The sequence below is a fragment of the Magnolia sinica genome, chromosome 4 (genome assembly GCF_029962835.1).
Source record: "Magnolia sinica isolate HGM2019 chromosome 4, MsV1, whole genome shotgun sequence".
In the NCBI taxonomy this organism is placed as follows: domain Eukaryota; kingdom Viridiplantae; phylum Streptophyta; class Magnoliopsida; order Magnoliales; family Magnoliaceae; genus Magnolia; species Magnolia sinica.
The window spans coordinates 95,278,817-95,350,905 of record NC_080576.1 but is presented as its reverse complement, the minus strand read 5'-3'; the positions used below and the strand labels follow the sequence as shown (position 1 = coordinate 95,350,905).

The 72,089-nt window shown below is 39.4% G+C and overlaps 1 protein-coding gene across 1 annotated transcript; it reads left to right on the top strand.

The window, feature by feature from the left end:
* The first annotated feature begins 28,738 nt into the window (after positions 1 to 28,738).
* Positions 28,739 to 60,748, top strand: LOC131243416 (probable 1-acylglycerol-3-phosphate O-acyltransferase). Its single transcript, XM_058242777.1, has 9 exons — positions 28,739 to 28,989; positions 32,058 to 32,294; positions 45,956 to 46,002; positions 51,680 to 51,798; positions 51,877 to 52,037; positions 54,438 to 54,547; positions 54,631 to 54,730; positions 59,895 to 60,018; positions 60,442 to 60,748. The coding sequence occupies exons 1-9, from the start codon at positions 28,781 to 28,783 to the stop codon at positions 60,571 to 60,573; spliced, it is 1,239 nt and encodes a 412-aa protein (XP_058098760.1). The 5' UTR covers positions 28,739 to 28,780; the 3' UTR covers positions 60,574 to 60,748.
* Positions 60,749 to 72,089: the final 11,341 nt, after the last annotated feature.

The window sequence follows — 72,089 nt, the reverse complement described above, 5'->3', positions numbered from 1 at the left end:
ATCCCTTCTCCACCAAATTAAACGGTCTAGATGACCCTAAATATGCAAGAAGATAAACATCATGATGGGGTCCATGGAGGATGGCCCCATCATGGAATGATCATGATGATCCAAGTGGGCCATCGGCCACATCTTAGGGTCCAAAGTGAGATCCAAAGCATAGATCGGTTGGCCTCACTTGGCCCATCTTAAAAATATCAAAATCTACCCTATCAAGGCACCCACCACTTGATCTTCTTGCTCCCTTGGCTTCCTTAGCTCCTTGTGCTTCTCTTTGATGGAGGAAGATGAGAAATGGATGGTTGAGATGAGAGATCTAGGGATGGGAAGGTGGGCCACACATGAAACTTGGGAGAAATGGGAGAGGGCTCATACGTATGGAATTGCTTAAGGGAGAGTTGAAATGAGAGAGAAACTTGTAAGGGAGAGAGAGAGAGAGAGAATGATGGGTGATGGAGTGATGGATGGGAGAGAGGGATGGGTGTAAGAAGCTTTTTTGACTTTTTTGGCAAAAGTTGTAAGAAAGGGTATGGGTGGTGTAAGAACTTTTTGACTTTGGGGTTTGCTTGGGAAAGGGTGAAAGGTGATGTGTACTTGACATGATGGGATTGATGGGATTGATTGATTGATGTGACACCTTGTAGAGATTCCCTCGGAATTCGTACGTGCGGCGTTTCCTCGCACCGAACGCTGGCCCACAACTCCCGACCAGAGCATCGCATCAGCGCGCGAGTCGCGGCATCGGAACCGCGGCGACGATGCGGTCGCTAAGGTACAAGCCCTGGGTTGAGTCGGCTCGGGTTTACAGGATGAATCCAGGTCTCGCGCAAATACCGATTAAGGGTCGAAGGTTGTCGGAATGCGGCCAGGAAGACCGCGGAAGCCTATGGAAAGGTACGGTCTAAGATACGGGGCTTACACATACTATATGGAAACTGGAACACCCTACCACCATTGTAGCCCATCGATACCGGATGGAATATTGATCCACAGTCTCGTGAGCTGGGCATGGTGGAATGGGACACTGTGTCCGAGCTGTCGGCCTACGCTGGGGTGACGTGCCTCCCCGTACTAACTGCGAGCAATCCCACATTCAGCACCCCCATGTGCTTGAAGTCGGGGATGGGGGAAACCCGACGGGGTCAAGGATCGTGGGGTCTTACCTCACACATTGGGGGGCGTTGGCCTCGCAACTAGTTAAGGGCATTTGATATGTGGGGTGTATCAGATTCTCAAATCTTCTAGATGAATAGACTTAACTGAGAACCCAGTTAACATCATCGTTGCACGGCATTAGCTACGTTGGCGACTCGGCAGTTGAGGTCGCTCTGAGGGAGTGTTGACATATGCGATCGTTAGACGGAGTCGCTCGAGGGAGAGTTGTGGTGAGGGCATACATCATGTCATCCACCATGCATGTGCATTAATAAGATTAGTTAGGTATTTGTGAATGTTGTTTTTCATTAAATTTCTATTATAACTGATGCTTATTGCAACTTAAGACTAATAGGACCCACTGAGTTGATCACTCACTCCCACTCTGGGATGGTGTTTTAAAACACTAACCAGACCCGCTCGTAGATGCAGGAGATACAGATTACGTGGAGCTGGTGATGCGAGTCTCGAGGAGGAGGACGAGTTCCCTTACTTCCAGTTGATGAGCGGGACCCCATCGGATCAGTAGATGGGTTGTTGGATCGCCGAGCAGCGGCTCAGCTTTATTCTTTTGGTCATGCCATTCTTTTTGTGATTTTGTTGGGCGTCACCTTGTGGCCCATTTGTATTCTTTTGGACATGTATATATAGGTATAGTTGATTTTCTTCCATTTCAGTAGACTTGTGTGGTTGTGCTTCATGTTTCAGGAAATTCCAGAATGCGCATTTAGACTGGATTAATCGCATATTAATGAAAACCGGTTATAAGTGACCCCGGGAACTCGGGAGTCGAGCGTATGCATGACCCCTGATTTCCAGGGCGTTACAGTTCAATACCAAGGCCTCAATGTTGAAAAGAGGTATCTTTCACTCAGTCTACCACTTGCGCTATAGATCAAGGTGTACTCAGTCTACCACTTGAGCTATGGATCAGGGTGTAGGACCCATGTTGTCTTGATCTACAGTTAAGATCAGCTCTACCCCATCCACATACCCAGTAGATTAAGGCTCATGTTGATTTTCTAGGGCACATTCTCCAATAGACAGTGTGCGTCTTCCTTGACCCTACTAGAGGTGTATAAGGCTAGAGCTCTCTTCTACCTGACATAGACAGGGGAGAGATTACCTTTCTTGAAGCATCGACTGACCGCATGAAGGTAAAATCTAGACCATTCTTATATTTAGACTAATTTAGAAACTTGCATTAGAAATCTTTCGAAACATTAAGAGATGGGTTATGTGAAAAATATTATATTCCATTGCATATGCGCCTAAAAAAATATATCACCGCCATAGTATATAACTTTCACCAAACCCATTAATAAGATGAACTACAAAAATTAGTGTGATCCAAAATTTAGACAAGCCAAACTGGGTGACCTTAGAGATTTTAGAAGACTTTTGAGTTTTTTTCATTTGTGTGGCCCATCAAAGATTTTATTTTGTATATACAGTTAAAATAATGGTTCTCACTTGAGGAATCAATGGATTTACATATGATGCACGGTGGGCCCATAGAGCTTGCACATGTGCTATAGATAATTCTAGTCCGTCGTAACAGACTAGTTCCTCTACAACACATGTTTTACACAGTGTATAAAACACCACAATTTGTGGGCCCATCATGTTATATATATATATATATATATATGGCCAACACATGTACTTATTTTTCTTAATTTTCCATTATTTTTATATTATATTATATATGGGAAATTGTTCTACGAGGTCTACTTCATGGCAGGTTGAGTTGTGTAGGCCACATTGTGATATTTGTCGGACATCCACACCGTGCATTTGGTGGGTCCCCTCTAAGTTATGGGATATCCCAAAAATCAACCATATCGGGAACTCAAGTGGGTCACAGTATTTGAAATTGTGTGAAATCATGTCTAAAATATCTAAAGTTAATTGGTGGGGCCCATTTGAGTTTTGGATACAGCTGAAGCTTGGTGTGACCCCTCATCCAAGTGGGACACACATAATGGATGGGCTGCATGTCTAGATCACATCTCAGTAGGTGCTATATATGTTTCATGAAGGCTTCAATGGGTGGGTATCCAGTTTCTGTTGTTTGTGGTGTGGCCCACTTAGGTTATGGATTGGCCTGATTTTAGCCTCATGGTCTCCCATGGAAAGGTGCATCTGATTGATGGTTGGATATCCGACATGGATCATGGCAGGGCCACACAGCCTTCCCACGAGGTCCACCTCATTGTACCTTTTTCCTACACACACTCTTTTTCTATGGCCCACCAAAGTATTGGATTAGGGTAAAAGTTGGGCCACAGGAATTTCATAGGGTGCTGCATCACGTGGACAGTTCGATCTTACATTCACATGATGGGAGATGTGTTCTCAATGACCAGGTGAGCGTGCGTTCATCTCTCTCTCTCTCTTAATATGGTCGAGCATATAGTACCTTTTCCCTATATATATATATATATATATATATATATATATATATATATATATATATATATATATATATATATATATATATATATATATATAGGGAAAAGGTACTATATGCTCGACCATATTATACCTTCTATAAGGTTGAGTGCTGGCAGCACATTATTCGTCGGACGGTAAAAGTTTTAAACAACGGGGAGATTTTGTATTAAACAGAAGAAACACGACGTAAATTAGATACTAAAATAGCTAGAAACGTTATTGAAGTAAAACGTCACCAAGTTCCATGGGCCCCACCATGATGTATGTTTTATATCCACACCATCCATCCATCTGGAGAGATCATTTTAGGGCAATATGCAAAGAATGAGTTAAATCCAAAGCTCCAGTGAACCCAACATAGAAACAGTGGGGATAGTGAGGCCCACCATTGAAAACTTCTAAAGGCCACGAAAATTTTAGATCAAGCTGATATTTGTGTTTTCTCTTATTTCATGTCTTTTTTAACTTTTGAACAGGTTAGATTTCAAATAAACATTATGGTGGGCCTTGGGATAGTTTCAATGGTGGGAATCACTCTCCCCACTGTTTTCTGTGGTGGGTCCACTACAGATTTTTATTTGCCTCATTCTTTGACTCATGCCCTAAAATGATATTTCAAAATGGATGGATGGTGTGAATACAACACATACATCATAGTGGGGCTCATAGAACTTGGTGACGTAGCTTCAGTAGCCGACTCACTGCTCAATTGTGTGTATATCTACTTCCAGATTAAAAGGGGAAGCGGATTGGCTGGTGTACCTCACCTTATATTGACGTTAGCAAGTTTTTTTGGTTTAATCATAAGGTATGTGTTATATATATCCAAACCGTCCATCCATTTGGTGAGCTCGTTTTAAGGCTTTGGACAAAAAATAAGACAAATGTAACTATCAATTGGACCACACTGCAAAAAACAGTGTGAGATTGAACGTCTACCATTGAAACCCTTTTTGGGTCACAGAAGTTTTGGATCAATATGATTTTTTTTCCCTCTTCATTCAGGTCCTTTTGACCTTATGAACAGATTGGATAGAAAATAAACATTATGGTAGGCCCTATAAAATTTTCAACGGTGAAAATCATTATCTCCGCTGTTATTTGTGGTGTGGTCCAGATGATCTTTGGATGTGATTCATTTTTTGAATAATGCTCTAAAATGATCTCTAAAAATAGATGAACCATGTAGATATAATAAATACATCAATGTGGGCCATGCAACTTTGATCTCCTTTATACCGTTTGTACAACTCGGAGCTGGAGGAGCGCCAGTGCTCGTCTCGCACGACAAGTACCTACAGCAACTATATGGCTAGTGTGAGGTACACTAGCCAATCCCAATCCGCTTCCCGCTTCCATAAGAACGCCGATTACGTCCTACCACCTCCTGGACGGTAATCCGTCCAGGTAGGGCTTTGTGGGGCCCAACGTGATGTAAGTGTTTTATATCCACGCTGTTCAACGACTTTCTCATATCGTTTTAATATATGAACCAAAAAATGAGTTAGGTCCAAGGCTTAACTGGACCACAAGGTGGGGATTGAACGTCCACCATTAAAAGCTTCTTACGAGCTGGAGAAGTTTGGGATCAAGCTGATATTTGTGTTTTCACTTCATCCACGTCTACATGACCTTATGAATAGGTTTGATGGTAAAAATTCAATAACAACTTATTTTTCCCTACATAACCATTACAGTGCGCCATAGGAGTTAGTAACGGTAGAAATTCAATAACAACTGTTTTCCCATGGTGTGGTCCATCCGAGATTCAGATATAACTTATTTTTAGTGTAAATCCCTTAAATTATATTTCAAAATGGATGGACAACATGGATAGAAAATATACATCATGGTGGAGTCCACATAGCACCAGTTTTGTTTGTCCAGTTTTCCTATAAAATCTCCTGTTGTTTAAAATTTTTACCATCCAACTAATAATGTGTTGCCAGCACTCGACCTTATAAAAGGTATAATACAATCGAGCGTATAGTACATTTTCCCTATATATATATATATATATATATGAATGCTCAGCTACACACCGGTTCGCTCGTTATTACGTGTGAACCTTCCTATCAGCCGTCGAATAAGGTAGACAGTCTGGATGAAGCCGCTCTTAGCGTGAGCTTAAAAAAGCGAGTTTCCTTCGCTCGCACACCTCTTCACCCACTCTCCGAAGGATGCAGCGGAAGCCTTTTCACATAAAATTCTTCCGCTGAAATGCTAGGTGGGTCCCACCAAGATGTTAGTGATAAATTCATGCCATCCATACATTTTTAAAAATAATTTTATAGTATGAACCTAAAACTAAGATAGATCAAATTCTCAAGTGGGCCACACAATGTTGATTGAACTCTCACCATTAAAAACCTCCTGGGGCTACCAAAATTTTGGATCAAGCTGATATTTGCTTTTTTCCCATCATCCAGGTCTACATGACTTAATCTACAAGTTGGATGTCAAATAAATATCACGATGAGCCCTAAAAAATATTTAATGGTGAGAATCATTATCACCGCTGCTTCCTGTGGTGTGGTCCACTTGAGATTTAGATCTGCCTCAGTTTTGGGATAATGCCCTGAAATGATAAGGAAAAATGGATGGACGGGGTAGATTTCTCAAAAACATCATGGTGGGCCCCTAAGAGATTTCCAACAAACTTTGGAAATGCGTGCGTCATTAGGGACACAAACAGGATACCGAGGGAACGGATTGGCTACTCCCCTTGCCACCAGCCAATGGCTGGTGGTCGGTGCTCTATGGACCCCACCATGATATATCTGTTTCATCCATGCCATTCATCTATTTTTTCAGATCATTTTATGGTATGAGACTAAAATTTAGCTATATCCCAATCTCAAGTGGACCACGTTACAAGAAACAGTGTTGAATGAGCGTCGGCCATTAAAAACCTTTTGGGGACCATAAAAGTTTTTGATCAAGCTGATTTTTGTTTTTCCCTTCATTTGGGCCTGGATGACCTAATCATTAGATTGGATGTCAGATAAAAAGTACGGTGGGCCTTAGGAGGATTTTAATGGTGGATATCCAATTACTATTGTTTTCCTGTGGTGTGGTCCACTTGTGATTTATATCCCTCTCATTTTTAGGAAGAATACATAAAATGACCTGTAAAAATGGATGAACAGAATGGATGAAATACATACATCATAGTGGGGCCCACAGAGCACCGACCATCAGCCACGGGCCGGTGGCAGGGAGAGTAGCCAATCCGTTTCCGGATACCGACAGAGAGATGTGGATTTCCTGCGAAAGCCTTTGCAGGAAGTTCCTACACTAGGAACCCAAGTGGGCCCACTATCATATTTGTGAGAAATCCTCTTTGTCCATCCTTTTTTTGAGATCATTTTAGGGGATAAGACCAAAATTTATCAGGATAAAAGACTCAAGTGGGCCGCACTAAAGGAAAAGGTAGTTAGGGAAATTTCTACCATTGAAACGTCCCTAAGTTCAACAGTGATGTTTACATGCCATCCATACCGTTAATAACGTCATTTGTACTAGGATGAACTGAAAACACAAATAATAGCATGATTCAAAACTTTTTTAGCCCCATGAATATTTCAACCGTGGACATTCAATTATCATGTTTTCGACCCACTTGAGAATTGGATGGACATTCAATTATCATGTTTTCAACTCACTTGAGAATTGGATACAGTTCATTCTTGGCCTCGTATCTTAAAATAAACTTAAAAAACGGATGGATGGATAGGATTTCTCAAAAATATGACAGTGGGCCCCACCTAGGCTTTTGCAGAAAATCTGCGTCCCAACAGTGGTTGAGTAGCTGACGAGGATTGGGTATTGACAGAGGTTGAGTAGCTAGAGTCACTACTGAAGTGGTCACCAAGTTCCTTGTGCCCCACATGATGTATGTGTTATATCCCCACCATCCATACATTTGGAGAGATCATTTTAGGATATGGTCCAAAGAACGAGGTAGATCCAAGGCTGGGGTGGACCCCGCCATAGAAAATAGTGGTGAGAGTAATGCCCACCATTGAAACCTCCCGCGCCGATTAGCTGTTGATAGGTTGAGTAACAGACTCCCTAATGAAGTGAATGTCACCAAATTCTGTGGGCCACACCATGATGAATGTTTTGTATCTACACCGCCCATCCATTTGGAGAGATCACATTAGGGCATGATCCAAAGAACGAGTTAGATCTAAAGATCTAGTGAACCCCCACAGAAAATAGTGGGGAGAGTGATGCCCACCATTAAAAAGTTCTGAGGGCCACAAAAGTTCCCGATCAAGCTTATATTTGTGTTTTCCCTTCTTTCATGTCTGCATTAACACATGAACAGATTGGATCTCAAATAAAAATTATGGTGGACCTTTTAAAGGTTTCAGTGGTGGGCGTCACTCTCACCACTGTTTTCTATGGTGGGGTCCACCCCAGCCTTGGATCTACCTCGTTCTTTGGACCATATCCTAAAATCATCTCTCCAAATGTATGGACGGTGGGGATACAACACATACATCATATGGAGCACACAGAACTTGGTGACGTCACTCCAATAGCGACTCTGGCTACTCAACCTCTGCCAGTATCCAATCCACATCAGCTACTCAACCTTTGTCGTGACGCGAATTTCCTGCGAAAGCCTTTAGCTGGAAGCCCCTAGATAAGGATGCTGGGTGGGGCCCACCACCAGGTTTTTGAAAAATATGCTCTGTTCATCCGTTTTGCAAGCTAATTTTAGGACAAGTGACAAAAAATGAGGTGGATCCAAGACTCAACTGGGCCACATGAAAGGAAATAGTAGGGATTTAGTTAGAACCATTGAAACATTTTTATGAACATAAAAGTTTTGATAAATTTTTTGTATTTTCACTTCATCCTTGTGTTAACGACCTTATAAACGGTTTTGATGGCATATAAATATCAAGGTGGAGCCCAGGAAGGCTTCAACGGTAGGTATGTCTTTCCCCAATTTTCCCTCTCGTGTGGCCCACTTTAGTTTTGGATCCACCTTGTTTTTGGTCGATTTTCTTAAAATGAGCTTGACAAACGGATGAACAGAGTATATTTCCCAAAAACATGGTGGTGGGCCCCACCCAGCATCCTTGCGCAGGAACTTCCTGCGAAAGGCTTTCACATAAAAGTAAATCCGCCCCTAATGATGCACGCCATTTGCAAAGTTCGTTGGAAATCTAGGTGGGACCCACCATGATTTTTTTGAGAAATCTACCCCAACCATTCATCATTTTTCCTTATCATTTAAGGGCATTATCCTAAAACTGAGGCAGATCCAAATCTCAAGTGGATCACACCACAGGAAGCAACGGTGATAATGATTCTCACCGTTAAATATTTTTTAAGGCCCACCATGATATTTATTTGACATCCAACCTGTAGATTAGGTCATATAGACCTGGATGATGGAAAAAAAGCAAATATCAACTTGATCCAAAATTTTGGTAGCCCTAGGAAGTTTTAAATGGTGAGAGTTCAATCAACACTGTGTGGCCCACTTGAGAATTTGATCTACCTCAGTTTTGGGTTCATACCATAAAATTATTTTAAAAAATGTATGGACGGCATGGATTTATCAGTAACATCTTGGTAGGACCCACTCAGCATTTTAACGGAAGAATTTTATGTGAAAAGGCTTCCGCCGCATCCTTCGAAGAGTTGGTGAAGAGGCATGCGAGAGAAGGAAACTCGCTTTTTAAAGCTCACACTAAGAGCGCCTTCATCCCGATCGTCTACCTTATCTGACGGTTGATAGGAAAGTTCGCACATAATGACGTGCGAACCGGTGCGTAGCTGAGTGTTCCTCGTGTGTGTGTGTGTGTGTGTGTGTGTGGGGAAAAGGTACTATGCGCTCGACCTCACGAGTCCATCCCATGAAGTCGAGCTGTGTGGGCCCCACCGTGATGCGTTTCGAACATCTACCCCATCAATCAGATGCATCATTCCATCGTGGCCCTAGGTCTTAAAAATCAAGTCAATCCATGACTTGTGTGGGCCACCACATACAGAAGTGGGGAGGGGACGTGCACCATTAAAACATTCATAATCATTTTTTGGGCCCATCGAAATGTGGTTTGCAAATCCAGCCCATCCATTATGTGTGTCCCACTTGGATGAGGGTTTAGACCAAGTTTCAAAAGCATTCAAAACTCAGGTGGGCCCCACCAAGTGCTTTTATATATTTTAACGGTGTCTTCACATGATTTTAGATGGTATGGCCCACCTGAGTTCCGTATACGGCTGATTTTTGGGATATCTTATAATTTAGAGGGGACCCATCAAATGCACAGTATTGATGGTCGACACACATCACGGTGGGGCCCACACAACTCGACCTCACGGGAGATTATCCTGAGGTCGAGTGCATAGTACCTTTTCCCATATATATATATATATATATATATATATATATATATATATATATATATATGGGAAAAGGTTCTGCACGGTCTAGCTCATGGGAACTTCCCATGAGGTTGAGCTGTGTGGGCCCCACTATGATGTGTGTCGAACATCAACACTGTGCATTTGATGGGTACCCTTTAAATTATGGAAAATCCCAAAAATTAGCCGTATACGGAAATTAGGTGGGCCAGACCATCTAAAATCATGTGAAGACATGCCTAAAACCTATAAAAGAACTTGGTGGGGCCCACCTGAAATTTGGAAGTGTTTGAAACTTGGTCGGACATGGGAAGTTCCCATGAGCTCGACGGTATAGAACCTTTTCCGTGAGGTTGAGTTGTGTGGGCCCACCGTGATGCATGTCGAACATCTACCCCATCAGTTAGATGCACCATTCCATGGTGGGCCTGGCACTTAAAAATCAAGTCAATTCGTGACTTGCCTCGGCCACACCACATATAGAAGTTGAGAGGGGCTACCCTCCATTAAAACAATCATAATCATTTCTTGGGCCCACCTAGATGTGGTTCACAAATCCAGCCCATCCATTATGTGTGTCCCACTTGGATGAGGGGTCAGACCAAGTTTCAGATGCATCCAAATTTTAGGTGGGCCCCACCAAGTGATTTTATATGTTTTAGGCATGTCTTTACATGATTTTTGATGGTATGGCCCACCTGAGTTCCATATACGGCTGATTTTTGGGATATCCCATAATTTAAAGGGGACCCATCAAATGCACGGCGTTGATGGTTGACACGCATCATGGTGGGCCCACACAGCTTGACCTCATGGGAAGTTCCCATGAGCTCGACTGCATAGAACCTTTTCCATATATATATATATATATATATATGGGAAAAGGTACTATACGCTTGACCTCACGAGTCCGTCCCATGAGGTCGAGCTATGTGGGCCCCACCAAGTGCTTTTATATGTTTTAACGATGTCTTCACATGACAACATCCATTATGTGTCTCCCACTTGTATGAGGGTTCAGACCCAGCAGCAAGGTGGGCTGCTTTTATATGTTTTAACGATGTCTTCACATGATTTTAGATGGTATGGCCCACCTGAGTTCTGTATGTGGCTGATTTTTGGGATATCCCATAATTTAGAGGGGACCCATCAAATGCACGGTTTTGATGGTCGACACGCATCACGGTGGGGCCCACACAGCTCGACCTCACGGGAGCTTATCGTGAGGTCGAGCGCATTCTACTCTGTTTCTCACATTCTATCCTTAATGTGAGGCCCAGAGGATAAAAATTAGCTCACTTCGTAATTTAAAATGGCCACATCACGTGGAACAATAGGGATGTGATGCTGACAATATGTTTATGTATATAGCCACCATGGGTGTATCTTTCATCAAACCCGTTAACCATGTTGAACTCATTAGGATGAAGTGAAGAAACAAAAATCAGTACGATTAAAAGGTTAGGAGGACCCACTTTGTGAACTTAGTGGTTGTGGGAGCAATTTTACATCATTCCCATTGTTATATCTCATATTAGTTTCAATTAGGCTTATCTTTTTATGTTCCGTTAAAATGAAGGTTCTCACCTGATGGACGGACATAATAGGTTTTACACATGCAAGATGGTGGACCCACATAGCTTGGGTGTGCCCACTAAGTGTGTTTATGGAATCCAACATGCCCAAAAAATTTCCCACGCTGAAATTTGGATGCCCAAAAGAATTAGGCTCATCCAATCATTTCACGTCCCATCACTTGAATCTGTACATTATTTATGGCTATCTATTGTGTTTATGGTGTGGTCTACCTGATGATTGTATAGGCTTTTATTTTTTAGTCATTCCAACTTCATTGCGACTTGTGCAATGAGATTATAGTGTACAACGACTGGTAGAAGATAATGAATTGTTAAAGGGAACACTAGCAATCGATAAAGCTATTACTGCCCCTTCTCATGCTATTGACACCCGATCACACATGTTACAAAAGCTGGACAGATCTCAAACACAAGGCCCAGTCCTTGCCTTTTGGTAATCAGGCTTGAACATTCAAACCCAAGCCCATCCCTCAGGTCCCTATAATCAAGCCCCAGCCCCATCTCTATAAGACTCCTATCAGGTGGACCACATGTGATCAGTAGTTTTGATATGAACATTGGATTATTCAAATTGAGTAATTCAGTAAGCTCCACTATAATTGTGATCATTTCAAATATGTACAGAGTGAAACGCTAGAACCGTGGTCCCTGTACACGGTTATCAAGCCATAGATGGAAACTTAGTCTCCTCACCCACACAAGAAAGAAAGCCAGTCTTATTAAGAGGTTCTTCTACATGTGCAAGGTGCAAAAACCAAGCAATCTTCTGGGCTAGATCACAGCATTGGAAATGTCTTTCTAATCAGACATGCCTTTAAAATTTTAGTGTAGGATCTCAATTATTGATGTATAGACGATCCATTAATACTACAATATTCATATTACAATCTCTTATTACACCAGGCCCAAAAGATGGGGTGTTTGGCAAATTTACAGCCCTAGACTCTAGAGTCCACCTTCTGTCTAAGTGGGCCCATAACGGGCATACGGTAGTGTGCATCTATGAGCGTTTTTTGAAGCCAATCATGGTTGTGTGTATCACCTAATATTGGACTAGGCATAGGGATGGGCCGTGGGTCAACCGGCCTAGGTTTGGGCGAGGTAAAGGGGTAGAGGGTCAGGTTTAGACTAGAAATTGTGGCCCATTTAAGTAAGTGGGTTGGGCTCCGGTTCAAGATTGCCCAACTTAACTTAACCAGTCCGATATAGGTTATCAATGAGCTGGTTGCTGGGTTATATTACCCGACCCAACCCAATCAAAACACCGCGAAACAAAATGATAAAAGATAAATACAAAAAAGAGAGGACCATTCATCTCGATTGGTCTACCTGATGAACGGATTGGATGGAAGCAATGCTCACAGACAGATTTGTAATTTGTGTGGCCCGGATCTGAGAAGGTAAATTTTTCGAAGTCTATGATGTGGTTGATAGCATAACTGGGGATATGTTCGTTCCTTTGCATACCGTGTACAAATATGCAGTGTACAAAACTGGAGATATGTGGGGATCATAATAATTGTTTGAGATCCACTCCGTCCATCACGTGCTACTACGTATTCACCATATGCATAGCAAAAATCTACTCTATCCCAAAATCAGGTGGACCACACAAGAAACCTACATTTGTTGTTTTTCTTATTATTCCTGCTTTTGTTGAAATTTGTGGGTTTTTTTTTTTAAATATCAAATATTCAAAAAATTTCAAAATTTTCGTTTTACCACCAAAATGCTTTTGGAAATTTCAATTTGAAAAGCGTAGTATGTGCTTTTGTCCCATATCGGAAATGAAAAGAAGAAAATCATGGTTTATATGTGGAGGTATGTATAGTATTGGTACTTGAAGCTTTGAAATTGAGATGCTTGGGTTGCATCTAGTATTAGAATGCATGTGTGTGCACCCTTGAGCATGGGCGTGGGCAATGTGGTTGTAGTGGCACTAGTTGGCGCACTTTCTACGTGCGCATCGTGTCGTAGAGTGGTCACTCTCTCGTGACGATGCGATCGCGGTACAAGTAGTCTAATATAAGCCTAGGTGTGATGGGTTTGAAATGAGCCAGAACTTTATAGGCGACTAAGAACAGTTAGACGTTTTTTTTTTAATGGTTAGCAGCCTTGAAAGCCACAATGGTCCAAAAACGGATGGGCCATGCTGATCCAACGGTCATATCTTCTGATCCGATGACCAGAAACTGCTTAAATTAATCATCAACGGTCAGAAATGTTTTTCAAACATTCTGAACCATTGATGGCCACCTAGCAACGGTCCACTCTCTTATGCCTATATAAACTAAACCATTCCGGACCAAATTCCATCAACTCAAACACATCTCTCCTCATCCATTAGATCCTCTAGATTGCATCTCCATTTTAGAATACAACACATCCACTGTTTGATTCTGTTGGAAGATCTGTTGCACTGAATTATTCCTAAGTGGACCCTTCGTGATTGCTGAATGCAAGATCCAAACAGGCTTGACTTATCTTAGAAGCAATTCGCCTGTAACCCATCAATAATTGATAATGGGGTGAATCACACTTTAAGGACAACATAATTTTTTACGTGACTTAGCCCGGTGAAATAAAATAATTAATTTTATTTTATTTTTATTATTCGGTATTTCCAACAATCTTAAAGAGTGATTATGGATACCGAAAGTGTTGCATCAGTCAAACTAATGAACCAGGATCTGATCAGATTTGACCAGTTCAATGGTACAAATTTCATTAAGTGGCAAGACAAGTTCAAATTCCTACTAACCGCTCTGAAGATTTTCTATATCTTGGACCCAAATCTCCAGCCTCTGCCTGAAATGACGGATGTTGACACTCCAGAGTAGATCGCTGCAAGATTAAAACAACAAAAAGACGAACTACTGTGTTGCGGTCATATTCTCAATACTTTCTTTAATTGGTTGTACAATCTATGCACATGGAGCAAATTAGCGAAAGAAATTTGGAGCGCGCTAGAATACATGTATAAGGCTGAAAAAGAAGGTACACAAAAATTTCTAATTGCCAGGTATTTCGACTTCACAATGATAAACAATAAGCCACTGCTAGCCCAAATCCATGAATTATAATTAATTATAAATAAGATAAAGGCTTTAAAAATACACCTGCCTGAATCCTTTTAAGTCGAAGCTATTATCGCCAAATTTCCTCCGAGCTGAGAAGACTACAAGAAGAAGCTATTACATAAATATGAAGAATTCACCTTTGAACAAATCCAAAAGCATCTTCGTATTGAAGAAGAATCTCATAACTAAGACAAGAAGGATGACGCAAATGGTACATCCTCATCCAAGGTGAATGTAGTAGAAAGACTATCCCAAAATAATAACTATGAGAAAAATAATTCTCTAAAACCTAACAAAGATCAAGGAAATTTTACAAAAATCTAAAAGAAGAAAAAGGGCAAACCCAAGGGTCCTTGCTATGTCTGTGGCAAGACCGGACATTTTGCCTACGTGTGTAGGGACCGTAAAAAGCCTAAGAAAGAGGCTAATATAATAAACGATGATATCGTAACAATGGTGACAGAAGTGAACTTAGTTTAAGAGAAAGTCCCTAGTTGGTAATATGATACGCGTGTGCTACAGTCCATGTATGCAATGATAGATATACCTTCAAAACTTATGAAGATGTGACCAATGGTCAAGAGGTTTAAATGGGAAATGAAAATCGATTGAAAGTCATAAGCAAAAGAACCATGAAATTATTCTTTACCTCTGAAAAGAAGGTAATCCTGACCGAGGTATTGCATGTCCTAAACATAAGGAGGAACTTAGTCTCAAGGAATCTTTTAAGCAAACCCAGGATAAGGGTTGTGTTTGAGTCTAGCAAGCTGATCTTGTCCAAAATTGGGAACTTTGTGGGTAGGGGTTATACATATAATAGGATGATCAAATTTTCTTTGAATGAAAAAAAAATCTTCTGCTTACATGATTGAGTCTGTAATGTTGTGGCATGGTAGACTAGCATATATTGTCTATAGTACCATAAAACTCATGGCTAAGAACGACTTAATATTATACAATGATAGTGACAACGACAAATGTGAAGTATACATACTGTCTAAAATAACTATGAAACCATTCATAAGTGTTAAGAGATCATCTCGAATATTAGACCTAGTGCATACTAACATATGTTAAGTAAATGGCATTCTTACTCGAGGAAGGAACATGTACTTCAACATTCATAAATGATTATTCAAGATATGTGTATGTATATCTGTTAAAATCAAAAGATGAAGCATTTAATGCATTCAACATGTATAAATCCGAAGTAGAAAATTAATTAGTTAAAAAGATTAAAATCTTCCATAATGACAGATGAGGAGAATACTTTTCTAATGAATTTTTTACCTATTGTGAGGAACACGACATAGTACAACAATGCACAACACCCTATATACTACAACAAAATGGTGTAGTGGAGTGAAAAAATAGGACCTTAGTTGAAATGGCCAACTTAATGCTAATACAAGCAAAGTTATCATTAAACCTATAAAGAGAAGCGTTGTTAGATGCGTGTCATGTTCTAAATAGAATCTCATCTAAGAAAACCAAGACCTCTCCATATGAAATGTGGAAAGAAAGAAAACCAAACATAGAGTATCTTAGAGTGTGGGGGTGTCTCGCATATTACAGAGCTCCAGAACCTAAAAGAACTAAGTTAGGACCAAGAACTATTAGATGCGTCTTTGTATGATATGCACAAAATAATAAGGCCTATAGACTTTTAGACTTAGACTCCAATGTAATCATAGAGTTTAGAGATGTAGAGTTCTTTGAGAACTCTTTATTCATAGAGAAAAAGAATATTAAGATTCAATCTCTTAATGAAACTATAAAAGAAACACAACAAGAAGTTGAAACATCAAGTGAACCTCGTAGGAGTCAAAGAGCAAGAGTAGAGAAGAGTCTTGATCCTGATCAAATAGACTCTCAGCGTCTCTCTTTTCATCTAGTAAATGGTGATAGAGAAAATATCATTAGAAAAATACATATGGTTTTAACCATAGAAGATTAACCTAAAACCTTTAGTGAAGCTATGACTTCAAGAGACTCCGTTTTTTGAAAAGAGACCATTAATGATGAAATGGATTCGATTATATCAAACTAAACATGGGAACTGGTGGACCTACCTCCAGGTTCTAAACCAATAAGATGTAAGTGGGTGTTTAAGAAAAAATACCACTCTGATGGTACAATTCAAACCTTTAAGGCAATATTAGTTGTTTAGGGTTTCTGATGGAAAGAAAGAATTGATTATTTTGACACATATTCACCAGTGGTTAAAATAACGTCGATTAGAATTTTATTCGCTCTAGCATCCATACATCATCTTCATATCCATCAAACGGATGTGAAGACAACATTCCTTAATGGTGACCTTGATGAGTAGGTATACATGGAGCAATCGAAAGGGTTTGTTCTACCATGCAATGAAAGGAAAGTGTGTATACTTGTCAAGTCTTTGTATGGATTAAAGCACCAAAGCAATGACATGATAAATTTGATTCTAAAGTTCTATCTTATGGTTTTGCACATAATATTACTGATAAATATATATACTCAAAAGTGTGTAGTGATTATATTGTAATCATATGCTTGTATGTATATGATATGTTAATAATCAGTAACAAAATGGAAAGTATAACTGTAACAAAGAAGTTTCTCTCTGCATTTTAAAAAATGAAGGATCTTGGATAAGTGAATACTATATTAGATATTAAAGTTAAAAAATATAGTGGGGGTTATACATTGTGTCAGGCTCTTTATATTGAGAAAATATTGAACAAGTTTATCCACTTGAAAATCAAAGAGGCAAAAACTTCATTTGATCCAAGTATCAAGTTGAAGGAAAATAGTGAAAGAGCAGTTGCACAACTATAGTATGCTAGTGCTATAAGCAGTCTTATGTATGCTATATAATGTATAATACCGGATATAGCATACGCTATGAGTAAACTAAGTATGTTTACATTCTGGATTATTTAAAAGAAACCAGAGAACTAGGGCTATTTTATTCAAAATTTTCAACAATGCTGGGAGGATATACTGATACAAGTTGGATATCGAATGTATGGGACAACAAGTCCACTACAGGGTGGAAATTCACCTTAGGAGGTGCAATTGTATCTTAGGGATCTAATAAAGAAACTTGCATAACACATTCAACAATTGAATCTGAATTCATAGCATTGGCTGCAACAGGCAAAAAGGTTGAGTGGTTAAGGGATCTTCTATTAGAAATAGCATTCTATGCAAAGCCTATACTAGTTGTTTCACTTTATTGCGACAGTGAAGCCACTTAAGAAAGAGCCTACAACGATACCTATAATGGAAAGTCCATGCACATAAGTTTGAAATATAATTATATAAGGCAATTGATTTTGGATGGAATCATTGCGATCTTAGTTGTGAAATCAAGTAATAACTTGTTGATTCCTTTATTAAACCTCTGACAAGAGGTTGTAAGACCCATATCCTAGTCCGTACCATTCTGTAAACTCCCACGATCCTCCCTATTGAATTTCGGTAACCTGCGACCTGTAATCAGCATTTGCATGCGACCTTGAGTCGCATCCCGTATATCTGAATTGACTTGACTCGAAACTCATACCATCGCGACCGCACCGTTGCCGCGGTTCCAACGCCGCATCTTGTGCACCGATACGATACTCATGCCAGGAGTTGTGGGCCCATGTATATTTCGAAGAAACGCCGCGCATTGGGAATTCCGAGAGAATCTCTACAACCCACCACATCAATTAATCAATCACAAGTTAAGTACACAACTCATGCCTCTCCCATCTCTTTCTTACTAACAAAGACAAGTAACCCATACTCCATGCCACCTCACTCCCCATAAGTCAACTCTCTCTTACACACACCCATCCCTCTCTTACACTACACATTCATCTCATCTCATCCTTCTTACATAGCCTCATTCCTCTCTCATTCACTCCATTCTTTACCATTTCCAAAGCAACCATGAGAGAAGAATCCTAAGGAGAGAGAACTTTGTGTGTGACCCACTTCCTACCCCAAAATCCCTCATCCTAGCCCTTTAATTCTCATCATCTTCCATCAAAGAGAGAGCCAATGAGTTTGGCATTCTATTGGACTAAGAAGATCGAATGGTGGGTGTTCTTATAGGTTTAGATTTTTTTGATGATGGGCCAAGTGGGGCCTACTGATTAATGGTACGGATCTCACTTTGGACCTTAGGTGTGGCCGATGGTCCACCATGATTCACATGATCATTTAATGATAGAGTCATTCTCCATGGACCCCATTATGATGTTTATTTTTCTAGTATGAAAAGGTCATCTAGACCTTGCATTTTGGTGGAGATAGGATCTCCACCGTTGATTTTGATTGGTGGGCGCACATGTAATGGGATCTACTTGATGTATGTTGTAATGCATGGAAGGAAGGGCCCATAGTGCTGGGGTCCTTCCATCACACGCGTCTCTCTTTCTCTCTCTATCTCTCTCTTCCCTATTTTGCGGCCCACCATGATAAATGTATTTTATCCATGTCGTCCACCAAGTGGGCCCACCTTGCAGTCCGTTTGGACGGGCCTGATTGGAGGAAAAACACAAATATCAACTCTATCCAAGGATGGTGGGTCCCACACGTGTGGACCCACCTTGCAGTCCGTTTGGACGGGCCTGATTGGAGGAAAAACACAAATATCAGCTCTATCCAAGGATGGTGGGTCCCACACATGTGGACCCACCTATGAAGTATGTGTTTCATCCATGCCATCCACCGTCCAACATTCCTGGATGGAGGAAATCATCCGACTGTCCACGTGCAATGGCCCCCACAATGATGTATGTGTGGTGTCCACTCCATCCAGACCTTGAAGTCTTTTAGGGATCACAGAAGTTCTGTATCAACATGATATTTGTTTTTCCTCTTGATTAGGGTCTTTGTGACCGTATGAACAAATTGGATGGAAAATAAACGTTATGGTGGGCCCTGGGAATTTTAAACAACAAAAATCATTATCTCCACTGTTATTTGTGGTATGGTCCAGGTGATCTTCCGTTATGATTCATTTGGGTAATGCTCTAAAATAACCTCTTAAAATAGATGAATGGTGTAGATGGTGCGGCCCGTGGATGAGGCCCACTTGATGTATATGAGGCCCATTGGTGCAGTCCGTGGATGCGGCCCACATGATGTATATGAGGCCCATTGGTGCGACCCATATGATGTGGCCCACTTGATGTATATAAGGCCCATTGGTTCGACCCATGTGATGTGGCCCACTTGATGAATATGAGGCCCATTGGTGCGGCCCGTGGATGTGGCTCACTCGATGTATATGAGGCCCATTGGTGCAGCCCATGTGATGTGGCCCACTTGATGTATATAAGGCCCATTGTGACGTATTTGAGGCCCATGGGTTGAGGCACAATGTGATGTATATAAGGACTATGAGTGAGGCCCAATGAGACGTATGTGAGGCCTTTGTATGGGGCTGAATGTGATGTATATGAGGTCCATTGCGATGTGTGATTCCATTATGATGTATACAACGATGTTTATGGCGGGCCATGCTTTAGGAGCAATGATGGTTTGACGTCCACATTGTAAGAGCAATAATGATTAAATGTCCGCATTGTAAGTCTCCCTAGGGCCCATTATTAGGCCCATACTTGTTGTGTATAGGCCGTCTAGGCCCATCTTTATTATGAAGATAGTTCATCACCATATAGCATGCTTAATATAACTCCATGACTCATGCCCATATGCATCATATGTATGCTTGATATGAGGAGTGACTGATCATAGCATATGTCATTGGGCAGATTGTTTATGGGACTCACTGATAGGAGTTGCTCACATGAGAGCGCGGTACGCGCAGGATTGCTGCATGACTAGATAGTGTGATTCATGCATCTCGCATTTGTGTGACATGATCACTGTACGCCCTAGCAACATTAGGGTCGTGACCTCTACAGGCACATCGTGGATGATCGGATTGAATACCGAAAATATTGGCTCTAGCACTGTGGGCATATAGGATGTCCTTAAGTGAAAGTCCAAGAACCTTTTTGGTACCAGGAGATGCTCCAACGTCTACACCAAGTGGATACATGAGCGCACAAGTGCCAAATACCAGTAGGCTATGTCTCCCACCGTGTCGTAGTCGGTTGGAAGGGGGTGTGACCTTATCCGCCTGAGTGAGGGGGCTGTAAGCTAAGCTGAATTTGACCAGCTCACAAATGGATCCGCTATCGACAAGCCGGGTAGGTATTGGCAGACTACTGGTCAAGTGGATAGTGTGGTCTCTTCCACTCGTTGGGCTGTGTGGCTAGGGAGGCAGTAGTCAGTGTGGAATGTACTAGACCCCAGTGATATTCCAAAGATGAGCTGTATTGCTATGTGGATTCAGATAAGGACTGACATGCTTGCATTGCATCTTACATATGATATTTGGCTACGTAGGCCTTGCATCGCATGGCCTCAGTATGGCTGACAGCATTCATGCCTTGCATCACATGACCTTGATATACTCGATAGTATTCATGCCTTACATCGCATAGCCTTGGTACGACTGATAGTATTTATGGACTTAACAGCATATTTTCGCATGACTCTGATATTGCATACTTGGCACTTGCCTTGCGCACACACTTACACCACCCTCTACGCTTTTCGTAAGCTTATGCATGACCGTTGCGTGCAGGTGACGTTGGATCGCAGCAGCACTGAGGCAGGAGCGTATAGCTGAGCTTTTGGAGTTCCGATATCTATATTTGTATTTCCCTTTCCGCATTGTACTCAAAATTTCTGATATAGTGGATATGTGGTGATGTTGTTTTGTGACTTGGTTATGCTTGTGGTTATGCTCCATTACAAAAAAAAAAATCACATTCAAAATCCTCCTTGTGGGATCCCAAATCTGGCATATGGGTGCGGGGAGCCGAGAATGAGGTATTACGGAGATTGTAAGCCCGAATTCGGCGATCGAAAATTCTGTGAGCCTAGTTTTTGAGTTTGGAACGTGACAGAGGTAGTAAGGACAACATCTAAAAGAATGAAGTTGAAACTCTTTAATCAAAGTTCCACCAGTGATAGAAACACAACCCAAACTTAGAAAATCTCTAAAAATTGGGTTCAATGGGTAACAACAAATCACTGATAAGTGAAAAGTTTCAGCACTAATTCTAAAAATAACCTCAGCCAAGATGGAAAGTGTTGGCCATTATAACAAGAGGGTTGAGTCTTAGAACTTTTAATGAAATCCAATCAAATAGGACAAGTGTTTTAAGTAACGAAAACACTGAAATGATTTCACCTATGTGAATGTAGAAGTGGTGTCGCTTCTCATGAAAGTTAAAGTTCTCTTGGTATTGTTCATGAAATAGGATAAGCATATGACCATTAAGAGTGCTATTTTTTTTATATATAAAAAAAATTCGGTATTTCCAACACATCTTATTCCAACAGCTTTCCTATCAAATTTTTTGCCCCCATAGACTAGTGAAGATAGACTCATTTGATGGATGGAGTGGATGTTAGGAAAATCATATAATGAGCCCCACAGATCTTAACCTGTCATTGTTGCATTGCTATATATATATATATATATATATATATAAAAGGAAACATAGAAATGGGAGAGGAGAGGGTTGGCACATAAGTGGCTCTTTTATGGTCCATTTGGTCGACCTGCTCAAGTGATTAGTGCGATATTTTAAGGTAAATATTATATTATAATTTATCTAAGTGGGGCCCATTTTTTAATGGGTTTAATTTGAGTAAACATTTGCCATGTCTTGGATTGGATTGATATTCGTGTTTTCCTTCTATGGGATCACCTTGTGAAGGGGTTGGCAAGTATACAAACATTGCTGCCGGTTATGAAGGTTTCAATGGTAGGCGTTTCCATCTCCATTGATACCTGATGTGCCACACTTGAGTTTTGATATGCTTTATATTTTTTGGATGTAGCTTAACATGAATCAGGAATGTTGATGGATGGAGTGGATGTAACCTGGAATTATAAAGAGGGAAGAGGAAGCGGATTGCCTGGTGGTGATCCGACTTTGTGGGCCCATCATGATGTATTTGTTTTATCAAAGTTGATAATCCATTTTTCTACTTCATTTTAGGGTATAAGTCTAAAAATGAGGTGATTCCAAAACTGAAGTGGACACACCACAAGAAAAAGTGGAGATTGAATGCCTACTATTGAAAAAGTTCTTGGGAGCCAATGAAGTTTTGGATGAAGCTGATATTTGTATTTTCACTTGAATACATTAGATGGCAAATAAACATCATCGGTGGATCATAAAAGGTTTTTAATGATGGTCATTCAATCCCCATCATGTCCCATAGCGTGGTCCACTTGAGCCTTGGACCTGCCTAATTTTTGGGCTCATGGCTTAAAATGAACTGGAAAAACATATGGACGGCGTAGATAAAACACATATATTACTGTTGGCCCCACAGAGTCAGGTCACCAGAGATATAACCAGGCAATCCGCGTCCCGTGGATGATATACAGGCACTTGTGTCTGTATACATGGCATACATAACTCAAATCAAACCGTTCAAATCATCGATCTGTTGTGGGTAGGTTATAAACCTAAAATAATATTAAATGATTTCAATATCAGACTTATAAACATTTGTTGTGGTCAATTCCTTTGATGTTGACGATCTACTAAATTTAAAATAATCCACCAGTTATGAATTTTCTCTCTTACGATTGCAATTTTATAAATGAATAAAGTTACTTCCGATTTATGAACGGTTTATTTTGAGTTTCACAGGCTCTATTAAATTCTCAGTGCCTGAGTATTGTCTCTACCGCACCCTCCTGAGTATCAAAGTCAACCTTATTTTTAACCAAGAAAGGCCTTTCTTTGGCTAGTAGAGTGCAATGGATGGCACGTCGGCACTTAGGGATTACTTAGAAATTGCATATAAATAATTCAAAGTAAACGGTCCAAAATATGGGCCCAATTTAGATATATCATGTGCTAAAACTTACACTTCCGTTATCTAATTATTGGATTGGTGTACATTTGTTCGATGGTTAAAAATGAATAATATGCAATGGTCTATCTCAAGGAATAAGAGTCCACAAATCGGAGGCTCAGATTGGTCAACCAATCTTTCTTAGAGTGTAAATAAGAGACGGTGGTTTTTGTTGTACCTTATTTTTTATTGTCATTGGAAAAATCAATTGGTTAAAGATCATGTGTTATAGTAAGGAAAATATATAGCATGCTAAAAGATATTTAAGGATACTTACAGAATCACCACAACTAGGATGATTAGACAGGGAGCAGCTGAGTGGTATCCAAAAGTAAATCAGGTGAGCGATAATCATCCAGGATGCACGACCAAGAGGTGTTCAAAAAGCAATATGAGTAGTCGAGGGGTGTTCAGGAGCTCAACGAGCCTTAGAGAGGTGTTCGAAAGCAAAACAAGCACCCAAGAGATGCTTAAAAGCAAAAATGTATCAAGAAAGACATGAGGATCTATGAGTCTACATGGCATCACTTCAGTTGCCATAACTAGCAAATTAAAGAGAGAAACATTTAGAAGAATTAATAGTACATGTTATTAGATGACTGATAAAAATGATGCGGCCGATGAATGATTAATGACTAAAGTAAAACTTGGTCAAGAGAAGAGGAACAATTAAGAAGAAGAAGCGCAATAGAAAGAATGATCTAGAGAAATGATTTTCGACTATTATAACTGCTGGAGTGATGAAAGAAGCATCTGAAAAAACAAGCTGTAGGAAAAATTAATCTATAAATATGAGAGAAAACCTACAGAGCAAAAACCAACCAATCATCTGCAAATCAAACCAAACAAATCTATCAATTTCTCTTTTATCTTAGTTAATCTTAGGAGTAGCAGTAATTCTTAGCTATTAGTTGCAATCTAAATCTATGCTCATATATTAGATTTGTTCTCTATCCAATATCATGCAGTTCTTTGAAGAGACATATTCTTCTTATTGCTCCTAGTGACAGATTATGAGTTGTTCCTTTTGTTTGATTGTAACTCATCTTCGAAAGAAGAACCTTACCCTCCGATTATCTTCTGATCATTATAAATTTCTACAAGTGGCTGAGTAAGCAACCGATCTTCTTATGATCTGGTCATATACGTTCATATTAAGCATATCTGGTTATTTTAGCGCTTGCAGTTGAAGTTGATTAGTTTGGATCGAGCCCCTCTATCGATTATGGCACGCTCGTGCACATTACACGGGACATATTAAACCGAAGTACCAACATTTTTGGCATGCTTGGTGAGACTCTGATTACAAGCATATTTACCGATGCATTAAATCACGATCCAAAAATAGGTTCATCGAGTGCCTGAGCAGTTAGGTTTGCCACAAAATCCTGTACCCTTTCCATTAAACTCGGATAGGGTATCATCATCTCAGGTTGAGCCTCTTGAGATTTTGTCGGTCAAAATGCTTGATATGAAAAGAGTAATTCAACATATCGTTGAATAATTAGGAGTTTGGCTTAAAACTTTAGATAGATAGATGGCCAGTAATGGCAAAAACATGAATTGAATGATTGCTCTCTTTGTAAAAAAGAATACCTATGGCGCCTCAACAATAAGTCGATACTAGTTTTGTCAGAAATCTGGCACTGACACTATCAGTACAACCCATGGTGCCAACACTATAAACCGATACTACTAGTACCTCTTTTACAACAAAATACATCTCTTACAATGCAGGAAGTGCGGAATCTTCAATCACCTGTTGAGTTTAGGCGATCGGAACGGGAGGTCAGGAATATTGTTCCTGAAGAAGGAAACCAGCGTATACCTAGGGAGCAACCCTTCTTTGAAAATCCACCGTATCATGAAAGACAAAATCAGGTAGGCTTTAAACCAACTATAATGGTCAAATCTCGTCATTTGAATTGTGACTAAATTATTCAAATGGTACATGAAATAGTAGGCCAAGTACTCAGCCATATTATTACCTTAGTCAACCATAAGCCCTATTCATAATGGATTGATCGATAGTCTCAACTGTCATGGCTGATTTTGCCATTTTTCGATCAGGATGCCCGAATTCAACTAATGCGATCGAACTTTGTCATCTCTCAATCACGATGGCCAAGTTTGACTAGGACGACTGAATTTGTCATTTCTCGATTAAGATGGCCGAATTCGACCAAGATGGTTGAATTTGCCATTTTTCAATCAAGACAGCAGAATTTGCCTTTTTTCGACTAAGATGGACGAGGTCAACTAAGGTGGCCAAATTTGTTGTTTTTCGACTAAGACAACAGAATTCGACCAAGATAGCCAAATTTGTCATTTTTCAATCAAGGCGACTGAGTTCGACCAAGTCAAACCAACTTTGATATTTTTCGACCAAGATGGCCGAGTTCGACCAAGTTGACTGACTTTGATGTTTTTCGATCAAGATAACTGAGTTCGATCAAGATTGACAAAATTGATGTTTTTACATGACCAAGTAGTTATATTTATTACGCCAAACAACCAATCAATATCACATTCACCTTTTACCAAAGGTGGAGCGACATGGGGGGCAATGTTGTATCGTATTTATGATCATTTTTGGGAAACCCAAATAGAAATGATATGTATTATATCAACGGAAATATATAACATGCTAAAGATTTTCAATGATACTTGGAGTGTTTTTTTTACCTAATCACGACTGACATGATGATAAGACATGGAGCAGTTGAGAGATATTCAAAAGTACCAGGTGATCGAGAGGCATCTAAGAGGCATGATTGAGATGTGTCCAAAAGCAAACCAAGTGGCTAAGAGGTATCTAAAAGTAGACCGATCGACCGAGAGGTGTTTAAGAGTAGAACGAGCGGCCGAGGGGTGTTCGAAAGCGAAACGAGCGGCTGGGAGGCGTTGAGAAGCGAAACGGACAAAGGGAAATGTATCAATAAAGAGAGAAGCATTTGGAAGACTACGTGACAACGATTCAACTACCATAACTGACAAATTAAAGAGATAAATATCTAAGAGAATTAATAGTACATGTCATTAGACAACCGACAAAAATGGTAATGAACGATTAGTGATCAAATTGGAGCTTGGTCGACAGAAGAGAAACAATTAGGAATAAGAAATATAATAGAAAGAAAGATCTAGATAAAGGCTTTTTTACTACGGTAACTGCTGGAGTAATGAAAGAAGCATATGTAAGAACACGTCCTAGGAGAAATCTATAAATTGGAAAGTAAATCTACATAGCAAAAACCAACAAATTATTTACAAATCAAACCTAACAAATCTATCCATTTATCTTTTATCTTAGCTTATCATATGAGTAATGATAATCCAGCAGTTGTAGTTATTAGGTATAAGCTTTCATTGTAATTCAAATTTATGCTTATATGCTGGATTTGTGTTCAATCCAATAATATCACATGGTTCTTTTAAGAGAGTCGTTCCTACTAATAGATTGTGAGTTTTTTTTTTTTTTTGATTGCAATGATACTCAGAAAGTACTTTCTTATGAAAGACACAAAGCAACTCATCATTTGATTATCGTTATAAATTTTTGTAAGTAGATGAATAAGGGATCGTTCTTCTCAAAATTTGGTTATATAAGTTTATATTAGACATATCTGCTTATTTTGATACTTGGAGTTGAAGTTGATCGGTTTAGATTAAGTGGACTGATCTTCTCAAAGCCCAATTATATAAATTTATATTTGACAATCTGCTTATTTTGATGCTTACTATTGAAGTTATTCGATTTGGATCAAGATGCTTCATCGATTCTGGAATGCTCATGCACACTACCCGAGACAGGGAAAGAAACCAAAGTGCCAACAGTTTCTATAATTTTATCAGTTTCATTTGAGTTAATCTATTCCATGTGAATAATTCCTGAATGCCTGCATATCAAGTCTCCGTACGCTGCCATAGTATCAAAGATGGCCCATTTTGTCCGAAGGCAGCTCCTGCATAGTTGGGAAGGAGGCGTGGTGGGCGGGACGACGGAATAATTACGTAATCGCCTACGTCCGACTTTTATATGCTTCCGGAAACTATCTACTCTATTTTTTTAAAATAATCCAAACCGTTTAGTTCATAGGGATATTCGAGTATTAGAGATTCCCCAAAGTAACTCTTAGATTAAATGTTTTAAACCTTTGATTATGCAGAGGCTGTAGTGACCGTCCATATTCAAAGAAAAAGAGACAAAAACATTAATCTGGAACTATTTCAAATTCCTTTTTTTTCATATCCACCATAAAAGGCATGAAACATCGTATAAACGGTACAGATCATTGGAAGATAGACCCTGATTTTTGGATCAGGACGTGTCTTATTGCAATGCTGTGGAATTTATTCTATCAAGCCTCGAGTCGCCGTTGGACGGGAATTCCCTGGAACGGTATGACCGTTGTTACGTGGAGCGACCGTGTAACCAGAAGCTCTGCAGGGCCCACCATGAAGTCTGTGTGGAATCCACTCCGTCCATCATTTTCCTCCATTTATGTTTGACGTCATCTCCAAAAGTGAGGCAGACCCAAAAGTGGGCCACACATAAAGAAAGTGGGGATTGTACGATCACCATTGAAAGTGGGGAACCACATAGCTTTTGGATCAGGCCATTATTCGTGTTTGATCCTTCATCCTGGCAGGACCCACCTTATGAACGGGTTGGATGGTATATAAACATCACATTGAGCCACAGAAAGATCTCAATGGTAGGCATCTCCATTCTCACTGTTTCATATGGTGTGATCCATTCGAGTATTATATCTTCCTCATATTCGTAATCACATACTAACATGAGCTAAAAAAACTGATGGACGGAGTGGATTTTTCACCAATAATTTGATGGGACCCACAGTCTCCTTATAACATGCGCTGTAGGGAAATTCGCGTCTCCATTTTTTAAGACTCGAAGATTACACAGTACTGACGCGTGTGTAAGATTTGAGCCGCCGTTTTTTAGATTTGAAGACTAACCCGTGAAAGGACTTTTAGGATACATCCATACTGTGGTCAAAGAGAACCAACGGTCTGGATTACTGAAAGGCGGACATCCTATACTCGGGCCGAGGATTATTCTTATTATATATATATATATAAAATGTCAGCCCCTCCTGCATAAAATCGTAATCGGGTCGAGCCCGGGTCGTGGAATGAATGAACGGGCGTTGGTCGACTAGCAGCTCTCTTTCTGTAATCGCCAGAAGAATGGCCGAGGAAATCAGCGGCAGCAGCAGCAGTAGCCAGGCCCACGTCGTTGGATCTTCCTCTGCCACTGGATCTCGGTGGCCCACCCTTCTCCGATGGATCCCCACCTCTACCGACCACATCATCGCTTCCGAGAAGCGCCTCCTCTCCCTCGTCAAGTACGCCCTTCTTTCTCTCTCCTTCCTTCTGTGTGCATCTTCTTTCTGAAAATCGATACTTGCTATGGCTTCGGATCAATCGATCGGTAGATAATTCGTGGAATTTCGTGAAATCCAATTCCATAAACTCCAATTTCTGGGAATTACTGGAAAATCTCGACTTCTTGAGCTGCTTTTGTAGAAGCCCTTACCCTAGATGCGCCTAATTTTGGAGTTCTATAGTTGTTTGTGGAAATAAGGGTACCGAGTGCCTCAAAATTCCCAGATTTCTTCCACCCGTTTTTTTTTGTCATACTTCAGTAAAACCATTTTATGGAGTTCCATGAAGGGGGCCCCATTGAAACATCTGCACGGTGTAGAGGGAACATGTGTATGATGATCAGGACCATTGGTATGGTGGGCTATCTCGTGACTTAACCATAGTGCAAAAAACGAAGGTAATTGAACTGTAATAACCTTCCACTCTGGGGGATGAAGATGGACAGTCAATGAAAAGGGCAATGGTCCACATTCAACGGTTGAAATTCACAATCAGATGGTTTGATTCACCCAAACATATCAGTATATGCCTTGTGGCCCATCCCCATGGTGGTCCGCCACATCAAGTGTCTTGATGATGATATATGTTTGCTACATTTTATGGTGGGGACCCACATTATGCAATTGCACCACATCCCACACATGCATGCTCCACAACGCGTTGACAAGAAAAGGCCAATTTCCTTCTTTAGCTTGCTTCTGATTTCGTTTCTTTTATATTTCCATGTTAGGAAAAATATCTCTATGCTAGGAAATGGGTATTGTTAAATTTTCATGTTTAAGAGTTTTCTTATTTTAGATATCTTGACTAGCAAGGAATTTTATTTTGAGATTCCTTAGAATTATGGTAGAGATTTTTTTCAAGGAGGAAACCTTGTAAACACACATTATAGTTAAGGCACAAGTCCTGTGCAATAAGTTACAGTTGAATAACAGAGCTTGCTTATAGTCATCGTAATTTTTTTTTTCTCTTGTGTGATTTGAACTTTCAATTTCGTACATTAAACTTCATTGAAATTAGTTTCTTCACCTAAATAGTTCCAAAACCCGACTGTCGTTTAGCTTGTAAATAGTCCATAATCTATCATAAACCCAACATTCTTAAAACCTTCCCATTCCTCATTAAAAAAAATAAAAATTCATCAAACCCAACCCTATCAAAACCTTCCTTGGTCCGTTCTAGCCTTGTACAATCAGTGTTTCCAAGTATCGGCATTGCTACAAGTTTTGTTGGCCGAGGATACGGAAACAATATCGATGTATGTGATAATATTGTCGATAACCGGAAATGCAAGAAAACATGGAGAAAATGGTGGAATTTTTCAGTGAAACTTTTGGATGCTAAAATACACATATTTGCATATTTAGGAATAAAAAATTTTCAAAAAGAATACATACATAATAAGTTTCCATTTAATAGGGGCCTAAAAGCATGTGTTGTCGTAAGAAAGTCCAACCATCCCATTTATCCATCCAACATCCATCCAATCATCCATCCAACCATCCAAACTTTCATCCAAACATCCATTGATATTTCAAAATATCCACAACACATTATTTTGTCGAGAATTGGAAAGGAAATGAAAGATTGGTCTCGATATCGTCTATGTTACGATAATGATAATATTGCAGTTTATTGATATTATTGTCGACAAATTGAACAATGCATACAACCATGCGCCCACAGAAAAAATTGAAATGGAAATTTTTTTTTAATAAACAAATTTTTGGCGATATCGATACATTGGTGATATTATCAAAATATCGCCGATACGATGGCAATACAAGCAACACCTAGAATTTACATAGTTGAAAATATTGGCCATACATTGACGATACTTACCGATACATTGCCAATACTTGGAATTTCTGATACTACCACTATTATTGGTATCACCACCGGTGTTATCGGTATTGCTGAGCTGGAGATACGGATAATATCGGGGATACTTTGAATTCAACCAAATCATCTTGGTTTAGATGATATTTAAAACCACGGCCACATTATAATAGAAAATAGCATTTCTCGACTTTAAATTGCCTCGTCATGGTACTTGACCTTGAATGCACATAATTGTAGCCTTTCACTTTGCATGCTATTTCTTATCATCGTTAGTGTCATCACCATAGCCTTGTCCTAGCTATTCTATGTTGGCTTTATGAATGCTCTTTCCCCAATCATTTTCTATTTTAATCTTTAAAAAAATAAATTTCTATTTTATTTTGTTCAATCCAAACGATCCAAATTGTTGACCTGACACTAGATGGAGCATAACCGTGATATCACATGACCCTGACCTCTTATAGCTGTTGCATTTGCTTTTACAAATATATTACTTTCTTGGAGAAAAATTACAGAAATCCCTTCCAACACCATATTGGATCCTTGTTGTACCAATATCTTCATATTTGATTTGGAAGATCGCCATATTCGATCCTCTAACACTCAACTCTCCTACATGTATGCTAGTAACATCATCATGACATGGGGTTCATGTTCTACAGTTCGTGATCTACATATTTTCCTTTAACATTCATATGGTTAAGGGTGTGTTTGCTTGCACCAAATATCATCAAATTTCATGATTAATCAGCCTACTTTGGTGCAATATTTTGTTATATTTCTTGAAATTTGTGCAAGCAAACACATCCTAAAGGAAGCAAGTGGCCTCTAATACAATCTTATGAATTTTTTAGACATGTCAATAGTGCATTTTAATGCATTTTTTTTTTTTTTTTACATGTGAGCGTAGTCAGTGTGAACCTCATGCTTTACCTGTTCTAGAGCCTCGCTAAAAGAGGAAGATTGATGTCAAGTAGGTGGCTGATTGGTAAAACTTTTGCCAAGCCACCATTTAAAAGCTGACCCCAAAATACTTGGAGAAAGGCTAAGATGATGATGATGTTTTAATCTTACTTTTGCCGACTCCAAATAGCTGGAGAAGGCTTTGATGATGATGATCTTATTTAATTTTTTTCTTTTTAATGCTCTGTGATGCTTCTACTAATTGATCGATTCCTGTTTTCAGAACTGCATATGTTCAAGAACAGGTGAATATAGGATCAGGCCCACCAGGGTCGAAAGTCAGATGGTTCAGGTCTTCCAGTGATCAACCAAGGTTTATCAATACTATTACCTTTGACAGTAAGGAGAACTCCCCAACTCTGGTTATGGTTCATGGGTATGCTGCTTCCCAAGGTTTCTTCTTCCGGAATTTCGATGCTCTTGCCAGTCGTTTCAGGGTCATCGCTATTGATCAGATCGGGTGTGTTCATCTTGTTCCAGTTCCATCTTATAGATGAGTAGTTTGCAAATACGTAAGGCTTGTGATTTTATTCATTTGTTTAATGTTGTGATGGATTTCATTTCTTTCTAATTAAATATGAGGGTTAGGGGTGTACACGGGTCGGGCCGAGTCGAACTGGGCTCAACCTGGCCAGGCCCGTTCAACAGTCACACCTGGCCCGAACCCAGCCCAGCCTGGCCCAGTCACCGGGCCAACATCTCTAGCCCGAACCCGGCCCGGCAGCAATCGGGCGAGTTCGAGCCAGTTTCGAACCTTCGAGTTCAGGCCAATCCTCTTACCTTCAGCTCACCTTGCGGAAGCACCATCACCTTTCCCTTCCCACTGGTTTCAAATGTACATTGTTCTTGTGGATATGGAATGGCATTTAACAATATACTTCATGAGCAAATGCCTTCAACAATTTTGAAATAGCAAAGTGGAGTAGTATTTTCAACTATACAAGGGACGTGATCATTGGTCAGTTCATGTTATATGCAAGAATTAGGATACCCTCAGAAATCAGTTATCATATATTACTAAAAGTACACTTTTTAAATTTCTTTTGTTCTTGAAATGGAATTACATGATATATACTTTTTTAATATATTTTATTTCAAATAAAATGTGTCGCCATTTCATTTTGTGTCACGCTAACAACATAAATGCAAGATTCGATCAGTCCATTTGTGGGTCATATGTTTAATGCTATCTGGAGAAGTAGGTAGGTTCACTCATCAAGTGGGTCCATTTGGCATTGCCTTGAAGAAGTGCATAATTGATCAACATTTAACAATAAACAATTTCCTTAAGGCTATTTATGAGAATTGCTTGTTAAAAAATAAACATGTTTGACACCCATTAAAAAAGATAATGATTGGCTTATTCTAACCATAACATGCCCACGAATAAAAATTTATAACCATTTCAACAAAAAAGCGTCTACAATTGGAGGTTATGATTGTTCATACCTGAAAAACAATTGTCCCATTTTAGCAAAAATGTCCACAAAATCAGATGTTAGGTCATTTCAACAAAAAAGTGTCCACAAAGCAACGGTGAGGAGTGTTCAACCAATTTCAATTAGCATTGTGACTTAGGGATGGTGGGTTACATAATCTTGCAAGCTTAGTTTTAACTGATGTATGCAGCATGTGCTACTTCTGAGTGCTTGCATATCAAGTGTAATACTATATAGTATTTAATAAATACCCCTAGATCGAAGAGGAAATGAACACATTTCAGAGATTGGGCGGACGATACCACATGTGCAACTTTCAAGCACTTGTGTATGAAGTGTAATACCCTGCTAGAGTAGCAAGAAGATGTGCCAAAGATCGGGTAGACGACGCATGTCAGGGACCTAGGCGATTATTTGGCATGGTATACCTTGTACATGTGGACCAAAAATAGTGTCAGTCTGTTGATCATGTAGGCCAAACTTGTATTGAAAAATGGGCCTTCAGAAAAATGTCCAAAAGTTCGGATTCAACGTGCACGTGTGGCTCACGGATGGATGGCGTCGATGTTAGGCACGGACGTCAGGGTGCGCCCCACAATTAGGCATCCATCGAAGCTGGCCCCTTTCATTTGAATGAATTGAATGCCACGTCCACATTCCTATATGCCTGCGTATCATCCATCATAATCTGCCAGAGTATGATTTTTTCTCTAATTATTCTGTCTAGTCGGTGGGACCCACTTCTACTACTACCCTCCACAACCACTCTTCATTCTAATCTAAATAAATAAAGCGAATCATGTATGCTCAGACAAAACTGACTTAGAAAAGCATGAAATCGAGACAGGGATGTTTTTTCCGTACGGGCATGTAGGTTAGCTTTCACATACAACACCAAAAGAGGAATCATACACTGAAAGAGAGAGAGAGAGAGAGAGAGAGAAATCATACTGGTTGTGGTTGGACGGAGGGACGAGCGAGCTCTGCTGGTCGGACAGTGAGACGAGCAGAGAGGCAGAGATCCTCTGGTGGTTGGACGGACGGACGATCAGAGATAGGCGGAGGTCCTTTGGTGGTTGCACGGACGGACGAGCAGAGAGATGAGGACGGCCTCTGCTAGTCGGACGAGAGAGAGAGGGCCGCTGGTCGGACGAGAGAGAGAGAGATTAGAGAGGTGGAGAGCCGAGAGAGAGAGAGATTTGGTGGGGTCGGGCAGGGAGGGAGTGAGCAGGGGAGGAGAGGGTTTGGTGAGGACGGTGGGTTGGGTGTTTTCAGAAAAAGGGGAAAGTGGAAAGTGATAGGGTTTTATTTATTTATTTATTTATTTAAATTTTTATAAACAGGTATATATACCTAAAGGCCGGGTCGGGACGGGTCGGGTCGGGTTTCGAACCGAGTCGGGCCAAACTGGGACATATCCGAACTCGGCTTGAACTCAATTTCGGGCTTAGAAAATTAGCCCGTCCTGACCCGAACTCAGTTCCGGGTCGGGCCGAGTCGAGCGAGCTAACCGGGCTAGCCCGGTTTGTGTACACCCCTAATAAGGGTTCAGTTCTGCCAAGCTTGATGTTTGGACATAAGAAGTTATATAGCATAAACTTGCCTCGCTAAAACTTCAAAAAAAAATCGCAATATCATCACAATTTGTTTTGATATATTAAGGATTCACTAGTTGCAGGTGTCCTGATTTTATCTACTTATGGTGTTAGACATCTAATGTCAACCACCAGGTGATACAATTGATCTCTTCCATTGAAGTCTCTAGTGCATCAATCTCTTGATTTTAAACAAGTTACGATTATACCAGAAATTTTGTTTTGTTTGGTTGGGTACCTAACAATATCATGGTTAAGGGGAAGAAAGATCCTTTTTTTTTTTTTTTTGACATGAATTTGACAAGGAGGGTATGGGGCATGGTTCCAAATATTGGATGCGATACAGCTGTTATTGGTTGTATTGTATTCATATAGGGCTATCGCCCTCCATATGCAATACAGGGGTGAGTCTATTATATTAGAAAAGGGGCCTTGTTGGCACATATTTGTTATGACCAAATGGCTACCATCTAAACCCAACACCCCCCCCAACGATTTCTCTCATTTTGCTACTTATTTCTTTATTTCAGCCCCAAGGGAAGCTTAGAAACTCATTGTAGACTAGATCCAGGCTGATTTTTAGGATCGAAGCAGTATATTTGACATGTTGACCGGAATTTGAGGAATCGAAGCAGAATAGACCATTTTTGCGGAAATTGGAAAAGGGTAAACTGTCACTTCTTCTTCTTCTTCTTTTTTTTTGTGGGGGGGGGGGGGGTTCCAATCATGCTTGAAATGTGTTCAATTAGGCCTATTTGGTTGTCTTTTAGCGGGTCAGTCCAACAGATGGCGTTCTTATAACAAAATAGTCTGATGCAATGTTAAATGCATGATAAAAACATAGAAAATGATAGATTCTGGTGTTTTATGTTTTTTGCCTATTTTTCCTAGGTATTCAATAATGGTATCGGTGGTCATAACGGGCACCGTAATAGCCATCATGATGTGGGCTATGACAGTCGTTATGGGCCAATTTTTTTATTTTTTATTTTTTCCAGAACAGGCATTACAACCCTGTAGCGCGTGACCGTTCCTACCATTACCATTATGTAATGGCTGTAACAGCTGTTTCCAAACCGTTTTTGAATACCTTGTACTTTCTTGATAGTTTTTCACAATGTTCCGATATGCCTCTAAATACTGATATTAAAAACTTTGGTATTGGGCTTGCCAAAAACTACTGATTGTGCTAGATCCCCAAACTAAATAGACCCTTAGTGAAATGACAAAAGGTATGATGTTTTCTGGTTGGGCTGTTAATGGGCCCGGTTGGTCCATCGAGCTTTCGGGCTTGGGATGGCGTCTTAGGCTCGAGGGCTGCATCCAGGCCAAAAAAAATTCAAGCTCATCTATTAAGTGGGTTGGGCTCGGGGGACAAATAGTACCTATCTAAGAAGTTGTTGATATGAGGTCATGGGGGGAGGGGTTAGAAGCCCGATGGCTTTCATCATCTTTGCCAACACCGTCAAATGAGATGTGGGAGATCAATTTCAATGGAAGCTTTAAGGGTAATCCAGGCATGGCTAGGATAGGAGGCATTATTTGATCTAGGAGAAATTCGTGGAGTTTTGTTGGTCATAAAGGAAATTGCCTTTTTAATTGACTCAATGTAAAAAAATAATCTTGAATCAGATATTTGTCGCATGGATGAATCGAGAAAGAAATATTTACTAGTTCCACGTCCATTTTTAAAAATGAAACGATGAATCTTTTTTGTTTGAGGATAAAAAATATCTCTAAGTATTTAGTGCCTTTGAAGGCCCAGTTTTCGTCCCCCATGTAATTTCTGTTGATGTGCCATGCATGGATGAGGTTTAAAACTATTCTCTAGTATTTCCGGTAATGAATGGGCCTTGGTCCGAAATTCACAATTTTCAGATGACCCTAGCCTAGCCTACCCTAGCCTTTGAATCGGTCACACACAAATGGGTACTGAAAGACATAATTCAACAACTGCTCCCTTTGAGTGAGAAAGAGCTCATTTATTAGATGGCTAAGATAGTTCAATCAAAGCAATTTTTCATGGTCCAATCAACAGTGGAACCCATAGGATGCCTGGTTAAGATAATCTCACTCCCTAGGCACACATGTGGGCGTGCAAGCACACATACGCATATGCGAAGGTCTCGATTCCAACCAGTTGGAGAAGTTACTGTCCCCTCCAAGTATAACTGCCAACCTATTAAATGCATGTGATGTCCAACCCATCCAATAGGTTGGCCCCACCATGAGGGTCACCTTGTGCAGAATCAGCCATATCCACTCATCGAGAGTGGACCACACTTGTATTTTGCTATTTATCAATGGTTAGACATTGTTTTTATGGGGTGGCCCACATGATGAGTAGATAGGGCTGATTAGGTGAACCTCATGATGGAGCCAACCCGTTGGAAGGTTTAGATGTCACATGCAATTAATAGGTTGGAACTTGGATATTATTCACTGGGTGGATGGTAAGTTGTGGTCTGACCGGTTGGACTTAGTCCTTCTCTCTGTCTCTACACACACACACACACACACACAGGTGCTATAGAGTGACACTAATTATCATGGGGTTAAACTCATGAGCCATATTATGAAACTTTGAGAGAGAGAGAGAGAGAGAGAGAGAGAGAGAGAGAGGCACCACTAAAGTTATTTTCCTAAGACAATTGAAAGGAGAAATATAGAGAGGGGATAAGGCCCGTAAAGAGTTTATCTGATGGCTGTAGGGAAATAAAGAAATTTCAAGAGGATATATTGACATGATGAATGATACATATGAGGGAGCAGTAACAAATGTGAGGACTACTAGTAGAGAGACGAGTAAGTTCCCAATTACTATAGGCTTGCACCAGGAGTCTTCATTGAGCCATACCTTTTTCCATTGGTTATGGACAAGTTAACAAGGGACTTGCAAGAAGAGATCCTATGGTGTATTTTATTTGTAGATGACATAGTTTTGATTGATAAGATGTGGGAGGGCATAAACATAAAGCTAGATTTATAGAGGGGTGCCTTGGAATCTAAAGGATTTTAAAATTAGTTGGACTAAAACAAAGTATATGGATTGCAATTTTAGTAACAATAGGAGTGAAAAATGAGGAATTAGTTAAGGGTGTTGACAAAGAATTTTCCCAAAATGACTACTTTTGATACTTGGGGGTCAATAATTCATGAGAGTGAAGAGGTTGAGAAGGATGTTGCCCATAGAACTCAAGCTGGTTGGAAGAAATGGAGATGTCTACCACTCAAATTGAAAGGGAATTTTTATAGGACAGCTATAAGACCAGCTACACTATATGCAATGGAATGTTGGGCAGTTAAGGAACAACATGTTCATAGGAGTGAAAAACAAAGTATATGGATTGCAATTTTAGTAACAATAGGAGTGAAAAATGAGGAATTAGTTAAGGGTGTTGACAAAGAATTTTCCCAAAATGACCACTTTCGATACTTGGGGGTCAATAATTCATGAGAGTGAAGAGGTTGAGAAGGATGTTGCCCATAGAACTCAAGCTGGTCGGAAGAAATGGAGAAGTCTACTACTCAAATTGAAAGGGAATTTTTATAGGACGGCTATAAGACCAGCTACACTATATGCAATGGAATGTTGGGCAATTAAGGAACAACATGTTCATAGGATGAGTATAGCTGAATTGAGGATGTTGAGATGGATGAATGGCAAGATGAGGAAGGATATAAATAGAAATGAATGCATTTGAGGGAACTTGGAGTAGCATCAATATGTAATAAGAATTAGGGAAGTAGACTTAGATGGTTTGGTCATGTGTGGTAGAGACCAAGAACCGTGCCGGTTAGGAGTGAGCTGGTACAAGTTGAAGGCTCTAGAAAGGCAAGGGTAAGGCCTAAAAAGATGTGGAAGGAGGTAGTAATAAAAGACTTAACGAGCTATGATCTAATTGAAGGTATGGTTGTTGGTAGAGTGGAATGGTGGAATTCATGTAGGCAAGCCCAATTAATGGGGATTGGCTTAAATGATGATGACGACGATGATACATGCAGACATATGTGTCCAAGAGGTTGAAGGTATGGTTGTTGATAGAGTGGAATGGTAGAATTCATGGAGCCAGCCCAGTTAATGGGGATAAGGCTCTCAAGTCCAACCGGTTGGACACACCCATTCACTTAACATATAACTTCCAACATTTCATGTGAAATGCGACATCCAACTCATCCAAGAGGTTGTCCACATCATAAGGATCGCCTTGAGCAAAAATCACCCACATCCACCATTGATTGGAACGCACATGTATTTTGTTATTTATCAATGGCTAGACATTGCTTTCTATGATGTGGCCCACATGATAAGTGGATAAGTTAATTTTTGAACAATGTGATCCTCATGGTGGGCCCAACCTATTGGGAGAGTCTTGGAAGTGGCATGCAGTGTTGTCAAAATCCTACGATTTACGATTTATGATCTACGATTTGAGTCGAATCTTAAGCAAAACAATTTGAATCCCACCTATGAATCTCTTTTTATATGAATCCTACTATTTTATGAGTTGAATCCTACAATTTAAGATTCAAATCCCTATTTACATTTCAAATTATACTTGTTTTCTTCTATTTTAAGCTTCGCTTGGTGTTCATTTTATGTTTTTAAATTGGTTCAGGCTTTAAGAATCATTTAGAAAAAAAGAAAAAGAATCCTTTCGAAAAGGTAAATTATTTTATTTTGTTTTCTTATAAGAGATTAAATGATATATATTCTCTTTAATGTTACATCGTAGAGCTTTTTTTTTAAAAATGATTTCTTACTTCTTAACTAGTCGAAACACCAAATTGATGTATGACTTATCCGGAGTGTTTTTTTAGATGGTTACGATCATGTTAACTTATTTGCATTGTGGAATGATGGTTAGAAATCAAAATATCTTTTTTTTTGTCGGTCTACATCTACATTCAAGAAAGGTGTTAGGAACATAAATTAGTAAAGGATCCTTGTATGTTTTTTGAGGAATATTTCTTGAAACACACGAAAAAAAAAAGAGAGAAGAAGATAAGAATCCTTTAACACTATCATGACATGGTATTACTTGGTGCATATTGATGGCAAAAGGATGATTGTTGAGTTTTTATTTTTATTTTTCTGATTTATTTATATTTTTCATATTTTTAAGAAAATCATAAAAATCTTACGATTTACTATACGATTTGCAATTTGATATGATTCAACCCCTATTACGATTTGCGATACGATAACGATTTTGACAGCATTGGTCGCACCCAGTGTTTTAAATATCAACGATATCAGCCGATATATCTTGTATCCCACCTGTGCGATACGAAACGCACAGGTAGTGTGATATATCCCACATGTTTGATCTGGTGAGTATTTTTGAATTCCGATCCTTTTATTTTTTGTAAATCATGTAAAATTAGTGTCAAATTGACACAAATCCATGATTTTTCATGTTTTGCAAGAAAAGTCATGGATTGGGAGTTTCGATTTTGAGATTTGGAAGAGATGGTTAGTTGTGAAAAATTGAAAAAATCAAAATTTCCCAATTTCTCGCAAATCGTTTTCAATCTTTGTGTCCAAACATAAAATTAAGCATGTATGTAACCTAATCTAGTGATTCTTCTTTTGCTTGTGAATATATTGCATTTGTTTCCACACATTTTCTTACATTTATAAATTATATGAATAATATACTTGTATCAATTCAGTTAGACAACACATAGATTAGGAACCCATACAAAGAAAACCTATTATGTGTATTTGTTTTTTGTAAGATTTTGATTTATAAGTATGTATTGATGTCTTTTTTAACAATCACTAGAGTTTTATTGAAAAATTAAACTAATTTTCCAATGTTTCCCCATGTTTCCAACAACAACAATACATTACATGATACAACCGATATATCCCATGCGATAACCGATATGTATCTATATCCCAAGAATGTGATACGTAACGCGATGACAATATTTCGAACATTGGTCGCACCAACATGATAGCTTGAGATTTTATTCTCTAGGTGGACTATAAACTATGGTCCAATTGGCGCGAACGTGAAACCTTACACACATGCACATACACGCACACACATATGTATACATATATACACATATATTGGTGGGAAATGATTAAAATGGAACATTATCACCATAGGTATGGTCGTAATGGTTGGAAATGGGCCCCATAGTCCCACACGATGTATGGATGATCTCTGCCATATACATCAGATGTTCCCCCCATGTTTACACATGGACCAACAAATCAGACTGATCCATGGCTAACTTGGGCCACACCACATAGAGCTCTTGAGAGGGGACACCCACTGTTGGTTCTCATAGAGGGCTCACTGTGTTCGGTGTATGCCATCTAATCCATTAATATGCATCATCTGCCCCAGATGATGGCACAACTAAAAATATCAGACCATTTTGAAACTCGGGTGGGGCCCAACGCAAAGAAATGGTGGGCGGGCGCCTCCTCTAACTATGCTTGCTGGCATGGCCACTTGAGTTTTGACCGTGATTTTGGAATCATGGTCAAATGAGGGAGAGCATGCATGATGGTTGGAGTGGATGTCCCACATACATCACATGATGTATATTAACTTTTTGTAACATTGTGTTAAATTTGTTCTCATGTGTCTTTTAGCATCTCTTGAAATTTCATTGAAAAATTCCACCTTTTTCCTAATGTTTCCTCAGTCTCCCCCCAAAAAAGAGACATTCCCCGATTTAGCATATTCAAGGTATTTAATAATAGTAACGGTGGTCATTATGGCCAGCGTTATGGTCGTTACAACATGGGCCTTAATGCTATAATGGTCAATTTTTTAAGGAATAAAATGTGTCAGCCCTTTATTCGACCGCTATGAGTTTGTAGTGCCCTGTTACGGCCCCGTATTGGCCCATAATGGCTGTTACGACTGTTACAAGCCACTTTTTCAGAATGGCATTGCATCCCCATATCGCACAAGGGCTCCCACTGTTGCCATTATGTAATGGCTGTTACATATTCGTTTTTGAATACCATGGAAATATTATCAATGATATCAATAAATTTTTCGTTTCCTAGGTCTACAATACATGCGATGATAACGATACTTGGACACAATCTTAGCTAACACAAATAGTACTAGAGTGGTTCTTCCAGCTTGTGATAGAAGCTTCGCTTTTCAAGGTTTTGTGTTCAACTTTTATACCATTCCAAGAAACCATTGCTCTTGAGGCAACCTGGCCATGTAGATGGCCAATTGCTGCAAGGAAATATTTAAATATCAAGGGCTTTCTGCTTATGATTGGTAGTGCCTTTAGAGAACATATCAAAAGATATAGTTTGACTAATGGATTGATTACCTCATGAGTAAAGGCCTCTAGTGATCTCCTGATGAATTCACATGATTTGCGCTTGGCTTTTGCACATAATCACAGGTCATTTGCAAAGAACATGCAGGAAATTTTGGGCCTTCCATGAGTGATAGAGATCAGTAGAAGTTTGTTAACCTCATGCTCCTCTAACTCGGCTGTGAGGGGATATTACATAGAGTAAATAGGTAAGGGGACAACGGATTCCCTTGAAGAATTCCCTTCCTCGGAGAAATAAGGCCACTTGGAGATCCAATGATGAGGATAAAATATGTTACCATATTAACATATTCCATAATCATCATGATCTAGTTTTAAGGAAAGCCCCGAACCAACAAATGGTCACATAGGAAGTCCCACCAGAGTTTGTTATCCACTTTAATGAATATCCTTCCTAACTTTTGCTAGAAGCATTGAAGTTCATGGGTGATTTCTCTGGCTAGTAGAATGTCATCCACAATGTTTCTTCTGGAACCGAGGCATTATTGGCCTGAGAAACAAGCCCCAGGAAATGGGGTGAATCTTCTTGACCAATAACTTCAGTATGATCTTGTAACCTACTTTACATTGGCTAATGGGTCTAAATCTCTCTATGGATCAATTGTTATCTTCCTAACGAGTTAATGCAATATGAGTATGGTTCAAACTCTATCGGCAATTTCCCAGTGTCCCAAAATTGTCAGACTAAGGTGTAGACATGGTTTTGGATGATTTTCCAATTTTCCAGAAAAGGTGGCCTAAAAGCCATCTAGGCTTGGGGTTTTAAGGCCACCAGTATTCTTAATGGATTCCCAAATCTCCTTTGGTGGGTCCTACTAGAAGGGACTCAATATCCTTGGGATGAATTGTATTTAGGCACCCAAGGGGGAGATTGCTCATTCCACTGCCATGCTGTGGTTCCGGTGGGGAGAAGAGGTTAACAGAGAATTCTTGAATATGGTAGTCCATCTCTTCCCTACTGACCCCTAATCCCGTGGCTGTATCATTGAGAGACGATTCTTTTTCCTCCAACACTATGGGAAAACATGGCATGAAAATACTGAAAAAGAGTTGTAATCCCCATTTTAGATCCAAATGACATGTGCCTTTTGTATACAGTGAATTTCCCTTATAATCAAAAGTTCACGGAGGCAAGAGGTTAACCTAGTTTCAAGGAATTCCGGTTAGTGGGGAGATAGGTCTAGAAGCACTCGGATTTCCTCAAGGTGATTCTTAATTTTCCTGATTTTCAAGTGGATATTGCAGATGTTTTTTTTTTTCCAACCCGAGAAATCAGAAGCTGATTTCATATCCCTTTCAGCCATTCCTCCTGGTTCTGAAGCTACTTCTTAGTGAGAAATGGCTGAAATTGTGGATGATTGAGCCCCGGCTTCAAAATGAAACAAATTTTTTTAGCCATATTATACTTAGAACAATCAAATCACAATGACAGGCAACGGTCAGATCCAGCGAGAACTAAACGATTGATCAACAACTTTGGGAAGATACATAGGAACCCTTGATTAACCAGGTTCCTATCCAGCGCCATTAGGAACTTCCTTTCATGCTTATTCAACCACATATACTTATTGCAAACTAACCTAGGGTCTATTAGCCCATTGCATCCATCATTTGCTTAAAGAGAAACAGATCCGTACTGGGAGGGGGTGCCCTCCCCACTACTCCTGTGGTGTGGCGATAAAATTTTCCCCAATGAACATCCAAGGAAAGTGAAGTCCATCTGGACTGTGCTCAACTTGTCTCAGATAAAAAGACAGTTTGAGGTTAGGGCTGGTCTAAATTGTAGAGAAAATAAGTCAAGCATTGGTGTTCCAAGACTTCATTTCCCCATCGTTGTACCACTGAGAGGTGGTGATTGGTTGAAAGTGACACACATCACTACCTGAGGATCCAGATTCCCCTAGACATGTTGACCACATTAACAAGGAAATTATCCAAAACTATCTGGACACCCAATTTAAGGGACCCAGCACGTTTCCTCCAACACCTGGGTTTCAATCAAGATAATCGTATTTGGTTTAGGGCTATGTAAGTGGTCTTGAAGCATGTGTCTGAGGACATCCAAGCAGGCCCCTCTCACATCAAAGCCATGATCTATCGATCTTTGTTAATGATAATCAAAGGAGGGTGGACATACCTAGATGGTTTCAGTGTCTCCGGAAACCCCCCTCATGTATGTCAGCTGAATACATCATCACCTTGCTTTGGTAGTACTATTGTGAGAAGGTTCTGATTATAAGGAGACGGCAAAATTTTGTTCATTATTCTCTTTTTATGAAGTGGGATGGGTACCCCTAATTAGGAGCCGTGGCATAGGTGGTGTCTTCTTTTTCTAGAAGGCATTTGGACCATTTGGTGCAAACAGGAGGCTGAATGGGTGCCAAGGCCGTCCTCCTGCTTGAAGATGGTGAAGATTCGTAACCAGGAAGGAACTGAGGAATATATAGGGCCATATCGCATTATGTGGTTCCAATGAAAGAGGGGAGGGTGAGGTTGGACTTGTCCAGTTCATGATTTGGGGTGATAAGGGGGATTGTTCAAAAGATCCAAGGGAACAATTTCAAGTTTAGTACTGGGATGGCTTGGTGAAGCATTGAGGTTGTTTTGCATGGTAGATGAGGAACTTTTGAAATTAAAAGCATTACTATCAATGAATGGGGCCATAATGAGGGATGTGAAATGTACTTTGTTGGGAGTTGGGACCCATGCTGCTTACCAGCAGGATGGTGTGCTACGAGGTGCTCCTTTCTAGGAAGTAGGAACAGGACGTTAGTATGTCTACAAGCCTTAGTTGCAGTCATCATGAGTGTATCAGGTTGGGTGGGATCCAGTGGATTGAGGAAAAGGATGTACTATAACAAAATGCATAAACTTGGAAAGAGGAGGGCAATGTCAAATAAAATTAGGAACTCAAAACATCAATTAAAACCCAAATGTCCTATCACTGAAGCAATCTTCTTCTTGATGACCTTTGGTTTAACTGAATGGTCATTGATAATCGAATGGCGAAACATGATTCGTGTAGCCAACCCTAATTAGTTGGGATATGGCTTAGACAATGATGGTGATGATGATTCAGTAATCTTCTTAGGTGTACGGGGAAGGTTATGTGTGGGCTTACTTCCATTCTTAGGCGTGGAGGGAAGTTTATGTGTGGGCTTACTTTCACATTTTTGGAAGCCTCCCTTCCCTATGCTTAAAAGCCAACTTCTATACCTCATGATCTAGCATGCCTAATGCCAAGACCACTATGTGAACAACTATACCAGCAAGTATTTGGCTTAGTGTGTTCTCCACTTATAATTGCTGAGATCGCCAACAGGATGCTAGCAAAAAGGTAGTCAGTTCCAAAGGAGGAGAAAATTCTGCTGGTGTGTTTTAGGGGTCATTTGGCTCCCCGGAATCTTTTGAGGTGGAGCAAATTTGTTCAATAAATATATTCTTCGAAAGAAGTTCTGTCTATCGAGTTTGAGTACTGGGAAAGAGTCGTATCTTCTTCTTCTTCCTCTTCTCCTCCTCCTCCTCCTCCTCCTCCTCCTCCTCCTTCTTCTTCTTCTCCTTCTCCTTCTCCTTCACCTTCACCTTCACCTTCAGAGAACTGGCACTGCTGAGAGAGGGTTAAGAAAGATATATAGAGAGAGAGTAGTTACCCAGCACCCAAACTTGTGCGACAGCCCTTATAAGCATGGATTCATTGACGTTTGTAGCTGTATTTATCATAGGAATCATCCTCTTAACAGTTTATTTTTTCTTTACAGGTGGGGTGGTTCAAGTAGACCCGATTTTACATGTAAAAGCACTGAAGGTTAGTCATGTTGAATATCTCATTCAGATTGATAATTTGGTTTTTCTTTATTTCATCAGGCATAAGTTACATTTTTTGCTGGAAGAAAACTACATGGAACTGATAAGACACCAGCAAATTATAATGCATACTAGACTTTTAAATACTTGGTTCCTCCCTCTGTTGTTTCGCATGTATATTTTCTTAGAAAATTTGTGACCTGAGATTGCGAAGAAATCCTAGAGGTGCAACATATGTTCTATCTGTCAAGCAAAGAGATGAGATGCTAATTGCAGTTGTACAAGTTAACCCTACCCATTATTTATTCAGCAAAAGGAGGGACGGCTGTAGTGGTATCGGTACCACCATAAGCTTATGGTGGTACCAGGCAGAGATGCAGACGTGGGGCCCAGCCGCCCAGGTGATGTATTCACACCATCCAATCCATCTATAGTCACCTCAGAACCCTAGGACACAAAAATCAGCAAAGGGAATGAGCTGTTGGTTGCCTGATTCACAAAAAAGACTGAATTTTGTCCTGACCCATCATATGAACTGATATAGGGGTCTGAATGGCCTTGGTTAATACACACAGCGTGGTGGATCCCTACAGTAATCAACAGTGGGCGTTCCCTATCAGTACATACCCTATTTGGTGGCCCATCTGAGTTTTGGATTCGGATGATTTTTGGGCTCTTGGGATTTTTTGAGGTGACACGTCTTATGGACGGGTTGGATTCCGTGAACACATCACTGGGCCCCATGTCATTCTGGTACCGCCATAAGCTTATGGTGGTGTACTAGTGCACTAACACCGACACTGGCTGAGATTCTTAAAGGTTGCCTGGATAGACTAAAGACTCGCCATCAAGCATAAGCACTACAAAGATTTCTTTCTCTTCCCCACCTCCACACCATGCCAAACCATAAAAAGAACTTCCCACTGAATTTGGCATTACCCAAGAAACCTTAAAATCTGAAAGAAACCCATATCACATCTTGAGAGCAAAGGGGCAATGAATGAACAAATGGTTAACTGTATTGGCCCCACACATCAAACACACATTAGGAAGAATCATTCGCTGCTTTTGCAGATTATCAACAGTCAGGACCCTTTCCTTAACCAATGTTTTAATTATCAATGATATCGGCTGATATATCCCGCTATATATCTTGTATCCCACCTGTCAAATACGAAATGCACAGGTAGTGCTGATATATCCCACATATTCAATCCTGTGAGCATTTTCAATTTCTGATCCTTTTTTTTTTTTGTTGAATTATGTTAAATCAGTGTCAAATGGTTATAAATCCTGACTGTTTCAAGATTGGCCCCACACATCAAACACACATTCGGAAGAATCATTCCCCTTTTTTGCAGATTATCAACAGTCAGGACCCCTTCCCTAACCAATGTTTTAAATATCGATGATATCGGCTGATATATCCCGCTATATATCTTGTATCCCACCTGTCAAATACTAAACGCACAGGTAGTGCCGATATATCCCACATATTCAATCCGGTGAGCATTTTCAATTTATGATCTCTCTTTTTTCTTCTTCTTCTTCTTCTTCAATCAGTGTCAAATGGTTATAAATCCATTGGTTTTTTTCATGTTTTGCATGAACAATCATTGAGTTGGAGCTTTGATTTCGATATCCACTAGTTCTTCATATTCTCCTTGTCTTTTTTCGAAAATTTCCTTCAACCAATTGTCAATTAAGACTAATTTCGAACTATTTAGGAGTATTTGATGAAATGATCATCACATACACTTTGATTTCAAAATTCGAATGTAAGTGGTCCGATTAGGGAAAAATTGGAAAAAAAATGAAAATTTCCAAATTTCTCCTAAATTGCTTGCAATGTTGCACTCCAAACATGAAATCAAGCATGTATGAGGGTTGATCTACTGATTTGTTAAGTCCTCAATTTTCGAAAAATAAAAATCATTTATTAATTAAAAATTAATAAAAAAATGTTAAAATATATTTTTTTCAAAATTTCCCTTCAACTAGTTGTCAATTGAGACTAATTTTGAAGTATTTTGGAGTGTTTGATGAAATGATAATCACATATACTCTAAATGTTATGTATTCAATTTAAATATAGTTGCATTAGTTCAGTCAGATTGCGCATAGTTTAGGACCCTATACAAAGGAAACCTATTACGTGGACTTCTTTTTTGAGACGTTATGATTTAAAAGTGTGTATTAAGGTCTTTTTTAACAATCCTTGAAGTTTCATTAAAAAATTCAACCATTTTATCAATGTTTCCCAAAAAGTGCGATAAATTACCCGATACAAACAATATATCTCGTGCGATAACCGATACATACATACATACATACGTGTGTGTGTGTGCGCGCCCGCGCGCGTGCAAAGGATGCGATACGTAACGCAATACTGATATTTTGAACACTGTCCCTACCAACTAGCCAAACAAACGCCACAACCTTTGGGGCAGCACCATAAGACCACACATGCTTGGTATTTGAAGCACCACCAACTGGATTTTGAAGCAATTTGTAAAAAGTTCTAATTATAAACTTTCATGAATTTTTGGCTTTGGCATTTAATGAAATTTCATCATTGTCTTAAAAAAAAAAAAATCACGAATTTCCCCATTTCCACATCATATTATCCTTTTCTTCTGAAGACCATTGATATAAGTAGATATGATTCATAAGCGAAACCAATTCAACCACGTCTTCATCAGACATAAATAAATGGCATGGAGGAGACAATATGAAAGAATTACCACTTCTCGAGATGCATTGCGAAACCATATGATTGTAACAGGAGCCATACGTGCAATATTTGGAAACAGATCTCGCAACAACACATCTCCCATGCAAATATTTCCCAAAATTGAATCCTTTCCCCATTCCCAAGACTAAAGCCCACTCCTTCCATAAAGCTATTCTTAATATGAACGATCCCTTTCCAAACTGCTGAAGCCCTATACAATGAAGCCCCTTGGGAGCACCATCCTCCAACATCTCAACCATACTTGAAAGCTATCATAATCAAGGTGTTCCGTAACGGTAACGGTGGCCGTAACGGCTGCCACTGTTACCTTTACGATACGGGGCATAACGGCTGTTACGGCCCCATAACGGCCGTTACGGTCTCTCTTATTTATTTATTGAAAAAACCCCCGAAAAACCTGTATCCGCCCCGTAATGTTAATTAAAAAGTACGAAAAACTTGTATCTGTCCTGTAATAGACCAGTATGGGGCTATTATAGCCTTTATAGGGGACGTAACGTGCCGTTAACGGCAATTACGGGTCATTTTTCTTCATAACGGTTGTTTCGGCCATTACGACCTTGTAACGTGTAACGGTTGCCACCGTTACCTTTACGTAACGGCCTTTACGGCACACCATGATCATAATCCTCCACAATGCCTCTTTTCCGCCCCAAACCTCTAAAGCCACTTGCTTTAATAGTGCTCTATTCATAACATCCAAATCCTTGATAGCAGCCCCTCCCTTGTCATATGTTTTGCAAACTTCTCTCCACTTGAGCAAGTGGAATTTAGATCCCCCTTCTATCCCTTGCCAAAGAAAATCATGTCATAGTTTATCCAACCTCTCTAAAATTGACTTCAGACAACGGAATAGAGACAAAGTAAATGGGAAGATTTGAAAGCACCACTTTAATTAAAGTGATGCACCCCAAAGGGATAGATACTGTCTTTTCCACTAGGCTAATTTCCTTTCTACCCTCTCCACAACAATGTCCCATAGATGTTTCGTGGGCTTGCCGAAGCGCAAGGGTAACCCTAGGCATGTGGAGGAAAAAGAACTCTCCCCTCACCTAAAAGCACTAGCCAACAACAAAAGCTCCTCCCTTAGCAGGTGAACTCCCAACATCACACTTTTAGCAATATTCACCTTTAACCCAAAAATTGCTTAAAAACAATGAATGATCATCCTCAAGTTTACCACCTTGGTCTCCTTAGCTTCACAAAACAAAAATGTGTCGTCCGCAAAATGAAGGTGAGAAATCGGAGGAGACATTCTGCTTGTTGAGAGTCCCTAGAATAGCTCAGTATGTTGACCATGCTCAAGCATTCCACTCAGCTCTGGCCACCACCACACACAACAAGGGAGATAAGAGGGTCACCTTGTTGTAAATCCCTCAAGCTACAGAAGAAGCCTTTCGACGACTTGTTAACCAGAGCCAAGAACCTTGCAGATCCCACGCATTCCTTCACCCAACCTCTCCATCTTTCCCCACAACCAATTCTCCCAAGAAGGTAATCTAAGGGGCCCTAATCAACATAATCATAGGCTATTTCAATATCCAACTTGTAAACAATACCACTTAACTTTTCCTTGTGTAAAAGCATCAATGCATTCATGTGTTATTAAAGCACCATACAAAATTTGCTCCCATCAATGAAAACACCTTGGGAGTTGGAGATTACACCTAGAAGCAACCTTTTGAATCTAGTAGCAAGTGTCTTCACAAGAATTTTGTATATACTTCCGATTAAACTTCTAGGTTTATAGTTCTCAAGATTTTCTGCTCCTGAGATCTTAGGAATCAGAGTGATGAAAGAAGCCCCAATTTCCTTTGAGATCTTACCCCGCCCCTCCGCAGGGCGCAAAAGAAATTAGGTGTAAACTGTAGCAATACAAATCAACTAATTTATTTATGCTGCAAAGGTTGAACCTTAGTAGTTGTCAAATCAGCCAGTTGCTTTTGTTATTTATTGACTTATTTTTGGTACTTAACTTCCAATTTGTGATGAGTCCTAGTCCAAGTGAAGATAAGTATGAAAAAGATTAAAGCTAAAAGCAAAATGCTTTTGTTATATCTGATCTGGACTATCCTTATTGTGCGATCTGTGCTTATTCATGCTTTTGTACATGACACATGCACATGTGAATCTCTATCTAGCATTCCAGCGACTATACATTTGTACTAGGGAGGTGTTTGGGTCCATTGTCTGGATGCCAATGCTATTTCTGTCATCTCCCTCTTATCCTAACTCAGCTTTTAGGAGTCATTGTAACACTTTCCATTTTAAAATTATATCTTAAGATGTGAGAAATGAGAATATTCTGCCTATTAAAAAAAAAATTGTTTTCCGTTGTTTTATGTGTCCTAGAATTTAATGGGCAGCACTAAGATTAATGTAAATTATTTTCAGATTCTTTTTTCTTCCTCATATATATATATATATGAGGAAGAAAAAATGGAAAGTATATATGTGTGTGTATATATATATATATTTTCTGAGAACTCATCATACGTGATGTGACTCCAAAATCTGAACGGTCCACGTGAAGCAACACCTCATGAAACCCCCCAGGCCCAATTTTTACTTTGATCCAAAACTTTGGTGGGCCATGAAAAATGAAAACAGTTTCCTCCCTTGATTTGCATTTCTCTTTGGTATGGCCCACCAGAATTTTATATCAGGATGAAAATTTGTCCCTTGGGTTTTCATGGGATTCCGCATCACATGGACCATTCGGATTAGACGCCCATGACACGTGTTCAAAGGTGCGCATGTGCGTAGGTGCGCAGGTGGGCATTCCTGTGTGTGTGTGTGTGTGTGTGTGTGTGTGTGTGTGTGTGTGTGTGTGTGTGTGTGTGTGTATTGAGAGATCCTCATGAAAGATAATAATTTTCAGATCCTTCAATTTCATCTTATCTTCTATTATGCTATAATGCAGAAACCGAGGCATGGTTTATCGATTCTCTTGAGGAATGGCGAAAAGCTAAAAACCTCAGTAATTTTATTTTACTTGGACATTCTTTTGGGGGATATGTTGCTGCTAAGTATGCTCTCAAGGTAATCTTTTCCCCATGTGGTTGAGAAATTTTTAATGCTGTTGATCCTGCTATTGATGTTGATGTTCTCTGTCTGCAGCATCCTGAACATATTAAACACTTGATTTTGGTGGGTCCTGCTGGATTTTCATCAGAGTCAGATAACAAGTCAGAATGGCTGACAAAATTTAGAGCAAGCTGGAAAGGTGTTATCATGAATCATCTCTGGGAGTCCAACTTCACTCCACAGAAGATTATCCGGTAAATTTTTTTATTTAGTGCTGTTTAAGAAGCAGCTGCACAGTCCTTTTGATATATCATTTTATCAATTATTGACTATTTCTGGCAATCATGTATGCATCCTAGGTCCTAATTTGTTTTTTTTGTTGTATTATGTTTTATATGCGTGATGCCTTGTTAGGTAAGATTCCCTCACTCGTATTTCTTCCTATAAAAAAAAGAAAAGAGAGACCCCCCCCCCCCCTCTCTCTCTCTCTCTCTCTCTCTCTCTCTCTCTATATATATATATATATATATATATTTATAATTTATATATATGAAACTGAAAAAATTCTTCTGAAAATTTCAAGAAGTCACACCTAAAAGAAATTCAAGAAATTGAATGGATAATAAACAAATCAGTTAGGCGATAATTCTTTTTCAATTGTAACATACCATAGATCAATTATATTTTTTCCCTTCTTTCCTCAATCATTTGAAGTGCCGAATTGCATTGTCAAGTTCACATACAGCATGTTACACAATGATTTTCCTTTAACTGCAATGCAACGAAACAAACTGTTATCAGTTGTTCATGGTTTGACACCATGTTGTCTCTTTCACCCGCTGCAAATTCAGTATTTCTGATATACATAGTTTTTGTCATACAAATTTTTTTTTTTGGGGTCAAATCTCCTGTCATGCTATGACCTCTATTATTGCAGATACTGACTCTATATAGTTTAGCACCTGGTACAAATTCAGTATTTCTAACATACATAGTGTTTGTCGAACAAATTTTATTTTATTTTGGGTCAAATCTCCTGTCATGCTATGACCTCTATTATTGACAATACTAACTCTATATGGTTTAGCAGTTTTCTTCCTTGTGGTTAATTATCCGTGGATGACGTAGTGAAGCCTCAATGTGTTTTTTTTTTTTTTTTTGGAACGTTGTCTCATGATGCTTCTTCATATCAAGGTGCTTGGTTCCCATATGTTGTCCTCTCATACCTTTGCTTGCATGAAAGATACATGAATTATGGGTTCAAGCATTTGAACCAACACCATGGAAACATGCTATGCGAGATATGCTGGTCTAACAATTTGACAGCATAGAAACATGCTGTGCAAGATATGCTGGTAACAATTAGATAGCATAGAAACATGCCATGCAAGATTTGCTGGTCTAACAATTAGGGAGAGTATTTTAATATAATCATGCTTCCCATCTTCAATATTTCATTGTTGTATTTCGGCCCTCATTGACGATGTCGTCTTTATAGTCCTTGTGGAGCCTTACATTCTCCAGTTCTTTTTCTTTAGTGAAATGCTCAAAATAGAATGGGTGAAGAGTGCAGCTCTTAATCCCCCAAATTCTTGGTAAGGGCTGAAGATGAATAAATACTTTCTGAGAAGTCAACAAAATGACTGTGGAGTATTATTCCCGAGCACGATGAGAAAATAATGAAACCTGTGCATGAATCTTCAAAGCCAGTGACTACAGTCCTATGTTCTTTTTCTGGCATAAGTTTTCATCTTGTGGATTTAGTGTTTAGTCTGTGTAAGGGCATCTGAAGGGGCTCTCTCTCTCTCTCAATTTCGCCTTATCCCCTCTCTATATTTCTCCTCTCTCTCTCTCTCTCTCTCTCTCTCTCTCTCTCAATTTCGCCTCATCCCCTCTCTATATTTCTCCTTTCAATTGTCTAAGTAGGACAACAACTTTGGTGGTGCCTCTCTCTCTCTCTCTCTCAATTTCGCCTTATCCCCTCTCTATATTTCTCCTTTCAATTGTCTAAGTAGGAAAATAACTTTAGTGGTGCCTCTCTCTCTCTCTCTCTCTCTCTCTCTCTCTCTCTCTCTATTTCGCCTTATCCCCTCTCTATATTTCTCCTTTCAATTGTCTAAGTAGGAAAATAACTTTAGTGGTGCCTCTCTCTCTCTCTCTCTCTCTCTCTCTCTCTCTCTCTCTCTCTCGCTCGCTCTCTCTCTCTCTATTTCGCCTTATCCCCTCTCTATATTTCTCCTTTCAATTGTCTAAGTAGGAAAATAACTTTAGTGGTGCCTCTCTCTCTCTCTCTCTCTCTCTCTCTCTCTTGTTTTAAAGGTAACAATGGATTTATTAAAGGAAAAGGATCTACAAAGAGTTGAAAGAGGAATTTTAGTTAACATGAGAAGCAATTTATCAAACATTGATACTCTCTCCTTAGACCACTGGATCTAGGGTTAATGCCCGTTTTCATGTAATGTTTGTAAAACTTCTTTCAGTTTCATGTCAATGGAACTGTGGCGGGGTTCATTTTCCAACATAAATGTCAGAAGCTATGTTCTATTGATTGAATAATTTCCAGTTCCTATCCACGAACATCCTTTTAAAGATGAAATCAAAGCAGCATTGCATTTTAGTTTTCTCATGAGAGCTTTGTTATCTACATTTTGCAGAGGTTTAGGGCCTTGGGGTCCAGATTTGGTTCGAAAGTATACAACTGCCAGATTTGGAATGTATTCAACTGGAGACATATTGAATGAAGAAGAGTCACGGTTGCTAACAGGTAGTTTTAGATGTGATAAAAATTTGTAGAAAGTTCTTATTTATTAGTTTGCTAAATCCTGACTTAATGTGTTTCAACGGAAGATTATGTGTATCATACTTTGGCTGCCAAAGCTAGTGGAGAATTGTGCTTGAAGTATATATTTTCTTTTGGAGCATTTGCACGGCAGCCCCTTCTGCACAGGTATGTATTTGCTATTGTGTTTCCAACTGTATGTAATGAATGGAAATGCTTCCTTAACTCTTGTTAATATGAAAATGTTATGTTTTCCTTTGTTTCCAATGTATTCAATTTATACTGTTTTCAATTGGCATCTGTCTACTTAGTATCATTGGTAGTCAGGTGGTCTGGGATCTGGCATTTAGAAGAAATCTTGCAGAAGATGCATTTCAGGATTTTCTTGTCTTATGCAGCAACTGAATGGTTAGTCCCCCTCTAAAAATGGTCCTGATAAATGGAGATGGAAAAAAGAGGTGATAGAAAATTCGTAGCTAAATGAATTGCTTTTGGGGGAGAAAACTTGTCTAAGGGTAGCTCCCACTGCCCCAGTATGGTCATATGAAGGGCCCCCCTAGGGTGACTACTCTTGGATGGCTTGTGCAGGGGGAAAAAAAAAAAACAAGTACTCACAATTGATCTCTCTAGGAGGAAGATGGTGATTGCTAATGTGTGCATTCTTTGCCCTAATAATGCGGAGTGTGAACCACCATTAAATGTGTTTGAGAGGGTTTCTTCTTGCTATTTGTAATAGTTTGGGTTATGGCCTGGGATGGACATAAAATGGACTGGAAAAGGAAATTTCTGTGGAAATTAGCATTGCGTGTTGTGTGTTCTCATTTGGTCGATTTGGAAGGAGAGAAATAACAGAATGTTTTGCAACAAAACTTCACATCTTGAGAGTGTTTTCCAGTCCACCCATGGGTGGATCATTGTGTGTGCCGGAGTACATGGGACTTTAAGGGATGCTGTAATCATCTTTCTGCTGGGAATTGGGGAGTGGATCCTACTTTATCTGTGGACAGATGATCCCTCTTCATCTATCCATGCTTTCGACTCTCTCTGTGCTTGTAGCTTGTTTCTCTTGGTTTAATAAAATTAAACCTTTAAGAGAAGAAATTTCTACGATAGTATATATTAATATGAAAAGAATCTACCATAGAATGAAAAGGGCAGGTAGATCATCATTATCATCATCATAGCTTGGTCATAAGCTATTTGGAGTCAGGCTTCAGAAATTCTATTTTTGCCAGTCATTCCTATATAAGGCTGCATCCTATTGTAAGGGAACAAGCCCAGACATCTCTTCTTGCCACTTTGATCCTCATGTCCTTTCAGGGCTGTCTCATCCTCCTTTCAGATCATTCCACCTATGATACCTGGATACCTGTTTACCCTGGAATACCAAATCAAAATATCCGGGATATGGCAGAACATGGATGTGGCAATAGCCATCTATTATTTTCTTAACTATTTAATACATAGTTCACTATATATACATCTGCAGCACATTATATCTTATATTTATGATATTATAACTATATTGGAAAGATATATTAATATAATATGTAGTAAAGAGATGCATAAATGGATATGGTCTAATTTTAGCCTTTAAAAGTAGTTCTTCTGTTCTCATCTTTAAAATAGAAGGAACATATTTTCTCAACCTTTCTGCTAACATCAAGAGCAGTATCTGTTCCCATCAGTTTTAAATTGGACGAATAATGATAGCTCTCCAAATAGGACACCCCTACCTGTATCCCTTTTTCCTTTTTTTTTTTTGGGGAAGGGGGGGGGGGGGGGGGGGTGGTACTATATCTGCGTCCATGCACATATTCTTATCAGGGTACGGTTGCTTTCCACACTAATCAACGTTCCCCTCTTCACTATAGCCATCTCTGGTCTTTCTTGCCCATGTTAACCATTTCAATCTGTTCTCCATTATTCTGTTTCTTATTGGAACTAGTCACAAAATGATTTGGATGACCTCATGTTTAATTTCCATGCATCAATCTCAACATCCCCATCAATGCAACATTCATCATCCGCTCATGTTGCCTCTGAATTGCCCATCACTTTCCCAACTAGCATAGCTGGTCTAGCAGCTAAAGTGCAGGTGAACATGTCACCTAAATCTTATATGCTTGCACATGGAAAACTTGCATAGGTAGTCATGTGCCAAGCTAAAATTGAGGATAAGAGCTCATATGCTTTTATTTTAGTTGAGGGATTCTCATCAAATTTCATGATGCAGCTTTTGTTTTGTTTTGATTTGTTTTGTTTTGTTTTTTGTTTTTTGTTTTTTTTTTTGTTTTTTTTTTGTTTTTTTTGTTTTTTGTTTTCTGTTTTTTTTTGTTTTTTTTTGTTTTTTTTTTTGTTTTGTTTTGTTTTGTTATTTATTTATTTATTATTATTATTTTTAACGAAGTTATTGTGGATATCTTTGAAGTAACTATTCATGCACAAACAAATGCATAAGAGTCACTGATTTCTCTTGCCTGAACAAACAAAGACTTTCAAAATGAGTTACGGATAACTTGAAATGGATAGAAGAAAGAAAAGTATGCCTCCTGAGGTAACTGCATTTTTCTCGTCTCTTCTTGCTTTGACCAATCCTGTCCAATCCCAATAATCCCCATAGCATTTTCTTGTATAAACCCATTTCCAGTTGCGTCAAAGCTCAAGCTAGAAGTACTTTCTTCTCCATAATTGTGAATTGCTTTTTATAGAAGTATATTTATTTTTCTGTTTATTAGTTCAGCCATCACCATCTAAGCCTTATCCCAACTAATGGGGTGGGCTATTTTATTAGTTCAATCATAAAATTATAAATTAACAAATTAAACTCGATGCAAAACCCTGTGGGACTGATAGAATTGGATAGCAAAATAAAACAATCATGAAAATTTGGATAGGGGCTAAAATAGTTACAAAACAGCTGAACAATTTCACTTTGTGGCATAAAACAAGAGGAAAAACTGACATCCTTTAATTCTAGAAATCCCATAATGGGTTTTTAAAGCAACCCATATTTGAGCATAGGGACAAAAAAAAAAATCATAGATTAATCCATATCTTCACTATTTCAATTCGATTCCCATGATTAGAAACTAATTCCTCTTCTAGCCCAATAAATCAATCCACTAACCCTCACAATAGACAGATTTACTAAGACAATCCAACTGAACCTAACATGCAACTAAAGACCTGCTCGAACCTTCCTACAAGTTTTTTGAAAATACCCATGATCTCTACAAATGTGGAAGGAACTACCCATTGAATTTCGTTCCAATACGAAAGTGGGTGGGCCAGTTATTGATACTATAGTGTTAGTCATCAGATTGGGTCACAGTGACCCCCTTTGTGGAGCCTAATTGGTTCTTCGATTTGTTTGGATGCATTTATGGGCCCCAAAGGCCCATTATATCATTTACATAAAAAGATATCATGTTGCATAACCACATTTTCATGACAATGGCTTTTATATACAATTCATTGTGTTTCCAGAGAAATATTTACATTCCATGGGCTACAATAAATCTACCAAAGCGGATGTCCTGTTGCATAACCTCATCTTCATGACAAACTCCAGTCACTTTACATGGAATCCTTATCTGACCAAAGAAATATTTTATTTTACTTTATTAAAAAAAATTGCTTGTGTTAGGATGCTAATTGTCTTAGGTCTATCATTAAGTTTCAGGAACATAAATGTGTTGATAACTTGACTTTAGCTTTAGGTAGCTGCCACTTATTCTAGCTCTCTTTTCTCTAAGGTCTATCATAGTCGTTAGTATTTTTAGCAATTTTACTAGTTTTTTGGTGGTAACTAATCTTTTCTTTTCTCTACATGTTTCCTATAAGGCTTATTTCAGCATCTAGCTTTAGTCGTATTCTGTAACTCTGTGATAAGGTTCACTGATCCTTCCCAACTCCCATTCCTAGCCATACAAAATTTGAACGATTATCCTTCTAGTTAATTTTCTTTTGAGAATAACCATTAGGGTGTGTTTGGTAGCCATTTAAAAATGAGTTGCACCTTTTTCTTCTCATCGGAGTTATTTCACAAAGACTTGCATGGTAAGGAAGAAGGGGGGAACAAGCACACTTGGAGAGCATAGTACAACGGAGAGTTGTATGCTGCGTTCGGGAAGGATGAATCGCTCCTTAAAAAGAATCTATTGATTCTCTCCCAATTGGTTGGATCATAGGTGCAATGATTTACTTCACAGGCCTGGTCTCTGTAACTTGTATTGGTTAATTGTAATTATGTATATTAGAGATAACTTTTTTGTTAGGGGTTAAAATTAATCCTGATAACCAACAATTTATCTCTACTAGATAACTAATGTTAACTAAAATGAGATGAATTCATTTTTTAGTGGCTAACAAGAAGGCCCTTAGTAGAATAGATGCCCATAGAACTTTAGAAGCATGAAGCAACTTTTTCACGAGCTAACATCCAAATAAATGACCACATCCGATGGTCTAATCTTGGTGTTACTGTTTCAATTTTATATTTTATTTTTTTTAATTTTAATTTTTTAAGAAAAAAGAAAAAAGAATTTGTTGCCTTTTGAACTGATGACCCCATGTTCCACTTTTTCCAAATTATGTCAAAATAATGTTAGGCATTGGAAGATGTAGAGTGACAAAACAATTAAACCATTGTTGAGTTTGAAATAATATGCCGACTATCTTTGATCTTCAGCAGCTTATGAGTTGCAAGCTTTGAGAGAATACCATGCAGCCATTCTCTATCACTATCTCTATATCTCTAGTCAATCCTTGTGACTTGAATCGCCTTTGTACAGTGGAACAGACTGCTCTGTGAAGACCTAATTTAGATATTACTTTTTAATCACGGATGGTGCACTGCAAGATAGAATTGTCTGAAGAAGGATCTCTGATAGCTCATGTCTATCTTCCTGAAATTAATGTCACTGAGAAAAGATGGTTACATGTGTATTTCTTTCACTTAGGATGACAGGACCTCTTACACTGCATATGCCACGTGGCAGTATCAGAAAATCTTGGTCAATTTTTTATGGTGGTTGCACTGTAAAATGTCCAAACCTTTTACAAATGATAAGATTTTGTAACAATAAAACTAAAAGCGAGTAAAGAGAGCTCCAGATATGACCAACGAATCCAAAAGGCTCTGCACTAAAGATTGCAAGATGATGGATGAAAGCATTCAAGACAAACTTTGACCAAACGAATCCAAAAGGGTCTTTGCTAAAGATTGCGAGATGATGGATGAAAGCATTCAATACAAATGTTCTAGAATTGTTTTGTAATGCAATGGTTGGGAGTATCTTTATAAGACGTTTGTTTCTGGTGCTTGCAGTGCATCAGAATGGAAAGTCCCTACTACATTTATCTATGGATATCAAGATTGGATGGAGTACCAAGGGGCGCAGAAAGCTCGAAAGCAGATGAAGGTCCCATGTGAAATCATAAGAGTTCCGAAGGTGTCTCCTCTCTCCCTTCCTACCCTGAAATTGCATGGCTGAAGCAGAGTTCACACATTGAATTTCTACTGTAAAGCATGGAGAGTGGAAGCACTTGTACTCTCCACACATTCATCCTCTCCACATGTTGATCCGGACATCCATCCATTTCATGGCCTGAGACCAATGCAGAAAAAAGAGAGACTAGCCAGTGGATGGGCAATGGTTTTCATTTAACAAGCAACATCATTGATTAGATGATTGTGGCCATGAGGCTGGTGCAATTTTTGGCCCATGGCTCATCCTTGGTGGGTCTCCTAAGATGGATGGTCTTGACCATGGTAGACATGGCCAAAGGGTCATGGGAGATGGAGTGCACAGTTGCTTCTTTATTCATTCAACATGCACTAAAAAGTTTCTGCTCTTGTTCCTTGGTGATTGCAGGCAGGGCACTTTGTATTCATTGATAATCCGTCTGGATTCCATTCGGCTGTTTTCCACGCTTGCCGCAGATACCTCTCAATGGATCAGGATGACGAGAGCGAACCTCTTCCCGATGGCTTGACAGCTGTCTAAAGTATGTTTATTGCTGTAGCATGAGATGATCTGTTTTATGATATAATATATTCAATTCAATTCTCTTATAACTTGCATTATCAGATCCAAAATCCCTCTTGTATATGGAACCCTGTACAGTATGCGAAGTCGAAGTAATGTCGCGAAAGTAATAAAAAAAGCTGTTTGTTATTTAGCTTTTATTTGCAAACAGCAAATGTATGAAAAGACAGGAGCTGCTGTTACTGATGATCTCCTGTTTAGTCCCCATGACTCCATCTCAAGCCAATTGAATGGCATTTAGAGGGGGAAATGTTGGAAAGAGCCATACTTCTAAAACTCGGTAACTCAGCTTGAAATTCAGTGAGATTTCGAGCCAAGTCACCATGAAACTCAATTGTGAGAGTGGCTTGGCCTCAGCTTGGTGTGACTCATCGAGTTGACTCGATGACTCGGTTGACATTACTCACCACAACTCGAACCAAATCATCCAGTTGAAAAGCTTTTTTCTATATAACAAAAAGCAGGGCGAAGGGTTTGAACCCAAGATCCTCTCTTATAGATATTGACACCTCCAACCAGCAAACCAAATGCTGCATATTTGACATTTATTCAATTTCTTGTTACTTGGTATATAACCATGTAAAATATTTATAATTAGTAAATTAACTATTAATCGAGTTGAGTTGACCCATCCAAGTTTTCACATCAACCTGACCAGCTGAACATCAAGTCAGACCTGAGTTTTCAAGTTTTTCGACTATGGTAATTATATCAAAAACCAAAGGTAGGGAGATAGAAACAGGCTGATAATTTTTTTATTTCATTTTCATCGCCATTTTTTGAAGGGAAAGGTAAAAAATCACACAAGCTGCTCATCACTCTGCAATGTATCCACTCGTGCATGCATGCATCCAAGCATTGATCATCCCAATAGGGGGCCCTCTTGTGGATGAACATTGACCAAAAGTCATTTTGATTAGATTGATCCTAACCATTCAATTGATGATATCAAATGGACAGCTGAAACGAGGTTGTGGAGGTGGATGAGTTACAAGATGAGGAAGAATATAATTAGAAATAAATGCATTTGGGAGAATTTAAAAGTAGCATCAATAGATGATAAGATGAGAGGAAGTAGAGTTAGATTGTTTGACCATTTGCAATGGGTGTGTGTGGATTCAAGTTGAGGACCGTATAAAAGGAAGGGGAAAGGCTTGAAAGGCATGTGTGAAGGTAGTAAGAAAGGTTCGTGTGAAGGTAGTAAGAAAAGTTCCGTTGACCTATAGTTTAACTGATGGTATGGTCCTTGATAGACTGGAGTGGCAGGACAGGATTGTTATAGCCAACTTCAATTGGTTATAATTAGGCTTAGATCATGATCACGATGAAGAAGAAGAAATGGATGGTTGAAAGAGATTGGTTTAACTTAGTGTATGGTCGACGATGACAATGAAATGGATGGTTGAAAAGGATATGATCGGAAATCCAAATTTAATAGGGGATCTATACGGCTAAGATCATGCAATCTATACTTCTATGTACTCCACCCACAGTGGAGCCCACAGTTTGGATGGTCAAAAATATATGTATGAATATAAAGATGTTTGAAAATATGTGGGGTTGGTAGAACCCGGGTGCTTTGTTAAATGCAGGAATATATGGATGGTTGAAAATATGCGCAGTTGCTAGCACCTAAATACTTTATTAAACGGTGGCAATTAATTCACTGCGCATATTAGTTTTGTCCATGTGTACCAATCCATTCCTTACAAACTATGGGTCAATATGGAGCTGAGTAAAGAGTCGGCAGCCTGGACTCGATTGGATTTCAAGTGGAGTTCATCTGCAGACTTAAGGGTAGAAACTGTAGTGCCAGGGCCTGGCCCCTGAACTTGCTCACTGGTGCAGGCTCGAATTTCTTACTAGGTCTCAGAGCTAGCCAGGCCAACGATGAATATTTCAGTTTTGTCCAGGAAGAAATGACCCGTGTTGCGTGGTGACTAAGAAAAACTTGGTTTTTTTTTTTTTTTGGCTGTCCATTTCTTTTGTAAATTGTGGCCTACCTAATATAATCATTGTACAATAATGATATTAGTCCCATCTAACTCTTGGTATTGAATTGTATTTGAGGGGACTACTATCATTATTGTACAATGATTGCATGTCTGAAAATACCATGGTATTTTAGCCATCCAACCCATATTTGGGATAAAATTTTTGCTATGGGAAAACACTAGATTAGGCAAAATTGTGTTTGGTGGACCATGAAATTGTAATCTATGGACCAAATTCAAAATGGATGTTGTTCACTTGTACACATATATAACCAGAATGTCATGTGTAAATGGCATATATGGATGGACGACATGGATAAACGCATGCATTGATGTGGGGCCTACATTTGTAGTGGATTTCAAAATCCAAAGAAATCCAACATGGGATCGAATGCAATTCCATGAGACTAAATGCGATTCCATCCCACCTAATCCCAACCTTTCCTATCCTCTCCAAATACTGGATGGAATTGCACGGGACCAAATGCAATTCTATCCCACCCAATCCCATCTAATTCCCTGCACCAAACGCCCCTAATGTACACAAAATACAACTTATACAGTAACAGTTAGAATCGGTATTGAGCTAGGTCTGGGTGGAACCAGGTTTTGGCTAGGCGTGGTTTAGAATCCGGTTGCGACTGGGCTGGGGGTAGAAACTGGGTTACAATTGGGGCAAGGGCGAACAGGTTGTGGCTGGACAAGAACTAGAACTAGGATGTAGCAAGGTTGTAAATGAACCGGGATGCGGCTAGGTCATAACCGGAATGGGATGAGACCGGACAAAACCTAGGGAAGCCAGGTTGCGATCATGACACAAGATCTCCCATGTTGGATGGCTCTTAAGTGGGAAAGCCCTAGGGCTATAGTGGGGCATGAGCTTGCTTTCATCTCTGTGGTATCTTTGTTGGGATAAATCAAGAAGAGATCTCCTACGGCATTCTTCACATGGTTAAAGGGACACGAATTCAATTAGGTAAGATTTCCTACTGCAGTTGGCACGTGCAGTTTTAGAAATTTGATTGTATTTGTTTACACTCATTTTCGGCGGCACGATGTAGACTAATGAAAAGCCGCCGTGTATTAACCCTTCAAGCTTGATACTCACAGAATTTCTACTCGCGCCTGGAGGCATGTTCATATTCCTTCAGTAATATGAATTCTGTTATTAATGTGGATGCATGAAATATTTGCCTTTAAGAGTGTGAACCCTCGCATGCCACATGACCATGTTTAAGGTAGCATGCTTGACATGTATATAAAAGACCCACCGAGGCAATAATCCTATCATGGATTTGGCTATGATAACTCGGTGAGGCTGTCTTTCACAATCCTAAAATGAGAGATCTTCCCATATACATTCAGAGAGTTTGCAAAGTTCATAAAAACCTCAAATATCCAAAGATTATAACAATATTAAGGCAAATTCGACTATGATTTGGTCCCAGATCAGAAGAGAGTGAACATTAGACAAATCTGGTCCCAAGCCGTACATTAATTAGAATAAAGAGAATGTGAAAGCTTGACAAAAGATTTGATCTACCTTGCCCAATAACAAATTAGTGTTAGGTGGCCCCCAGCTCATCTAATCTCTCTAACACCCAAACCATCAGGGAGCAAGTTTCAAATGCAGGAGATGCTTTGATTTCGGCCATTAAATGAGTGGTAATGATCGATTTGAGTTTTGAGATCAACAATCGCCTGATTAATCTTGAATTCGATTAGTGGGCCACGAACATCTCCCATCAAGGATCAACTATGAGAAGAAGATCTGAGAAGCCAAAAGTTTCGAATCTATCCAAAGACCTTCCTATTCGGAATTTTTGTCATAAATGCGAAAGATCTAGACCAACAAGGAACTTCAACGAGAGTTTTGCCGCATTAATAAGCTATAAAAAGAGCACGCAAAGAAGAGCTCAAGGCCCCATTCCAAACACATTTATTTACTTTTTAATTTATCTGTCATTCATTATCTATCTTTTATCTTACCCTAGCCTAGCTTTAGCTATAACATAGATTGCTATTGTCTAGCTTCCACTGCTACAGTACTGTAGAATTAGATTAAATGTCTACAATCCTAAGTTGTTGGATCTCGATCAGCTGAGTCTTTAGGCAATCACACATCTTTGGTCACATCCTGCTGACCATTTGCCCCAATCATTTGTTCTTACAAACGAATCAAATATTTATCCCTCTCTTTTATTTATTTCTTTGGTTATTTAATCCTTTATTGGCTGTAATGGGTTATACATTCAAATATTAATGAAATCGGCATTGCTTAGCCTTCTTCTTTTTTATCTGTTCATCTTCATTCATTTGAGAAGTATAAAACTAAATTACTGGTGAAAGAACAAGTCCTTAGTACTCAAGGCAAAAATAATCCATAGGGAAGGATTAACCCTTACCTTTTTTCAAATCGCTTGATCGCTGATTGCAACCGGTGGTCGAGAGGATAATTATATCATGTGTCTAGTCTCCAATCAGTCAAACTCAACGCAGGCGGCACCAACGTTCAATCAAACATTGCGTCAAGTAAGACTCTAACATGCCCTCACACCTTAACCGCACATGAAATTGAAGTACAGGCCCTCGATCACATGTGTAGCCTTGTTTGATTAAATTGAACCAACACGTTTTGGCACACCTGACAGGATAAAAACCTACTCTGTCGCCATAAATATGCGACATAAATATTTATCGTGCATTGGTTGCTTTAACACTTTTTGGCACGCTCAGTGGGACTAAAACTTTCTCGATCGCTATCAATATTCATTATGCACTAGCTACTCCAACACTTTTTGGCACACCCGGTGGGACAAAAACCTACTCAATTGCCATAAATATTCATTGTGCATTGGCTGCTCTAACAATAGTTACATGGGAATTCTAAATATATGCTTCACGCATAGGCTTTTCTGAAAAATCTCTGTATAGGTGCCTAGTAGATTTCTTTTTAAGTGCTAAGTATCTAGACTTGATCTAGACAAGCATTAAGGCTCCATTTGACGCATCTAGACCCGTTTTAGAGAGTGACAAAGTCCATGTCAATAATTAGTTACAATATTAATGACATGTTCATATAGGATTGTTGGTGTGATTCTCAGCCATGCGAAATACGTGTGTTGTTTTACAAGCGTGCCAGAACTGATTGGATTTGATTCAAACCATGATCACCGTTGACCCTTAACGTAGAGATAGAGTGATGCTTAGCCGATCAGTTGGCAGAAAAAACCGTCTATTCAGCCAATAGTGCACACACATGTCAATTAGGCGATTGGTGGAGGTCGTGGTTCTTCCTCCAAATAAGCTCTTTTTTGCCTTGGAAACCAAGGACTTGCGAAGGTGCAACAGTTATATGGTTGGATAGAAAACGAAATAGTGAATGGAGAGTGAATGTAACTTACCACTAAAGCAAGATCACTGACCTAGCTGAGAGCAGCTAGGTACTTCCTAGGATAGTGTCTTGATGAGCGAGATCAAGGCAAAAAAACTGTAGATTACAATTACAATCAACCCAATATTTGAGCTTAGGTGGATGGATCCTAAAGCTAAATTCTTCCTTCAAATCTGGCTCATAGGCACAGATGGAAGGGAATTACAATTACAAGCCATATCTAATGGTCGGTCCGACATATGCATAGGGATGAACTAAAACTAACTCTACCCTAAAGGTCTACTACTGAAGAGTAGTGGAAAATCTAACCTAAGATATATAGCGTTGCACTAGATTGAGTTGTGTGCTGGATCGAGGATTCAGATCTTTCTTCGTATCTACTTCTATTATTTATAGCTTTTCCTAGAGAAATATGGGATCAACCACTTGTCCACGTGGCGCCATCTCAGGTAATCAATTGGGAAAGAGTGGTTACTTTTCATCGATTATGGTCTTGTTTTCGTTGAATGTCCAGGATGTGCTCCAACATTGATGTGGCCTTGATGGTTACTTAACTTTATCAAGAGATATCCTAGATATCAAGGCAAATCCGCAAGGGTGATCCGTGCTTCATGCCTTTATCGCATGCTCTTCAAATATCTTTTATGCGACGTGGCTTATCCTGCATTGTCAATCTGGCCTGTTAGATTTTAGTACAAACATTGCCCCTCACATATCTGGTTATTTAACGAAGAATGGCATGAAACGTGATATTGCATTAATTAATTAGCCAGCCACATGTCATGCCCCTCATTCATCAAATTTCAAACAACGTTGACGTCGTCTCATTCCTTTTACCGTACATGGCCACGCGTCTTTTGAAGAATGCATTTTCGTATTTCTGCTGCAGCTTTGGTCTCAGAATTTGTTTGTATCATTATGACAATTAATTTTGCCCATGCGGTGGCCTTATATACGCCATTTCATCTCCTTTGTTCTTTTCACTTCATATCTTCTTGCACAAAACCCTATTTCTTACCTTTTGACCATGGCTTTGGATGTAATTAGTTTAGCTAGCCCTTTCATAATTGCTCCTTTTGAATCCGATTTGTTCTCTTCATCTGGAAGGAAGAGGAGGAGATCACGGCTTACCTTCTTGAATTGGAACTAGTGTTGGTTTGAGATGATTGTGCCCGAATTTACACATCCGTACTGCGAAGACTTCAAATCATTCTTAAAGACTTTAGTCGGGCCCGAAGTTTTTATGATCTGGTGACTCAATGGCTTGAGGGTATCTAGTCTACAAATGCATGATTTGAACGAATAAAGCTTGCACACAACAACCTTCAAGGCTCCCTTGTTATAATCTAAATGGCCTATCAAATTGTTCAATGCTACGTCAAAGATCTTTGACAACTAAGGAGGGAACTGAGGTTGGGAATCTGAAATGATAATCATCATGCTGATCTGGAGAACTGACTCCGCAAAGTAAAACTTCAACTTCGCTCGGCTCGCTATGAATTACAAGTTGCATTCGCGAGATGGACTGAGATGAAGACAACTTTCGACCATGGAAACTTGACTTTAGCTGAGATGAGGATTTATCTTGAACACGAGGATGAAGAATTGCCTGTGGGATCTTATCTATATGCGGAATAGGCCCACGGATCTGTCTGTGCATGGGACATGGCGATCAGGGGTCGGGTAGCTTACCTAGCTGAGATGCCGCCATGGGAGCCGGATAAGAATACCAGAAAACCTGTAGAGCTTAGGATCTTCCTCTCCTTCACACCCTTTCTGCAATTCACAAGATAAGACTCGAATTTCTGCCGTGGTGTAGGATTGGGGACCCAGCTCTCTTTTATAGAGTCTGTGGAGAGAGAGTTTGAAACCCATCACAACTCTCTCTCCCATGCTCCACATTGTAGCATCCTAGTTCAACACAAACTGCTGTCTGCGTAAGACAGCTATAGCATTCCAGCCTTAGTATGCAGAGCTGCGCAGATAGACTACGCAGCGCATCACCTAAAGTGGGGCCCACTGGTCTACTCAATCATCCAGTCCAACTGTATGACAATCCAGACCGTTGATCAGTGAGGCCCACTAAATAGAGTTCTTACATTCTCCCACTTGGGCCTCATTGAGCAACGTCAATGATAGTCATATATATAATAATTTTGTAAACAAGTTTTGATATTTTAAGAAAATATCTAAATGGTTAACCAATGAAAACAGTTGGACAATATGAGTAATGCTATTCAATCTGGTCCATCAAAACAGTCAGTATCGAAACGCGGTAGACATCACAACATTTAATTTAGGCGAAGTAAGTCTAAGCGCCATCACAAATACTTTCAATCTTAACGACATAGATCACGAACTAGGAAATGTGGTATAAGGATTATACACTTTAGTATGATAATATATGCCTATCCTTAAGAGGTCCTGAAGCTTTTTCATGTCTCCAACGAGACACAACTGTAGTTCCACTTATTCAAAATTTGCGCATATATATAAATAAGTAGAAATAAATCTTTATATCAAAATCATCCAAACAAACTGTATAAAACGAGATCTCTAAGTGTCTGTGAAAATCAAAGTACGCTCAACTCCCAGTAACTGAAAACATTTGTGGGATCAATGACTCTCATGGATGTTACATGCTTCTGAAATGGCGTGATAGGGAGGCCTTTAGTGAGCGGATCTGCAATCATCTGCTTAGTGCCGATGAATTCCACGGACACTTGATGATTCTGAACCCTTTCCTTTACAACAAGATACTTGATGTCGATATGCCTCGACCTTGACGAATGCTTGTTGTTACTAGAGAAGGAAATAACAGTCGAATTATCGCAAAATATTCTCAACGGTTTCGGGATATGCTCCAGTACCCGCAAACATGAGAAGAAACTCTGTAACCATAGTGCCTAATGGCAAGCAATAAATTCAGCTTCCATAGTGGATGAGGCTGTGGTAGATTGTTTCACGCTTTTCCACGACACAGCTCCTCCCACCATCATGAAGATGTATCCTGAAGTAGACTTCTTAGTATCGACGCAGCTTACGAAGTCTGCATCTGAATATCCGATCAACTCCAACTGATCAGACTTTCTGTATGTGAGTCCGAAGTCTTTTGTTATCTGAAGATACCGTAATACTTTCTTTGCAGCTATCCAATGTTGCATTCCTGGATTATATAGATATCTTCCCAACATTCCAGTGACAAAGGCAATGTCCGGTCGCGTACAGACTTGAGCATACATGATGCTCCCTACTACTGATGCGTACGGAAATTCTTTCATTCGATTCTGTTCTAAATCATTATTTGGACACTGAAATAAACCAAATTTGTCGCCCTTCACAATGGGCTACTTTCTTGAAGCACAATTTTGCATGGCATATCTTTCGAGTACCCTAGTAATATAGGCCCTCTGTAACAAGCTGAGCAGTCCAAGTGTTCTGTCACGACGAATCTCAATGCCGATGACGTAAGAAGCTTCACCAAGGTCTTTCATTTCAAACCTTTGAGATAAAAATTTCTTGGTGTCGCTCAAAATCCTGGATCACTGCTAGCTAACAGAATGTCATCAACATACAAAATCATCATAATGAACTTACTCCCACTGGTTTTAATGTAGATGCATTCATCTGCAGTGTTTTCTACAAAGCCATATGAAGAAATTACTTCATGAAACTTAAGGTACCACTGTCGCGATGCCTATTTCAACCCATAGATGGACTTCTTAAGTTTGCAAACCAAATGTTCTGAGCCAGTAGCTACAAAACCTTCGAGCTGCAACATGTATACATTCTCATTCAGATCCCCATTGAGAAATGCAATCTTTACATCCATCTGATGTAACTCTAAATCCATATGAGCTACAAGAGCCATTATGATCCTGAATGAGTCTTTCTTGGATACTGGTGAGAAAGTCTCCTTAAAGTCAATGCCCTCACGTTGGTTAAAACCCTTGGCAACAAGTCTGGCTTTATATCGTTCGACATTACCTTTGGAGTCCCGTTTGGTTTTAAATATCCATTTACAACCAATCGGCCTTATTCCAGTGGGTAACTCTACAAGATCCCATACTTTATTGTCCTGCATGGATTTCAACTCATCTTTCATGGCATTAAACCAACGAGAAGGATCAGCACTTTGTTTGACTTGTGTAAAGGATTCAGGATCCTTTTCCACCCCTATGTCAAAGTCGTGTTCCTGTAAGTATATGATGTAATCGTCTCGATTTACAGGCCTTCTCTCTCTTTCAGATCTTCTTAATGGTTCAGTTTGTTGGGTTTGATCTTGATTTTTCTCATCAGTGGTTTGTATATGAGGTTCTACGTGGTGCTCTGCAGTGACTGCAGAATCGACTGCATCATTAATGTCCACGTGATCTGGATTGACTATGACAGGAGTCACAGTCCTTTGTTCCTCAAATACAAAATTTCTTATGTTCGTGCTCCCACTGTTTTCGGTGTCCTCAATGAATCTGGCATTCCCAGTCTCAACAATCCTGATGGAGTGGGAAGGACAATAGAATCGATAGCCTTTTGATCTTTCTAGGTATCCAATGAAGAAACAACTTATGGTTCTAGGATCAAGCTTCTTTTCATGCGGGTTATAAATTTTGGCCTCAGCAGAACAACCCCAGACATGTAGATATCGGAGACTTGGTTTTATCCCATTCCACAACTCAAAAGGAGTTTTACTTACTGCTTTGCTGGGAACCCTGTTTAATATATGAACTGCGGTTTTGATCGCATCACCCCACAGAGATTCTAGTAATGTTAAATTGCTGACCATACTTCGCACCATATCCATAAGGGTGCGATTACGTCTCTCAGCAACTCCATTCTGCTCTGGAGTACCAGGCATAGTGTACTGAGCAACAATACCACAATCCTTCAGGTATTTAGCGAATGGCCCTGGATTGCGTCCTGATTCGTTATATCTGCTATAGTATTCACCACCACGGTCAGATCTGACAACTTTAATTCTCTTATCGAGTTGATTTTCAACCTCGGCCTTATAGATTTTAAAAGCATCTAGGGCATCTGATTTCTCACTGATAAGGTATAGGTACCCAAAGCGAGAGTAGTCATCTATAAAGGTAATGAAATATTTGTGGCTACTCCATGAGGTTGTAGGGAATGGTCCACAGATATCTGTATGTATAACCTCTAATAGATCTACACTCCTGGTTGCACCTTTCTTTCTCGTTCTAGTCTGTTTGTCTTTTATGCAATCAATGCATACTTTATAGTCAGAGAAGTCTAGAGAATGCAAAATTCCTTCTCGCACAAGCCTGTCTAATCTCTCACGATATATATGGCATAGCCGCATGTGCCACAACATGGAGGAATTCTCATAGTCTAGTCTTCGCTTGGATCCTACTACATTTCCATGCAAGGTATTAATATTATAGACGTGAGAGGCAATCAAGTCTAACTGGTATAAGTTGTTTACTAAAGAGCCGGTTCCAACTTTAATCGAATTAAAGTAAATACTAAAACTTTTATTTCCAAAGTGGAATGAATATCCCAACTTATCCAAACAGGAAATTGAAACTAAATTGCGCCTTATAGACGGCACACAGAATGTATTTACTAAATTCAAAAAATGACCAGTCTTCAACTTAAGCCTATAGACTCCTATTGCCTCCACGTCAACTTTGACACCATTGCCTACGTATACTGAGCGCTCCGCATCAGTTGGTGGCCTGGCCTGTAGTAATTCCTGCATAGAAGTGCATATGTGAATAGTAGTTCCTGAATCTATCCACCAGGAATCCACTGACACATCGGTCAGATTAGATTCAAAACAGATAAGAACAGAATGATTACCTTTCTTTATGAGCCAATCCTTAAAACCTTCGCAGTCTTTCTTTAGATGACCCGTCTTTTTACAAAAGTAGCATGGTTTGCCTTTAACCCGTTTGCGTTTAGATCCATTTCCAGATTGATTCTCATGGTTTCCAGATGGAGGACCAGAGAATCCATTATTAGAACCTTGTTTCCTCTTCCTTCTACCTTTATTCCCTTGCCCATGCCCTTGTCCTGAAGTCACCATATTAACATTTTGAACTTTTATCATCTGTCTGATCCTG

Bases quoted from the DNA above. Each gene is read 5' to 3' on its own strand.
- LOC131243416 (XM_058242777.1), top strand. From the start codon at position 28,781: ATGAACGGGCGTTGGTCGACTAGCAGCTCTCTTTCTGTAATCGCCAGA. The intron at 51,799-51,876 runs GTAATCTTTTCC...CTCTGTCTGCAG, and splicing joins CTGCTAAGTATGCTCTCAAG to CATCCTGAACATATTAAACA. The intron at 60,019-60,441 runs GTGTCTCCTCTC...TGGTGATTGCAG, and splicing joins AAATCATAAGAGTTCCGAAG to GCAGGGCACTTTGTATTCAT.